Source organism: Seriola lalandi, unplaced genomic scaffold, assembly GCF_002814215.2.
Source record: "Seriola lalandi dorsalis isolate HSWRI2012SDOR001 ecotype SW California unplaced genomic scaffold, Sedor1 jcf7180002053979, whole genome shotgun sequence".
Lineage (NCBI taxonomy): Eukaryota > Metazoa > Chordata > Actinopteri > Carangiformes > Carangidae > Seriola > Seriola lalandi.
In genome coordinates this window covers 310,245-382,059 of record NW_019524532.1, presented here as the reverse complement: position 1 = coordinate 382,059, position 71,815 = coordinate 310,245, and the positions used below count along the sequence as shown (strand labels likewise).

Here is a 71,815-nt window from a genome sequence, read left to right as displayed (position 1 = left end):
ATAATTCTGTCACTGCAATATTGTTACAGCTGCTACGGCCACTTGCAGCAGAGCCAGGAAAGACAGTTGACGTCGGCGTTCAAGAACAACAAAAGAGCGCATCAAAAATTGCGAAGCACCATGCCAAAAAACTTCACCATCTCATCACCATCTGTTTGCCTCTGCATAGCTTTCATTCTCAAAGCTGGAGACTCTGGCTTTCACTCGTGGTTGCCTAGCTGCTGCCACTTTGTGATGCGACAAGCAAAAACAAAGTATCCTCTAAAATATGCCTGTAACTCATCTGCAGCTGCCAACACTTTGTCAACAGCCAGTGGAGGAGCACTGTATAAATCACAACACAGCAACTGGGCGATTTCAAGTATTCAGCTACCCAAATCATCTGACAATATCACATGTAGGTGTAATGCGCTTAAAGAGGTTAAAGAGGTTGGAAAAACATATAGAAATCGATTTAGCCATTGCCAATATATCATTAACACGGGAATAGAAGGAGCCTGTCAAGCATGGCAGCACACAACACTGAGCCACTAATTTGTGATTTGTTATATTACACAGATAAAGTCTAAATCAGCCATGTGGTTATATTAGCCCTGGAGGCCAAGGCAATGAAATGTTTACGAGCACACATTATTTGGTCTCTCATTATTCGCAGGCAATCACAACAAAATATTTACTGGTGAGCTTTTAATTTCCGGTCTGGTTTCAGTAACAGTCGACTAGAAGTTTAAACATTCTAGTTTGTTTGATTCTCGTTACAGTTCAAGGAATTAATAAGGATTTGGAGCTGCTGAAATATTTCTGTTCGCAGAGACTCACTGTTTCTATATTCTGAGTCAAGACATAGGAATGGTAGGTAATTCATTTTATGACAAAAACATCGTGTCTTCTTGCAAATCTGTCATAAGATCTCAACAGAGACCTCTGAGTTTCATCACGTAGAGATAGTTAGCATAGGACATGCCGTCATTCACTGTGTGTGTGTATGTGTGTGTGTGTGTGTGTGTGTGTGTGTGTGTGTGTGTGTGTGTGTGTGTGTGTAGTTAGTGTGTGTGTTCGGCACAGGCCTCTGTACCCCGTCATCCTGTCTCCAGAAGGATTTAATCTAGTCCCTCGGGCCTTGTGCTCAAAGGCAGTGACTGACAACTGGCAGGGGGGTGTGAGAAATATGCATGACTTGATGTACTGTAAGTGTGTGTGGTGTGTGTGTATGCGTGTGTGTGTGCACAAGTGTTGCTCCCTGTATGTACCTAGTCCACAACTGTGCGTGTGTGATTCTACATGGTCACTACATAATACTATACATTACTGTGTCTGTCTATTGTGACAGAGTGTTTGTGTATTTGTACTGTATGAATGAGCTTTATGAATGTGGGTTATACAGTATGTTTGCGTGTATAGTGTGTGTGTGTGTGTGTGTGTGTGTGTGTGTGTGTGTGTGTGTGTGTTTGACATCCAGCAGCTCTCAACTTCATTTCAGTGCGCTTACATGGCCACACTATTATTCTTGAGAACAAGTTCCCTCTTGTGCATGCCATCTGTGTTTTACAGCTGTGAGATGGATGAGATGGATGGCGATTCAGCTCAAAAAGTGAAATGTTCATTTTTCTTTTACAATAGTTTGAAAAAAATAGTTACCTCAGGTTCTCAATTTAATCCCTCTAATGTAACAACAATCAACAGTTGTGAAATGCCTTTATTCTGTCGGATGAGGTTACCTACAGTCCTTGGAGAAGTGTTTGGATTGTCACAGTTTATTGTATACGAAAAAAAAATGTTATTGTAAATTTAAGTCATAAGAAATCTATTAAAAGATGTTGTATGCTGAGAGTGTAATTTCATTTTGACCCTGGGAAGAGTAGTTTGACACACAAGGTCCACTTACTGTTATTTTCTGGAGCTTTCACAGCCATATATGACACACAGACACACATGTACACACAAAACAACCATGTGACCCAAATTTTATATTCACCGTAGGCCACATGATGATGCATAACATGTGTTTGAAAGTTCTAGAAAAATAAAGTCAGTGACCTTTGAGTTAGGATTAGTTTGTGAGATCAGTGAATTTGAAATGCTCTTTATCTTATGTTGCTTTAACTTGCAGGAACTTCATTTGCTGTTTTAGATCAGACATGTATTCATTCATAAAATGCATTTGCAAATATAGTAAGTTAAAGTGTAGGATTGATCTTTATGCATGGCTGAAACATTCTGAAATCAAACAGGTTCTTTATATCATATTATACCCACCATCCACTGCGGCACATTACAGCTTACATTAGCTGGACATGCTTGTCGCTAAAAGCCTGAATAACGATTGACGTTTCATGTAAAGGCCTCACTGTTAATTATAAAAGTGCACAGCTGCAGGTTAGTGTTGGCTAAAACAGAGCTATCAAGCTCTGCGGCTGTGAATGGTTGCACTGTATGAACAGCAGTCTCGTATGTCAATCTGCAGGGGGGCTACCATTGCACCGCTAAGCCTTGTCATTGTTACAGTTGCTACTGTTGGATAGGGGACACACTTACACTGCTGGGATCTGGTGTGTGGGTGTGTGTGTGTGTGTGTGTGTGTGTGAGAGGGAATGTGCATATGCAACGTGTGGCGTCTCCTAATGTGTTACAGAATTAACCGCGTATTTGTGTGTGTCTGTGCTCACACAAGCGCATCGTACAGTGTGCATAGTATGCATGTGTCAGGACAAGCACGTGCGCACAAGCATGTCTGTCTTAACCTTGTGCATGTGTCCGTATCGGTGTGTCCTCAGTCGTCTGTGTGCTCTCTAATGTAAGAGTGTGCCAGTGTGTTTTGGCAGAAGATCAGATCCTGCACCGACAACAACATGACCCCCAGTTTTAGTGCCAAGTCATACAGTGCCCCCTAATTCCCCATAATCCACCCTGTCTCCAGGCAGGTGATCCTTGTGTGTGTGTGTGTGTGTGTGTGTGTGTGTGTGTGTGGTTGTGTGTGTGTGTGTGTGCATGTGTGCACGCATGTGTGTGTGTGTGTGTGTGTGTGTGTGTCTGTGTGTATGTCTTTGTGCCAAGCCCTGCACTGGTGACATCAGCAAACTGTGGCTACTCTCACAATGCTTTGGAAACTCATTTTCCCATCAGCCTGTCACTCCTCACAGTAACCAGTAGGCTAAGCCTGTCACAGCCCCGGTTAAGCCTTATCATGTGCTTTGTCTCTCACTGGGGGGTACTAGGGCTATTAAATATCAAAACAAGGGCACTTTGGTGCTGCCATCAGTCAGTGCGTCAGCTACTAGGCTATAACTAGTGGAGTATTGCTATACAGAGGCTTTTACGGTTCCATTACAAATCTCTTACTAACCGTGCCTAGTTCCAGCATTTAAGCTTTGTTAGGTTTTTTCTTAATTCTGATAAATGTGAACTGATTGGCAAATTTGTCAACAACAAATAATAACAGCTGGCATAAAAAAAAATATTACAGCCTCCTTATTCATTTCAATGTATGAAGAAAAAAGGTTTTAGCCTAGTCAAATGTTTAGAAGTATTCCTGGTAGATGTACTTTGTTTTGGATACATTATATGTATTATCATGTGTATATTACTAGAACAGGAATTCCACAATCACCTTGTAGAATCACACCCACAGTAACACAGCTCCTCATGAGTTTTTGAATGCATTGCCAATTTTGGCCTGAATGCCTGCTTGGGCTTATAAGCTACTTACTAACAAACTAACATCTGAACTCACATTAGACAGATGTAGCTTACCTGTGTTAAGAGTGGTATCTATCTTCCCATCTAACTCTCAGCAAGGCAGGAAATAAGCCTGTTTCCCAAAATGCCATTAGCTATTCCTCTCATAAAGCCACAGAAAATCATGCTCCATTCTGTGCATGACGGAAATCAAACATTCCGTATCACTATCATGTCAAGCAGAACTCCAGAATGGCTGATGGAGGATGTGTTGCATTACTTTGAAGTTCTTTCTTGCTAACAAAAAAAAAAAAACCCAGATGTGTATGGGAGAAGCTGAACCTTCATGAATGTACCTTGACAAATACATGGACTCAGACACGTTCATACCACAGAAAGCTTTCACAGGCATCTGTTAAGCTACACATTCTTGCACTCACACAAATGCAGGACATCATCACCACCAGCATCGTTCCAACCACAGACGTTAACATGCCCACTGCTTTTGTCAATCATCCAGTCAGTTATACCAGGTGTCAATCATCTTCCTCACTGACCGGCGTATCACGGCGTGCAGCCACAGTCACACACCGGGCCCCCTGCTGCACTCCAGCATGAACTCCTCACCCCAACCATTATGCATTTGGCCTCCATCCAGCCTTCCTTCAGCCCCCCAGCTTTTACCTTTCTCTCTCTATTCACAACACCAGCATTTATGGACTCAAACAGATCCATCACTCAGAGTACTCTATGTACCCTCTCCCCCCTTCTCTGCCCCCTCCTATCCTTGTTTAGGCTCTTATCCAACTATTCCTGGTATTTAGCCTGAGTGACAGTGTTTAATAATGTGTTCAAGAATAAAAGAGCATTATTAAAAGGGTGACGGGGGAGGGAGGCAGCTAAAAGGCCAGCTTTTTGGGCGAACAGGTGAGGAAACCTGTTTATATGATGGGCACTCATTTGCGGACACATATAGGTCGTGCTGGTGGTAACGTACTGCAGGCACAGATGTGTGGATGTATAATTAAAAAGAAAGCACACAGGAAGGTGTAATAGGTTGTCCGATCATTAGACAACAATTATCTTAACAAACCCCCCCCCCCCAGTGTGCTCTGTCTGATGATACTTATAACGCAGAGAGTAATGCGTGCGCTCTCACGGTAATTTGGTGTGTAATTCTACGTGAAGTTAGCATTAACTGAACATCACAAAAGGCATTACCGGCATGTCTAGGAATGTGTGCTGCACGGCCGATCCTGGCCAATGATAAGGCACCATCTGTTACCCATGAGTGGAACTGGTTGGGCTGTCCACGCACACAGATGCATACACACACACACACACACACACACACACACACACACACACACACACACACACACACACACACACACCAGTCTTGTCACTTGCTCCAAAGGCCTTCCTCCGTAGCCTAGATTATGGAAGGGTTTTTGTGTTTCAGGCCGGTTGGTTTTCTCTCTGTTATTGTAACGTCTCTGGGCGGCAGACGCTGCCCTTTCTTCCTCTCTTCGGTTTCTACCCAGGATTACAAGAAGTAAAGGGGGTGAAGTGGTGGCTATAAACTCCCGTCTCCGGTCTCTCTCTTCAATGAATTTAGAGACACAGGGCCCCATAACGGCAATTCCCTTCCCTTCCATCCAGTTTTAATTTGATTGGATGTGCCGGCAGGGGAGAGGGAGAGACTTACAATGGGAGTGAAGGAGTGACAAGGAAAAAAAGAGAGAGATCACGTTATATCAGTTTTTCCTCGTGCTGTGTACAGTGCCCTGGTTGTTGTGTTTGGAAGAAGTTCAGAGTGTGAGAGGGCTGCCATGGAGCACAGAGCAAGGATAAGGTGACTCCAGCTTAGTAAAACGGTCACAGGATTGTATTTCCACAAAAAGCTTTTAAAGAGTGGCATAACAATCTTTCTGACCTCACTTTGGTTTAATTAAAGAGCAAGTAAGATGAATGTCAGTCAAGACAAGTGGAAACGATACGATTTGAAAGTCATTTTTTCCACACACACACCCGCCTTGTAATGTCACGCGAAAGTGCAGCAGGGAAATTGTCCCTTCCAATCAAAGTTCCTGATTTGTATTGTTCTGTTATCTGATGGAGGGTTGGAATAAAAGGCTGTCTACAAATAGCTGGCCGATACCGGTCTGGGGTGAGTCGCTGTTGGAAGTAACCATATGCCTCATATCTGTGCTCACTGGTGCTATTTTAGGCTGTTTGCTTGCCAAATATGAGGATGGAAATGAAATATGAAAAGCAATTAGGTTGCTTTTTTAGTGTTTCCCTATGCGGTCTCTAATACATAGTGAGAATATGTGGTGCTGCAATGCAGAGACATTGTGTATTGTTCCAAAAAGCCTCAGTTAAACATGTAAAGGAACTTTGTACAAAAGCTTCAACTTTTGTGCGATGGTAAATAAAGTATTTCTGAAGGCAGAACAAACTATCAGGGCAAAAGATATACTGTGCTGTTAAAAACGCTATTCTGATAGCTCCCAATAAATTAATGGAAAACATTTTGAGAACATTTTGATCGAACAGATACCTTTGGCTGGCTTTGACTTGAGATCTTTTCTATGATTTCTGCCTTCAGTTTGAATTTTTGATCCAAAAGTTTTTGGATGTGTGTGCTCTCCACTGTCTTTATCCAAAAAGTTTTCTGCTCACCAGATTTTACATCCCTCCATCAACATACATTAGTCCATCTCATCCCTTCAGCGTCTCCAACTCACCTGAAATCACCTCCAATTCTTCTCCCATCACATGGAACTTCCCAACTTGCGCTCCCCAAGGGGGTGGCTGCCATCACCTATACTGACAGAGGAACGATGAGTAGGTGGTAGAGGAGCAAGAGGAAGCTGGCTGGAAAATGTGTCAGGAGGTTGGATGAGGAGCAGCAGGAGGGTAGACCAGACAGTAGCAGTGGGAAACAGCCGTGAAGTGGGAGAGACGCAGTAAGAGGTCGTCAGACTGGTGGAAAGCTGCCAGAAGAGAACCAGCAGGGGGTGTAACAAGAAGCCTGAGATAAGTTAGAGATGCCGTGTTCCTAACGGGAAAGTCGTCAGCTCTACTCATCCAATCAACTCAAAAGATCTGCAGAATGAATAAGTAATGCAGTCCGCTCTCATGAATGAATATTAAGTTATTTATGACTGTTATCAACCAGTATGAATCTCAACAGTGGTAAAACTTTTCATGACCTGCATCAGTCTCTAAATTAGCCTCTCTTTTTCGCCTTGAAATAATAGATTTAGACAATTATTGATGATAGTTTTAGAATACTTTTTCATGGTAACAACCCAATAGACTGACATTTTAGTACAGAGGCAGGGACAGATAATACCACTATGAAATGATTTACTGTGATTTGTGTTTTTAGCTTGAGAACAAGGTTTTTCATCATTGTCCCTGTCTTGTTCATCTTTTGTTAACTCCCAAATCTCAACATTTGACCTACGTATCATCATAAGTACTGATTATTATGTATCAGCCCTATCTCCTACATGGCAAACACATCATGGATATGGAAAGACTTTGCATAAGGGCACTAGGTCTCCTGCTATGCTCTTGCTCGTCGTTTAAATCTAAATGTTTTGGTAGCACAGCCACACAGCCTGACAGGTACGAGTGGGCAGTTGTGTATCCACCATTCCTCCTGCAATCGCCCCTGAAGGCGCTCGTTGTAAACAAACATGTGTTCTTGCTGAACTTGTCAGGTTAAATAAAGGGTTAACCAAAAGAGAGGTGGTGCTGAAGCTGCCAAGTGTTTGACGCTGGAGCGCTGTTGGACTATTGGCAGGAAACCCCTTGTGGCTGCTGTCTCATATCCAATGGCAGCCTCCCAAGTGTCTGCTGCTGGCAAAGTCTGTGTACTGTGCTGGGCATGCTATCGCTCCACTAGCTTAATGGCCACAAACCATCCTTTAGCCACTGACAACCTGCTAGGTACTTGTTTTCTGGGTCAGAGATGTCCCCTGGGGAAGGAGAACATGTTATGTGAGCAAGCAGGTGTCCCCGCACTCTTCTTGTTCCTTTTTTTGTTTCTTTTTTTTCTCCATTCTGTTTTCCTTGGTACCCCCCATCATTGCTTATGGGCAATGCAATCCACCGAGCCCCCACCCACTGTACCCACTGCACCCCCAGCCCCCCCCCCGGTCTGCCAACTCATGTCACTGCGATAAAGTCGAAACAAACTGGGCTGTCTTGCCAAAACATATTCAGTGGCGAGGCCAATCATGAAATTCCTCCTTCATTAACCGAAAAAAAACCCCACAGAAAATACGCTGCTCACTGACAGAGTATATTAGCGGTGACAAGTGAAAGTGTGTGTCTGCATTTTATGTTTATATTTTTCGCGTGAGTCTGTGCATGTGAGTTTTTGTGTCTGGGGGCAACGAATGCAGAATATATGGTAGGCGGACCCCACTCCCTAATCCCCATGTCCGCCCCACCTTCCTCAACATCAGCTTTCTCCCCGCGCCAGTCAGTTCTTTCCGTCACACCGCAGACATCTCAGCTGTCGTGCCTCTTCACTGTCAAGGTGCTAACAAACCATGAAAGGTGTCAATACGGAGGTCCTCTGATCAGAGTTTGGCCTTCACATGAAAGCTGTCATACATGCGTGTGCTTGCAGCTCGCCTGGCCCCTTAGCACTGTGCGTGATGGCAGGCCTACGATTCTGTGAGGGGAAACTGATGATGGGCCAAACGGCTCGACACACTTGGGTTCTCAGCGACCCACTCTCTGTGCAGATGTGAGCAATACTTTGGCTCCAGCCAGCACGGTGCTGATCCAAACCTGTGAATCTGATACCAATTAGTGGCGGTCTAATCATGTGCCTCCCGGTCCTGGCTTTTGTTAGGAAACGAAATAAAGTGGAGAAAAGAAAGGGAGAGAGCCAAAAAGGGGAGGTTAGAAGAAAAAAAAAGTCCAGAAAGTGAAGCAAGAAAAGAGGGGCCACAGGATTGTTTAGAGAAGTGATCTGGCAGCAAAAGGTTTAAATAGTCTTAATTTAATCTGTGAGGAAAATTTTCGCTGGGTTTCATCTGTAGGAATGAGAAAGGATACAACAAAAAGTCGCCAAACCTGAAATGTGGGACTTTGTGTTTGCTGCACAGCTGGCCACGTTAGCTTGATTAACCACACCCAAAAACTCACCAAAAGCTCATGTAAGCACTAACAGACAAATGCAAACACAAACACATGTACAAAGACTCACGGACGCTCACACGCATACAGATGCATCATTGTCACTGTTCTCCTCTCACAGGTGGAGCATTGGCATTTAACCAGTCAGCAATGCCCCGCTGAGCTCCCAGCAGATTTGCAGTTCATCAGAGGGTCATATCTCTCTCACTCTCTCTCTATTCATTCATTACTTTGCCCTTAACAGCAGCAACCCCCTCTCCAAAAAAACAAGGTAATGCACTGCCCCCTAGTGGAGCATATCTGCCATATAGCAAATAGCCTCAGTCGGCCCTGCAGATCTTTCAGCTAATTTGAACCAATAACCTCTCCGTGAACCCTGTGTCATTCAGAGTTCATGGTGTCTGAGTTAACAGCTAAGCTTCTTTTTATTCTCTAATAATAAAGCTTAAACACATGTCGGATGCACTACATGACTTGAAAGCTTTTGTTTGTTAGTTTGAAGCATCCTATCCATTGGTGATGATGTCAGGGGACATTGTTTTCAAGTTCCCAGTCTCAGCTGCTACTAAGGCTCCATTCACTTTATAGAACACAAGCACAGCTCCGACAGATGATAGAGACCATTCCCTATATTTTGAATATTTGTATTTTTCCAAAGGAATAGAAAGTGCATTCATAATACAGACAGATCCATCTTTAAACCCCCTATTCATTCCATGTATTCAGAATTTTCAACAAGAGCGCACCTGAATATTTTGATTGATATAAATAAGACACGTTTTTGATGTCTAGTCTCGTTTTATCTCTAGATATTAACAGTTTGGACCTACTAATAAATGAATTAATAATTGCCATATAAACTTTACAATGGAGGACAAAGGCTGACGAGTTCATGTTTTTACACATAATATTTACCACTGAATAATCAAGGTTACAAAAATTCTCCATATGAGTGTCTTTCCTCTTAAAATATATTTAATCTATTTTTAATCTATTGTTTAACTGGATGATTTAGGTGCACATAATTTAAAAGTTACTTTAGAGAATTTAAACAAACTTTAAGATTAATATTACAGGCCATATAGGAAGCACATTTCTATGCAGAAAGATTTGGTAAATCTAGTTGTCAGGTTATAGCATACCAGAAAGAAGACTGAATATGTTCTTGAGAAATGTATCTTAACATATATTTGTTCTATTTCCGATGACACATATTTCTTCTGAAAGTCGTGCATTAATTCATCATATCTTAAAGAGCATCTTCGCCCTCTAAATCCGTTTAGGCAGCTTTAATTACTAGGTCTAGACATCAGATTTTGAGTTATGGCTCTCATGTTTTAAAATCCACCAGGGCCAAGTGTAGACTGTGTTTTCAGGGATTTGACTTTTGGACATTTTAACTCATGTTTAATCATTTTAATCACGTTTATTTATGTTATATTATATTATACTATACTATATTATATATTTAATTTTATTATGAAAAAATATAATATAAGCCTATATGCCTTAAAAAAACATTTTGTTTGTATATTCTTTAAATATACATAGCTTAGTAATCTTTTAAACCATAAGGAGGAAATGTTGTTTTTCAAAGAGCACCTGTTATTCAATATTTATTAATTAGTCATGCATAATGTTATAGTAAATTGCACTTAATATGATATTAATGACGTTTTAGTGATAATGTACATAATAAAAGTTTTTTTTTTTAATTAATTATTATTATTTATATTAATGTGTTAACTTAATTTATAGGATCCAAATTGTTTTGTCACATATAGCCTTGATAATAATGATTTAGATAGATTTATAATTGTTAATAAATATCTCTTAAAAAGTGCTGCTCCATCTTTTGCATTTAATGTGTAACCGGAGAATTCATTGGAGACAAATGAGAAGATGATTACTATATTTGAAAATAATTATAGTGAAAACAGTAAAAAAAAAATCATAAAATAACAAGCAAACAAAAGTAGGACTATGCTGATGTTTACAGACTGACCAAACTGCAATCCAGAACATTTTTAATGCTGTTGTCATTAGTGAGCTGACCTGGAAAACAAAAATCAAGTTTTATTTTTGAATTTCCAAGAACAAGTGGTTTTTTGGGGTTTTTTTTTTTTTTGGAGTAGTTTGCTCTACCCAACCTCCCAGTGTTACTTCTGCTCTGTGGCACATCAGGAAAACAGCCGGGCCCGTTTGTCAATGTTTATTATTGTTTTCCCGCTCCTGACACATACACATGACTGGCAGCTACATGGACGTGATGAAGGGGGATGGAAGGGATACGCTGATGAGAACGCTCGCTACTAGCAAAGACATATGATGCACTGGAACGGCACACAGTTATTCAGGGAGAGAGAGAGAGAGAGAGAGAGAGAAAATAAATGGGCCATTGCCTCGCGGTGGCCTCACTGGCAGCATGTTCACATAACAACTGGTCTGCTTTCGTGGACACTCTTATCTTAATGAGGCCCAATCCTTTGTTTAGCCCACAGTGGATCCACAGATAGGATTGTTTTTAAATAGGTCTCCCCCCCACTACGTTCCGCGTGCACCTCTGTTGGCTTGCTGCCTGTGCAGTATGCAGGCCGCCTTCCACGTCTGAACTACTGAGACATGATACATCAGTGTCAAAGTTGTCATCTATTCTGGGACTGAGAGCCTGTTAGGAAAGATCTCTCTACTGTTCCTGAGGGATTGACAAAGAGATTTGGTATAACTGTCCCCCTCAGCCATCCTGATACATATTCAGGAAAAGAAGGCAAGACAATACACCGAATATGCTGTGAAACCCCATCGAGCCCGCTCTCTGGGTCGTTTGTGGTGCTACACATGAAGAGGAGTTTGTCAGTTGTTATGTATGTCTGTTTTCTGGGCTGGAAAAAGTCAAGAGACGAGAGAACTGAAGATCAAGAGCCCAGTGAACGCAGCACAGAATGGCAGAGGTCAAGAAAAGGTTACGACAGCTCTGCTGACTTTTATTGTGACTCCAGAAGCCTGGAGGACTTCCTCGGTGGTCACACAAAGACACATCTCCCAATGTAACTGGGGCATCCAGTAAGATTATTGTGGAGACTGTTCTGCTCTGGGCTGTTAGTCTAAGGGTGGGAACACTTGACTTTCTGGCTACAAGACTTAGTTTTCAAAACTTTACAGTTAAATGGTCGGGTGCTACATAATGACACAGACGAAATGTTGTAATACAGTCTGAATCCTTTGATGACATATGAGCGACGGGTTTCTATGACACCAACATTGGTGTGTACCATGGAAACGCACACTTTAAACCAATATTATATTTTAACAAAGGAAAAACGTGCAGTGAGAAAATGTCTTTTGATAAGTACAAAATACCTAAATGTGACTATTAAAATAAAATGTATTACAGCACAAATCACAAATATTGAGAGTCAATGGCGAGTACATTTTAGACATAATACTATTTAACGTAATGTATTTAACTGGAATCTATTAAATTCATTTTTAAACTTATTTATTTATTCATTTACTTATATGAGATATGACTGAAGTTAATCATTTAGTTATTGTAAATGTTATAGTGATAAAATATTGTGTACAATTAAATATAAAATGCATTGGATTTACTGTAGCTGCAATTGTGCAGTAAACATCAAATATCATTGTAAATACTGTTATTACCAAAATGTCATTTCATTATATATTTAATTAACAGTTTATTTCAATGCGTTACATTATACTATAACACTATATTTTATAAAATGTTGTGTATTTTTTGCTTATACCCTTAATAAGAATTTTGTAGAGTGAGAGAGTGAAGTTATTATTGTTTTATTGATATTTATTTAACTTTAAATTGACAAGAAAATTACAAATCACAATGAGCACAGTATGACAACAAGCAGAAAAGTCATAGCACAAATGTGCATAACAAGTTTTAAAGTACACTCCAACTTATCAGCAGACAATTTGCACATTTACCATATGTACACATGGCAAAGATAAAGGATATGAAATACAAATAAAGCCCAGTGTATCAAAGTTGGAACAAATTGCCTCCATCAGTTAATAATATTCCTACTTAATCAGCAGGCTCGTAGGCCAAAGGTAGTTTTATCATTCCATTTTTTAAGATCGTTAAACATACTGGGTGTGCCATTAGATCTTTCACTGCCAGTTTAAGTCCATCACGACAAAGCAGGACTTTGAGTTTGAAATCATTTCGCTGTGGCTCCTATAAAAGGAAAGAGAGAACCTAAAAGCCTTTCTGCCAGGAGTAATCCAGTCTGACCTTAGGGACAGATAACCAAAGCAGCACCTGAGGACATAAAAAGTCATTTCAACCGAGGATTTTAAAGATATAAGAGCCCCAATAATCTGCATACAGACCCAGAAGGAACCAGTAAATGTCTGCATACAAAGTAAGGACAAGAAGATAAATGAGAACATGAGGCAAACCCAGGAGTGAATGTTTTACAGTCTGTGATAAACATACTTGATGCTACACATGTAAAACGGATATATTATAAAGGAACACCAAGATCAGAATGCAGATAATAGAGAATTAACCACAGTGCATCAAATAAGAATGCAAATAAAGGCAAATTTGTTAAATGAAAACCAGGCTCAACAAGGACTGCATTCCAAGTTTATATAATACTAATACTATACTAATACTATAATACTATATAGTACTATGTACATTTAAAGCTATTTGTAAGTTTTGCCATTAACATTAACAGCTGTTTATTTACCGGTCTTGCCGAAAGCTTCAGCCATCATTGCGTTTACGATACAGGAGTTTATAATACGCACTCTGAGCAGCGCTACTTCTTCAGGGCAGACTGAACCACCGCGACAGGCTACAACAACTCACTATCAAAAAGTATCGAGTTGGGCCAACCAGGCTGGGGCTATTCGGTTGGCATGCTAACTAAATCAGCTTGGACTCCACTCCAATACAATGATAATGGTGCAGACAAAATTTGCCATTAAATATCTATAAAAGTAAGTGTCACATGTCTGCCCTCAGATGAAAATAGATTTTCTCTGGGAGCCTGAGTGTATCAGAAATATCATAAATGCACTTTTAATTAAAATGGCTCCTCAGCTAACACAGTGTGACTGAAGTGTTTCTCAAGGTTCCACTCCTGGCCCTTTACATTTTGTGAAAAAAGTTCCTGTTTAATGAAATCAAAAGCTTTGATTAATTGCCACCATCAAAGGGATTTAGAGACATATATCATTTATGACCCTCAATTAACTCAATCAGGTATCCAAGACAATATCACCCCTCCTCAAACATTCTGGCAGAAAAAAACTAAGACAGCCATGGAGAGACTCTGCAGTCCATTGCTGAGAAATGCGTTAGAGCCACAGGGCAGAGTAACCTGTTAGCCATGATGCACTGTAAATTATAGATAGCCAAGTTAGTTAACGTTAGTGTGGCAGTCACACAATACAATGCCAGAGTGCTATAGCTACCTATTTTGATCCCCTTATGAAATACACAATTGAAAGTTAAAACTTCACCATATTTCAGTATTTTTTTTATTAATAATGAGTCAAATAACTAGATGTGGCAGATTGATTAATTAGTAATTTAAACATTTTTAAATATCAATACAAAGACAATTACAAGTAAACAGTAATAAATTGTAATAGCTTTAAATCATTTGATAAGAAAATTGGTAGAAATCACAAATTCAGCAACACATGAGAAACATTAACTCTCCAACTACAACTTCCTCCAAGTGTTGCACTACTGTTTTATGAAACACAGTAGCAGTAACACATTTTATTTCATTAGGCCGTTCCACATTTGTAAACTGTAGCTACTCATGAGGACACACAGGCTGTGTCCTCATTAATGTTTTTTTGGGGGCCTGAATCAGTTTACATTTCATAATTTAAAGTTGCATATAGCAATTTTTTTTTTTTACAGTCAGATACAAATATGTTTTTGGGCATGCATGTCCTGAAATGTGAAAATGTTTAGGGCAAGAAATATTAACGAATAAATACAGCCATTTAATACATCTTCCTACCAGAATTTAGTAGAGAATATAGTAGAAAAATCAGCTATTACACTGTGGGACATACAACTGTTTTAAATGAATAAAAAAAGGTCTATTGAACAATATGCAAAAAAAACTCAAAAAACATATTGCGATTATTTTTGCAGATATTGCGATAGGAGTCACAATTTCAGTTGAAATGGTCATTTTTGCATTTTATTTCCTCTGAAAAAAATGATGATATCTCTTTGGCAGCACAATGCTTCATATATGGTATGTTGTGACACATTTTATCACAAACAATTGCAGCTCTTCTGATTTGGATATGGCACTTGGCCTTATTGCAATTTCAATAATATTTTCACTAATTGTTCAGCCCTACTCTATACAAATAATTTATAATAGAACAGTTGAATTACTTAAAATAAAAACAGATTACTAGAGTAATCTAGTAATCTAGTCAAGATTACTAGAAACTTTTTTAGACCTCTTCAAAATATGCCCTTAACTAATCATGTCAGTATGTCTGAAGTCCCAACTGTTTTTAACCAGCCCTTTGCCAGACATTTCACATATAGTGAACAGCATAAATACATTTTCCAGCCCATTGTCATTTACTAAGAACCATAGTTTCTCCTATGCTGTTACAGTATACCATAAACTGGCATGACAGGTGGTACTTTGTTATCTTAGGTTTTTTACTTACCAGTGTACAGCTGTAAAGCCATGTCACACATAAACAAAATAATTAGCTGTCCAAGGCAATTTGTGTGTTTTTCATATTGTATCCACTGCAATTCAGTTATATAAGCATTAGGTCCACTCAGAAAGAAAGTGTTTTTTCTAAGTTGAGGTCTTAGGAAAAGGGTAAAATACCTTTGAAAAAAGGTGGCGAAGATTTGGATAAGAGAGGACAGGCAACGCTAAGACATGACGCATGAATCACAGATAAGGGACAAACAGAGGAGCAAGAGTTGGACAAACAATGTGCTTTAGAGCAGCAGTGTTGTGACAGTCTGGGAAGTAAACAAGAGTGAACTCATAGATCACCAAACCAAAGGAGACCTCATGAAGAGAATGACTAAGTTGTCAAAGTCTCTTGTAATCCGTCCTTGTTTGTTTGTGCCCGAAACCATTGCGCTCAATTTTCGGAGACAAAAACATTATAAACCATGAAAACTGGAGAAAAAGATTAAGTAGGGAAGAAAGTGAAATGAAGAGTGGGAGGAACGGGATGGATTATCAAATCAAGGAGGGTTAGGGGCATTTGTCCATGGTTAATTTTATTTAATTAAAAAAAAAAAAAAAAATTCTGAAAGTTTAGAGAGAGGTTATTGTAAGGCCACAGCAGGGTGGTGTTATGCTATGTAATTGTGTGGCATTTGTCCTGGCACTGCTCTGGCGTGAATGCACTCGGCACCACATGAGAGCAACACTCAGGCAGTAGTTTTCTTTAATTTCATGAGACATTAATTGGCCTGACAGTCTAATTTGCATGTAAGGCCGGTCAGTGATTGCTCTTTGACATCACACATCGCTGTGTCACAGGATGTCCAGCACCCTCACACCTCACTGTAGCAGTACAAAGACTGAGGGGTCGCAGGTGAAAGCTGCGAGTGGGCAACTGAGAGGGAACGAGGGGAGGAGAGGAGTGAGAAGGAGTGAGGAAGTGGGGAGTCCCACGGCTAGGTCAGGAGTTCAGAGTTGGAGTTTGTCACCTGCTCGCCTTGGCACGCAATTTTCCACAGGAGCTGTAAGACTCTACCGCCCCTACACACCCTCTGTTCTGTCTCCCTCTACCTCCCCCTAATTGGATTTAATGAGCGATTTAACAACACAGCACTGCCCGATCAAATCAAACTGCTACTGTCCCCTGCGCTTTATCCTGGGTCACTGCTTTATAATACTAGCATGTCCCAGGACACCCCCTTCTGCAAGGCTCCTCCAGCCTCCTTTGCTGGCTCCTGCCTCACACAGTCTCTCCCTCCTCCCTCACCCTCCTGTCTGTTTCTCTTAGCGTTCGCCCTGTCTAACCCAGAGCAGGCTGAGAAACCCCCTGTCCAAAAACTGCGCCAACAACGTTAGCAATGTTTTCACACGACTAGATGCATTTGGAGAAGGATGTCCTTGACTGTTTGTTGTTGAGCCCAGGGTGTAATCACACCTACAGGTCTACAGGAATCTGATCTCTGGCCATGCAACTTCAGCTCAAGTAGTTGAGATTGTCTATGAACTTTTTTTTAAAAATTGTGTTCAGAAGAAACTGGGGAATAGTTTAGTACGAGCGATAATCAAAGCTACGTTCATAGGGTAGGCGAGTATGAGCAGCCACTGCCTAAAATATGTCAACTGCCTTCACATACCCTGCCTGTGATTGTTTCCCTAAGTAAGTTTAGATTACATTTTCACTGCTAATGAACAAAATTTAAGTTTTGAAGACGTCTCTTTGGGCTTTTCAGTGATTTCATTTGGTTCTGTAAAAACATCAGTTCTCACCTGACCAAACATGCTGAACTGAGGTTAGCGCTCGTGTTACGTTTCCTGTTCCCTGTTCGAATAAATCTGTCCAACCGTACTGTATTCGACACAAATGCACAAAATATTTTCCCTGAATAGTGTTTTCGTATAGAATATTTAATATTTCAGCTATTTGGTAAACCAGTCAAGTTATCACAGCTTCAGTTTAATGCTTAAAGGACTATAATAATGTCTGTGCGCATTTCAGTACCTTAACTACAAATCCTTTGACTTTATTTTCGTGTGGACCTTTTTGGAAACCATGCTGCTGTCTGTCACTTTTTGTCAAAGTTGCATTATCGATGTGAGGTAACGCTCTCCAGACTTCTCCAATCACACGTTCCAATCAAAGAGCTTTATTGGAATCAGTTCAGACTTGATGTTGAATGTGATGGATAATGTAACGTAAGCAAGTTTCAAAAGTCTGCGAGTGATTTTTATGCCATGGGGAAATCAATGGAAATCAATGGCTGCCTTAAAGGCAAATATGTACATTAAAAAATCTGTAACCCTACGGCATAGTTTGCAGGCATGTTAGTTGTTAATGAAAGGCATATTTGATGTTAAGTAAAAGGTGCACACTTTGTTACAGCATGTACCATCCGACCACAATGTTTCCATCTTTTCTCTGACTTTACTCCAATTTTAATGACTTTCAGTAGATACAGGCTCCGAGTACAGCGCCACAGTCACTCATACATGTAGCCAAAGCTTCTATATTTTACTCATTAAAATTTCTCACATTTATGACATCATATCAAAATGGTCAGCTTATGAAACATGCTCAGCACTTGGCTGTTTATGATATTGTGGTACTCATTTTCACACAGATTCCAAATGTAGGATTACTTTCTCAGTGGGAGGATAAAAGATTTCAGAGTCAAAACGATGGGAGCAAGGAAGCATCCATGCATTGCAAGGACGACAGCGGCAGCCTCCACGAAGCAGTGGTTCAGTTGAGAGAGATTTGTCATTGCAGATTGGCAGAGCTGTTTCTCAACTTATAATGCCAAAAAGCAGCTTAATTATTAGGTCAAAGGAGAAAGGGCCAGTAGCTCAGAGAGGGAGGGGCCTGTTGGGGTTGTCACAGGGTTCAACATGTTATTATCTCTGCATTTGTTTGTGGGTGTCATTGCCGTTGCGCAAAGGTATTATTTTCTTAAAGCATCCTAATCCATAACAACATCACCACAACATCACACAGACAGGAGACAGCTATGTTGAGCGGAATTCTTTGCACCTCTCATTTTACACAGGAAAACTACGTGAGTAGTTTATTCGCAGCATAGTTTTGTTAATCCCTATTTATTGATTTTATATAAACATTCTAGCATATTTGGATGAAAACATTTCTGCACATTTTAAAATAATTTAAACTCAATGCAACATGACTACATCTAACACAGCTTCAAATTAAAATTCTGCACTCCTAATCCTGAGGGTTAACCTTTTCTACGTACTGGAAAAACCTAAACTGAAAATGAAATCTTTAAAATGAAATAGAAATGGACTGACAAAGTAACGTTTAGTTCATTAGCCAATCGAGTGCTTAAAATCATATAGATGTAGTAGAAATGTCGCCCCCTAATAGTTTACCATGAATAATTTGTCCCAATCAATTAACTCAATCAAGTGTTAGTGGTAATCTCACCCTGTTTCAAATGTGTAAGATATAACAACAGATAGAGAAGGAGAAAGAGACCCTGCGGTCTGTAGTCATAGTCTTTTACAGGTCACGGCCATCCAGACCAGACGAATATTGCCGCACAGAGGACCCGTGCATTAGTCAGAGAGGGAATGTCACTTGGTCAGTCATCACTGGATGTGGCGTTCTCAACCCCACAGCCATGTTTAATCATTTCTTCATCTGTTTTAACTAGAGTGACATTGGCAGTTCCCAGTTGATGCCTCTGCTTAACATTGAATAAAAACTGTATTCATTTCATAAATCTCTTTCTTTCACCTACATTTGACCTAGTTATAAAAAATAAATGTATTGCCTTTCAACTGTGTGTGTAAAAAAAAAAAAAAAAAAAACATCACTGAAATATTCCTTCATTGAGGTGCAACAGAGCTTGTAGATTTTTGGTCATTATGTAAAGCCACACTGGACAATATTCTATTTTGGGTGTTTCTGTATTTTAAGCTCACATTTGAACACACAAGCTGAAATCCTGCCAGACAACGTGCCTGATGATGGTTTCCTGCCGACTTGGTCCAGCAATATGTCATAAGCAAAATATCAAATCTGGCATTACTGTTGACGTACAGTTTAACTTGACCTTTTCAACTGAGCCACTGTCAGTGATGCATTTCTAGGTTATAAAAACTAGATTTTCAAATGCATCTTCGCAAACAGTAATCATTTCAGGCTCATCTGAGAGGAGGAATCCTCCAAAGCTGATCAGACTGAAACACATATAACAGAGCATTATCCATGGCACAGCACTGATTTAATAAAAAAGTGTTATATCAAGTCAAAGCCAATATAAAGAGTCCAAATGTTATCCGACAGGGAATTTTATTGTATTTAATTATTTTTTCCTACAAATGCAAATGTACCAGAATAAATGACTTATGGCTGCAGTGATATTTAAAAGGACAGACATCATCTGAATTTCTTATCAAGTTAAAAGCAGAAGTAGTATAAGCCTGTTGTGCCTTGGAGACAAAACATGACTGAAACATTAATTCATGAAGTAAAGTCAACTGTGTATGCATTTCCATATGTTACCATCTTTAAACTATGCTGCAGTTCACGCTGTTCAGCAAACATCTACACTGTCTTCTGTGTGTAATGATAATCTCACTATAGTAGTTATAACTAAATCTTTAATGTCCTCTGCTGTACCCGGCAGCCCTGAGGAAGCCCATCCCACGGTCACTGAAAGTCATACCAATTTATATTGTACTGCAGGAGCCTGTATCGTAACCGACACCCTGTTTTCACTGCACTAAAACAGGAAGATATTTCTGTGCATATACGAGCTCCTCCAGTGCAATCTTTGGTAGAAGCCCAAAGCGGCTTTAGGCATCATTCTGTCTCTCTTCTTATTCTCTTTTCACTCCTCTCTCTTTTTCCCGGCTCCCGTTCTCATCCACCCTCCCCAAGTTTGCCCAATTCCCCCTCGGTTCAGCGGCAGGGCACTAGGTCACGGCACTGGCTTGATTTTCACACTGTTCCCTCTACCGAACGCCACATCAAGTTAATCAGGGTTAACAATTGCGGCGGTGCCTTGCTGAGCAGGGCTCCCACCGGCTTAGCGTGGCCTGGCTCTGGTGATACAGATGGGCTAGTAATCTCTGTTCTTGGAGCAGAGGGGACAGATGAGGGCGGAGGTACATTGTGGTTAGCTTGGTGGGTGCGGGTGTGGGATAGTCGTGATCAGAACGACAATTAAAACGGCGACACCGAACTGAGGAAAGTTTGTGATGAAAAGCGGGGACGTGTAAATTTAGGTTAGGATGATATTTCCCAGAGGCGCCGCTGCAGAAACAGTAATAAAGTTAAACTTCAAAAGATAACAACCCCTGTTTTTCAAGAGATTCTGTAAACTAGCTTTGTAAACTTTAATGGCAAAGGAAGGAATAAGGAATAATATACAGCAATGATATATGTCTCATGTTCTCTCTGTTAAGAAGCTCCTCTCTCACCTTGTTTCTTCATTTGTGGGGCTCAGTTCTTAGCCAGAAAATTTTTTTTTTGGCTCCTTTCACCAATGTTTACCTCAACAATTAACGCTTATTTCTATGCTTCCAGATCAGGCCTGTCTACATGACATATCTGACTAAAATTTTCATGTGAGGAATTGAGGACTGACAGAGATGCATTAGAGGAACTAAAAAAGGGGGAAAAGGTGCTTTAATGACAAGTAGAAATTAGTATTCTATTCACAGAGTTTGAAAACTAATTAAACGGTTTGAAAAGGTGTAAAAAGTGACATAAGTATCCTTAATCCCTCATGTGCCGCTCTCATCTCATCGACCACACAGGTCAAGACTTGAAACAGAACTAGTGCGAAGTCAAAGGTCGAAAAGACCATCAGAATTACAAATCCAGAGTAAGTGTATAATGTTTTAAGATCAAAGAGAGGGGGAAGAATGTAGTTAGAAGAAAACTTTCAGCGCTGAAGAAAGCTGAAGCGTGACCCATTTGGCAAAACAGAACTCTGTGCAGTAGCAGCTGGCTAGCTTGCACAACACAGCCCAGGGTGCCCCGGCTATAGGCTACACAGACTTAATTAATCATTCAGTCAGATGAAGCATTACACAACTCTGCTTTCCTGATAGGACCAATGAAGAAGAAAAAGAAAAAACCTCTGCATGTCACACAGCCCTGGGTGTCAGAAGTTGAGCTCAATTTTTCTGTAAGAGTTCCATTTCTTGCAGAAACCAAACAAAACGAGACTCTACAGATGACCTTTTAAACTATAGAAACTAGGCTAAAGTCTAACTTTGGCACGAGAATGTCTTGTATTTTACCCTTTGTTGTGGCAGAGTGTCTGTCGCAGTGCATCCTCTTTTTTTCCCCATTATACCACAACTCAAGCACTCCGCGTCTCCCTTTTTTTCTTTTTTTTTTCCTCCCCATAACCAGCCTTGCTTTCGAGATGTTGCACCTCTTCGGAGCGACACATGTATTATTAACATGGAATTCAAGTGCGATCCATGCAGGGACACTCACAGACTTTCACAGGTTTCTGTTGGTGCCACCATTTTGATTTGACTGTGGCTAGAGAAGTTTTTGCACAAACATTAAGAATCCGTGACACCAGTGCACGACTAAATATTTCATACACTTGGCAGCTCAAAAGCTCAGAAGTTCAAGCTTGAGAGCACTTCTCTCCATTTATTACCCATCTCAGGTCACTTCATGAAAGTCTTATAATGACCAAGTTGAAGATATTATTCCTGACCTGCTAAGTTGTCCCACGAACACGGAAAGGGTCTTGTAAAGTGCACGTGAAAGGGCAAGAAAAAGGCGATATGTGGGAAAAGTGGTGGCTGGTGCTGCGGTGTGGCTCTGTCCACACTCCCAAGTGTAAAATATGTATGTTAGACTAAGCTGCAATGTCCCGCAAGCACCAGTGTTGCAGCGCATCATCCAAATTCATCCCTACCATCTATCCAAGCCCAGTTTGTGAGGGTCAATCAGTGATCAAGCCTGGGGAACGAGATTGAAGAAAAAAAAAACACAAAACATTAAAGTCCCACTGAACTCCACCTGCCCTCGTAGTCCCCCCCCAGTCTAGGAAAAACGCAGTTCACCAAAAGTTCATGTCCATTACCATCACCGAATTTGGCTGTATATGCCTCGTAACCTATCTCTGTGATTGGCAGGGAGGGAGGAGGAGCAAGCTTACCAAACTTACCCCGACAACTACTGTTAATATGACACACGACGTGTTCTGCACTTCTGACCCTGATATGCAGGGTCGCTGTTCGGTCAGACTGCTGCTGCAGGCCAAGTGTGTTTGGAGTTTGTGTGTGTGTGTTCGTATGTGTGTGTGTGATGGATGAGTGTGGGGGTTGGTGGATTGGTGTGAAGGGGTGGGTGGGGGAATCAAGCTAGGGAAAAAAAAAATAAATAAAAAAATCAAAACCCCAAAATATCTCTGTTACTGGCCCTGTGTCGTAACATTTCTAAGCATGCCCCCGCCCAACATCAAAACGGGTTCAACTAAAGTTCATGGTAGAGGCCCCGCCCCCTCGCTACCACGTCACCAATGAGACAACATGTCGTCATGATAGAAAAATAGGTTAGGTCAGTTAGGTTACAGCGACCCCCGGTGGGGCCATGTCCACTTGTTGTGACCTGTAGCTGCTTTCTGTGTTGCTTTTAAAAATAAAGTAGGCTATGTTTTAGTCTTTCATGTATCCCTGTTGTCAGTTTATTTAACTAAATTTGTTGTTAGCTAACTTTTTTTTTCTATTTTTGAACAATTATAAATTCAGTTACCAACAACTGTTTTGAAAATTGATACATATATATATTCATATGAAATACAGATTTCTGATTTGAAATATGATGGCAAAAACACTTCGGAATTATATTAATTCAAGTTCTGCAGATTTAATAATAATTTGACTAAATCAATTATTTGTTTAGTAAACAAAATCTATTCTGTTACAAGCTGAGAATATTGTGATAAGGGAATGTTTATTCATGCATGTTTTACATTTTTTTATACAGCAAACATGAATATAGTTTGTCATTTGAATTTCTACAATGTTCATTTAGCCTCATTTTTTTAATTTTATTTATTTTAATTTTATTTATGATACATTTATATATTTTGTTAAAAACAATATACATATTAAAATACTAAAAAATATGTGCATTGGTGAAATCTATTCTACTCAATGGTATATTAAATGCTGTGGTATATACAAGGTCATGCTTGAGGAAATACATTTTCAGAAACAGATTCTTTAAGTTAGAGTTTGTAAGATAAATGAAAAAAAATATATATAAATGCATAATCTTTTTTTTTTATAACTGAATACAAAAGCAATTATCCCTATTATTTTCCAAAAAGAGAGAAAAAAATTAATTAAATAATATTTATGTTTAATATTTTGTTCATGGTTCCTTAAAAATTAAATAATCAAATATGTAAAAATACCAAAATACTAAATTATTTTAAAAAATGGATGAAGTTTACTGGCAAAATACAAAAATATTTATTTTATATAACTATTAACTATTTTACTTTTATCAAAATATAACATTCTAAATTTGATGAGTAAATAATACATATAAAAAAGTACTCCCTTAAAAACTTTAAATATTGGCTTTATTTTAAAATATTTCTGATAAACCTCCAGTCAGTTTGTAGGTTTCCTCTCCGAGGTGAAAAACCTTCAAAAAAAACTTGCAAGTAAAGAAATATGAAAATTCAACTCATGTGAATTATACTGTATTTATATAAAGTATAATAATTATATAATATAAGTATTATTATCATTATTGTTAGTAGTATTTTTAGTATTATTGTATTTTTTCTCTGCTCTTATAATTACTGTGTACACACACTCGGTTTTCCTGCAGAATAACGAAACACAAGCCAGTCAAGTATGGTGAAAGTTTATGTTTTTGTATAGAGACAAGGAGTACAAAAAATTAATGTACATGTTAGGTGCCCACAAAAGATCTAATAAATAAATACATAATAAATAAAGAAATAAATATTCTCAGTTCATAACAGATTTTTGGTGTCTGAATATAAAATTTGAACAAATTATAAAAAACAAACATCTAAAGCATTTTAGGGAAAAAAACTGTTGTTAGACTGATAGCTATGTGTTTTTCTGTGTTACCACCTGACACAACCATTAGATGTTTTTCCCTAAATGTGTTTTTTTTTGTAATAGTGCACTGGAATTTTCTGGCTGAAGAGGATCACACATCAACACATCAGACTCATCAGTAATGGGGAACATATACTTTGGAAAAAAGACTGAGAGCACCCACCTGTGTTGAAAGTATGTACTACATCGCCATCAAAGTACCACAAATTTGCATTGCTCAGCTCTTTTCAAAGCGGGAAACTTGTTTCATCATTTAACAGCCTTTACACCAGGCAGATCTGAAAATTTAATAGCCTCCTTCAATTAAGTTTTGAGAGATATCTGTAGATTTTTTTATAAGGCAGATTCCAATATTTGTAGAATTAATTTACCAATAGATAATGTTGAGCCAAAGTGTAATATCTCCTAATGTGACCGTTTTCACAACCAAGACTGCAAGTATTTGACGTTTCCCTGAGAATTTTATTAAAATCCACATTAATTCAATTCTTTTGGGTTAGTGTTAGTAGTTCTTTTACAAAGATTGACCCAACACATTGCTTCAATGATAGAGGCCACTTTGAAATTTTGAAATGCATAAATACAATTTGCTAAGAATCAAACCAAGAATCACAAAAATCACATGCGAGAGCTTTTGTAAATATTTAGGTGTGTTCAAGGAGAAACCTTTTTTATATCAGATGTAGATGAAATGATTGTCAATCAAGAAGCAGATTGTCAAAATGTTTGATCAAGGTTAAAATCCATCTGATGTATCTGCTAAGTAAAAGTCTGGCCAAATCTTTTGAGTATTTTACTTAAGAGGAGAATAAAGCCTTGTTTTTCTACATGCCAAAGAAACTCTTTACAGATAAAAAGGTTCTGTTCAGGGAGCTGATAAATATTCTGAATGCCTGTTTGTGCAGAAGATGAGGTAATAAGTATAAAAGGCTAAACAGCTAATTGATTCTCCTACAGCACAAAGTAAGAGGTCAGCTGAATCCACAACCATTTTGCATGTTAATTAATTTAACAGTCATTTAACGGGTTAAGCAGAATGTGTAATGCACCAAGTTGGTGCTGCAGAACACAAAAGGACGGGAACCATTATCAACCAAAGCTTGCACATGTGGTGCGATCAGGATTCTATATTTCCATGGGAAATATACATATACAGCAAAGCAGTGTTTTCATCTGCCTCTGCACACAAAAGCTGAGGAGTCCAAGCTTTAGGGAAACACTCTGGCGGTGGTAAGGTGTGTGCTGTTGGGTGTGTGCACAGAAAGAGGAAAATTAAGGATTGAAGGAGGAAGACAGCTTAAAATACTGGTATTTTCTTTCTGGCCCATATTTCAAAAAAAGTAACTAGCTAACTCATATTGTACATTTCTGGAAAAAAACAACAATTTTGTTGTATAAATGTGGTACAGGTCTGTTAGCACTGTATCTGCAAATAGCTACCTTCCATATCCACTTTTCCTGTTGGATTAACCACAGCTGTCTGGGCTGTCAGCTTCCTCCTCAGCAGCAGGCTCAACCAGACGCTCATATGAGAAAGCCAGCATCATCTGCATTAAAAATATTAGATCAGTATTAATATAAAATGTAATAAGCTGTTCAGTGAGAAAGCTAGGCAAGGGAAATGAATATGTGATTCTCTACTATGATTTCTTCTGTTGTCTATATTCTGTTCATTGTTTTACTATTTTTTTTTTTCCAAAGTTTCTGCAGATTAAATCAAAAGGTTTGACTCCTAAAAGGTCTTTTCAAGATTTCACCAAGGACAACAGAAAGAAGAAGAGCTACTGTGAAACCAAGAAAAAATACTGTACATGACACTATTATTTAATACACTGTAGCACAAATATACAATGTATTAAATAGAAAAGCTATAAAAGGGCTGTGAAGGGAGGTTTATGGTCGATCCAATATGGAAGAAAGAACTGTAAGATTGGCTTCCTTTTACCTTTTTTTGTGAGAGTGCTTCTCTCACAGGCACACAGCCTGGTTTTCTTTCCTTATTTCTCTGTGATAGTGGAAACATTTGCTTGTTGGGCTGTGGTTTGCCCACGCTTCATTACAAGCTTTATAAGCATTTTGTTATGCTTGTTTGTTCCCTAATCCGAGGGGAGCTGCTAGCTATAAGATGTCAGCTCACATCTCCTATTCCTAACTTTAAACCCTTTTCTGTGGTTTGTTTGTTTCTTATTTGTTCTAATTAGATTCTCACTGTAATTTCTGCTTGAAAAAGGAATGAGATGCACATTTACACAAATTACAGGGTCTGATTTTAAACATTGACACACGGGCAATGGGGGCGAATCAAAGAGTACTTGCTATTTTTATTCATATGAGCGCACAGCAAATGGGTTGGGTGAAAAGAGGGTGTGGGGATTAATCTTAATTATCCTCTCATACAGTCGCATCATTCACGCCCAATAAATGAAAATCAGTAATTCTACTGCAGAGAGGAATCTAGGGAAGGTAGTGTTCCTTTGAATGGTGAATTTACATTTGTTTTATTTAAGTTGTTCATGGGTTGGGGACAAGTTTGAAAATTTATGACATTGGTGCCATTAAATAACCTGTGTTTTTGTATTTTTTTTCAGTACATTAGTTTGAGGAATATAAACAATTTAGCCAATTTTTTCAGTTAACAAAATATGGTAAAATTCTCAGTGAATCAGTATTAAAGAAAGAACTTTGGTTGTAGAAAATATATACTCTAAAATAAGAACGTTTTTCTGAGATCAGGAAATATATGATCAATTCAAAAAAAAAAAAAAAAACCTGAAAACGCATTTGACACCAGCTTTAGTATCTTGATCCTAAATGCTACAGATACATGTTGGTCAAAACTCAAAAAGTATGGTTCAATACCCAGCCTTAGTGGTTAATAAGGTTCCATTCATTTGGATTTGGTTGAATCTCTGCACAACAATAATGTCTGCCAAAACTGTGATTGGAGAAATAGTCATCTAAGCCTTCACATGGTTACATAAACTGTTAATTCCCCAAAACAGTAACAGCTATAATTCCTTTACAAACCTGGGTCCATGTATTTAACATAACTACAGACATGCTGATTTTCTAGTTTTTTTTTTCTCTCACAATCTCATTTTCCTTAACTTACTGTTAGCAGAGCCAGCAGTGCCATCATCACCCCCAACATGATATACATGTTCTCAGTGAGGCCACCGGCCCACAGTGGGCCCAGGATGGTAGCTAGACCTCCCACTGAGCGACGCACTCCCTGACTGAATCCTGCAACACCGAGACAAGACACAAATTCACAAAAGCTCAATCAAAGACTGTGTACTATGGTTAATGCACTAAAGGCGCACTCACAAAAAACAAAAGGTTTCAGGACTTTTTGCAGCTACAATGAGCTATAAAAAGCAAAGAAAAAAATCAAATCTATTCAAAAAGCAATACGTTCTTGTGTCCACTAGATGGTGCTGTTTCTCACCTTGTGTTCTCTCAGCAGTGACTTTGGAGAAGAGGGAAACCTGAGCCACAGCGACAAATGGCAAACCCAAAACCTGCAGAAACACCCCAATGACGAACTCGGTCAGCTGCCATGGAAAACCACCTGCAGAAAACACAAAGTGCAATGGAAGAGAAAACAACACAACATTTATTAAGCATGATACATACATGTTTTACTGGGGCATTTTTGATCACAAAGATTCCTATATCCATTAGCTTGCTTGTCAGATACTTTGGATCTAGAGTATATGTGGAGTATGTGTACCCAGATTTCAGGGTGTTGAATACTTACAGGGTTATTCAGATAACTCTGTATATGTGCTTTAACGAAAGGTCTCAAAAGTCACATGAGTAAATAATGCACCTTCTGCAGTTAAACTGAGACTTAGAGGGAGATCAGAGAAGAGAGGCTTGGGAAAGATCTGGGGGTGCAATAATAATGATAACAACAGCAACTTAAAATGTAGTGCTGTCGGACCTAGTGGGTTAGCCAGGAAGATGAGGCACCAGACACCAGAGATGTTGCAGATGATCAAACCAATGGCCAGGACCACCCGTTCGGCGACACGCCGGCTCAGCCAACGCACAAAGAGGAAGCCGGCGATCACCTCCACACCGCAGAGACAGTACATGACGCTGTTCTCCAGCTCCCCGTAGCCAAAGTACTTCTGAGTCAATGGAGTCACCATGGTCTGAGGAGGGAATGGTGAACATGTTCTGGCACAGTTGACACAAGACATTTTGGTCTCTCAGTCTCACATTTGCCGTAAAAATATTTTATTCTTGCTTACAAATATAATTACATGGGTTTGTTTATTTCAAGTCAATATCTTTCAAAAAAACTGGAGATCACCGCACTAGATTAAAGACTGACTAAGGAAGTATAAAGGGAACATAAATGATATTTATGTGTGTCTGTCTGTGTGGCTTTACTGCACCTCCAATGCAGTCTGATTGAAGAGGGTGATGAACTGAGCAGCCAGCAGCACAACCACCTCTTCTCTCAGGAACTCTTCAGAGACAGAGATAAAATCAGAGAGAAAACAAAGACCAAAGAGTGGGAGACCAACCGCAAGGTCAGAGCAAAGAGTAGGAGAATAGCGAGCAAAGAGAGAGAGATAAATTAAATTATGTACTGGAATTTCCACCATTTCGCTGAATGACCTACAATGCTACTCTTTTTTTCTTTTTTTTCTCCACGTTCACCTGTTTACTCAATTATTCAATCCAAAGTTTTCAAAGTCTGCTAGTAGACTTTTACACTTTACAGAAATGAAAAGAAATCATTGACAGTCTGGCACCGTGGGAAAATATAGCCAGAAACCTCAAACTGTACAGAATGTATTTGAAAATGGTCAAATTGCCAGCAACAGGTAAATTATACATGGTTTATAGGTAAGGAGATAAACTTGTAAACAGACTGCTTTGATCCTTTAAGAGGAGAAATGACTTATTTAGCTAATTAACTGTCACTTACCTCGGGATATGCTGAAATTCTTAAAGGGGCTGGAGGACTCTTGGGTGTCTGATGGTGTTGGAGAGGGAGGTGGGGAGATGTGATTCAGCGTGGCACTGGAGGCAGCAGAGATGTTGTTTCCTGAGGGGTTGGGTGTCACCACTGAGCCGTAAGACCCCACCAGCTCTTGGGACCTCATTAGCGGCTTTCCCTCATCATTGTCCTCTTCTTCGTCTTCCACAAGCCCTTGCTCATTCTCCTCTTCCCCGCTCTTGCTTGTCGAACTCTCCTGTGCCTTCCTTCTCTCCAGAGGTGGTAGGTCCCAGTACATGAAGACCACCACCAGCTGAAGGAGAATCCACAGTAGGCACATGAACAACTGCAGGGGGCGGAAGAAGAGTGTTACAGCTTTTCTTTGTTGGGGAAAAGAATATGTCCCAAAGGTCAAATTGCCATATTTTGGTTCTTACCCCAGGTGCAGTGTATTTATTAACCACAAAAGGGCCCATGTGGAAATCACACAGCCTCAGGAAGATGTTAAATGCTGGACCTGTATCAACCACAGAGTTAAAACATGCATTTTAACTATATGTAAAACCTTCAAATGAATCATTCTACATAGTCTGGGTAAAGAGCAAATAAATCTCAAGAGGAACTACAATCAAACAGCCTATTTGTTTGATTCATCATGTGTAGTTGCCCATGACCTTTCATTTAACAGATGTGCCATGAACAATAATTATGTGAAATGTGTCAGGAGGCTAGATGGCCAGTAATCTCTGCCCACTCAAATCTGGAAAGCTGTTGGAATCTTGTGATATTTTCCATGTAAAGAATACAAATACAAGCCATTACAATTCATAACATTCAAATCAAATGATCAGCAGGCAGTCTCTGGTGTTTGCCATCAGAGAGCAGAGGAGCACTGACCAATCAGAAGGCCAGCTTGTCGACATGCCATAACAGCAGCAAATACTGTAGCACGGTCCTCTGGAGCAGTGCTTCGGGTCAGGAAGCCAAAGATAGATGAGCCAGCACCCGTGCCAATGCCTGAAGAAAATACATATTTCATTAGAAAATATCAGCATTAAAACATTGAGATTGAAACTTGGAGCTCTGCGTCCTGGTCGGAAAGGATAAACATCGTCATTACATGATGTAAACTTGTATGTTTTCAGATGAGAGTACTTCATCTTGCCAAGCTATGCGGTTTGCTGTATTCTACAGGCATCCAATCTACTAAATGGATTTCCAGTCCCAGTATTTCTTTGCACATACTCACCCGCTACCAATCTGCTTGACAGTAAGAGCCACTTGGAGTAGCCCATGAAATACATGAAATTACCTGGAGAGTGAAAAGGAGTAGAAAAATAAGGTTGATGGTTCATATGCATGACATTTAAAATGGGCACTTCAAATGGACCTCGTGTACATGCTTTGCTTGGAACTCTGAAGGCAACACCACCAGGCTAAACTGAGTGGTGATGTAAATAAAGAAAATATGAGTGACTCACCAACTATCTCAAAAACATTGGCAAACAAGATGATCTTCTTGGTTGTTCGTGTACTGTCAGACAAGTGGCCAAACAGCGGCCCTGACAGGAGGCCACTTAAGCTGAATGCGGACAGGGCCAAACCCAGGAAGTAAGGTGCTGCATCTAAAGTCTGCAAGTACTTCCATATTGTGGGCAATATCACAGCTGGGGAGACAGATGTGAGGGGAATTAGTCTCAAGTTTATTGTTATTATTCAAAAACAACTAACATATATTATGATCTGTAAATATAATCCATCTATCTATCTATCTATCTATCTATCCATCTATCTATCTATTAATATGTATTAGCTAAAGGCTTTGAAATACTCTTATTGAAATGAAAAAACTGGACTCAAAACACCTTATGTGTCTTGGGCCATAACTGGAATACACAACACATATAATGTGAACATTGTCTATTGTAAAGCTGTTGAATTTAACCCAGAATCACTGGCTTAAATGGAGGTGGATTCAGATTCTGAGTCAGTCTTCCCTTCTATGGAGCCATGCAGACTCTTTGGAAATATCCCAACCACACTGTACCTCTGTTGGACTACCTACAAGTGAGCAAAATCACAGAGCATCACATCAAAGATCCATTACCATGGCATCTCACCTTACTGCAACCACTGCGACTCCCCTGAGCACTTCAGGTGGTGCAATATCACTAATAAATCATCTCACTATCATTGCACACGTATTTTCCGTGATAACCATAAATTCATGATTAACTTTTTACCTTCCATCAAAATGTGTATGTTTAACTATTAATGCTTTAGTGTTGTGTTGCATGCAGTTTTGACTTAAGATCTAGAAGCAAGCTAAGATGAGTGTGAAACAAGGCCTGTCTGAAATGTTTGCCATGTCAGTGCTAGCAATAATGAAAGAGCCACCGCAAGAATACACTACAAAGGTTAACTCTGGCTGCAGTTGTAGCTCTCTCTCCCTGTCAGTGCTTCCAGCCTATTTATCACATAGACAAAGGGTAGTGCTGACCCAATACAATCCAAATTCAATTTCTGGGTCAGAAGACACACAATAAAGCATGTTCTCAGCAAATTCCTGAGTTAATAAATAATTGCTCAAATTTTCTTGTCATCTGGAGGAATGCCATGGTTGCATCACCCTGACTGAGACACTTGTATGTGGGAGTGATGAACCTACTTGTCATGCGCATGGACTCTTGCTTCTTTGTCACATGTTTTAGGACATTTTATCTACAGTGAGCAAGCAGAAAATTATAGAAACCCCCATGTAGATTTGTTGTATTTGTTGTATTAAATTGCATTACAGCACACTGTAATGCAATTTAATACAACAGTGCTGTAACCAATTTTGTATGCATCTTTCTGAACCTTACTTACAGTGTAAGACAAGGGCTGGCATTAACTAGAGTGTGGTTAGTGGTGCTGCTCATTGAGATTGCTTTAACTTGTATGGTGTTCCCATCACATGTGTTCATAAATACAGTGGGCTCCAAAAGTCTAAGCCCACTTTCCCATGCAAGTGAATGGGAAAGTGGTCTCAGACATTTCGACCCCACTGTAAGTGCAAATGATTGTTAAACACCTTTCAAAATAAAGCACCAAAATGTTCAGTGAATAAAGTCAAACACACAACAAATAAAGCTGTAGTCACAACAAAAACTGAAAGTTTGAGCTTTAGGTAGAATTTTTGGCATAATTATTTTGTCTTGTTTTTTTTTTTAACGTATTGAGAACATAATTGTAATCATGGCTCAAGTAAAATTTGAGTAAACTAGGCCTGATGTGCTGACTAAGACTAAAGTTTCGGTTAAATGTTAACCATTCTAGAGCATGAATCAGGTGAGAAGACGGGGCTCATATTTATGGGTTTTAACAACCTGAAAAAAACAATCAACAGAAAAATTCTTTTAAGGGTGAAGCTGCAAGGGGGGGAGTTTTGACTCACTTCTGTACTTAGTAAATCTAAGTATTCTTTCCCAGATAGGCTCATGTGTGTTCAAAACACCTCTTCAGACATGAAGAAAAAAAAAAGATGAGCAGATCAAGTTGTCAAAAAACTAAGTTATAGTACTGTCTGCTCCATAGTCCCAAAGTGTGACAGTGAACAATAAAGTTCACTCTACATGGCATTTAACACTCCTACATTACTAATCAAAATATATGACTGCCTTTGTCTACAATAACTTGACACATGTGATGAAATATGACTACCTTGTTATCAGATGCATTAATGCATTTAGATGTCCATGGACCTGCCACAATAACATCCCAAAAACACATCTTACCATATTCCACGCCGCTAAGAAGAAAAATGAGCCCAATGGTGAAGAATGTCAGCTTCCTTTTTCGTCGATTATCCATCGTATTTGTCTGCTATAACCTTTCTATACTTCGACTGTCCACGTTCATTCTTCTTCAAGATACATTTTAATTCTTGTCTCTCTACAAAAAACCGCATCTGACATAATCCTGAGTGCGATGCTTCCAATTACAGCCGACAGCAAGGGAATGCTACCAAGCCTGTCAGCTCCCAGTAGGAAAAACGCTTAAAAAAGAGACACATATTGTTTTACATGTCCTAACAAATGCACTGCGACGGTTTCAGTTCGTGAGGTGTCGCAAACTCTTTCAGCAGGTTAAACTTGAGAATGCAGCCCTGCAAACATTGCACAAGCAAACGCACCCGGGACGCTCCTGCGCATATAAATCCAAACTACATCTACCTACATCACTTCCGGTTGTCTCAACATAGCAAACACCTTGGCCGAGCCCCAAGAACTGAACCCAGTGCTCCATGTGACTATTGCGTGTGCTGTGATTCAGTAATAATGAAATTTAGACAAAACAAGAGCGCCTGTGATTAATTATTTTTGAACACGTTTAATTTGATTTTCACAATAAAATGAATGAAAATTATAAAAAAGTAAAAAAAAAAAAAAAGGTCAAGCACGTTCTAAAACCTAAAGAAAGACATTAACACATGTTCATATACAATAAATAAACACAATAATAAAAAAAAGGCCTACCGCATTATTATAAACTGCACAAGGTGTTACACTGAAAAAGGTAGACTTGTCACCAGGTAGACATGTCTGCATCCCATGATGGTGAAATTGGTGTTTCTGTGGCTTTCCACCCTAAAATAACTAATTTGATTAAAACACTGAATGCTTTTAACTGTTTGGACATGAAATTTATTAAATTTCAAGTCACTAATCATTAGAACAGTCGGCTACAGAATCTACAGCTGCATGACTGAAATATTGCTATTGACTTTCAAAAGCATGCAGTATACCACCAAACACCAAGCATCACTATTAGGAATAAAACCTGCCTGAGTTCTTCATGGCATGGATTCCACAAAATGTTGGACACCTTCCTTTGAGATTCTGGTCCATGCTGACATGATTGCATCACATAATTTCTGCAGATTGTCAGCTGCACAGATGTGGATACTGGACTCAGGTCTGGTGACTACAAAGATCAATTAAGTACACTGAACTCATTGTCATGTTCATGAAACTAGTTTGAGACGGCTTTTGTTTTTTTTTCCACACGGTGCATTATTATGCTGGAAGTAGCCATTAGAAGATGGTAAATTGTGATTCGTACTAAGAAGTAAGAGGCCTTAAGAAAGAAAACACTCCCCAAACCACCACCATCAGCTTTGAATGTTGACACAAGACAGTTTGGGTCCATGGATTCATGTTGTTGCCAAATTCTGACCATGCCTTTCTGTCAACTCCAACTATTCTGGCCACTCCCATCTGACGTCTCTCCTCAACAAGGCGTTTCCGACCGCAGAACTGCTGCTCACTGTCTTTGGTGTTTTGCCCCATTCTGAGAAAACTCTGGAGTAAACTCTTGCATGTGACAATCCCAGGGGATCAGCAGTTTCAGAAATACTCAAAACAGCTGATTTGGAACCAACAATCATGCCACATTAGAGGTCACTGAGATCACCCCCCCCAATTTCTGATGTTTAATGTGAACATTAACTGAAGCTCCTTGCCTGTACCTGCATGATTTTATGCATTGCACAGCTGCCACATGATTGGGTGATTAGATAATTGCATGAATAAGCAGGTGTACAGGTGTTGTATATTGTTTAAGAATTTCTTTCTTAAACAATATACATTACTGTAGTTTTTTTTTTAAGGCTACACACTCACTCTACAGCATCACTACATTCAGATGTTTCTTTAAATCTTTTCAAGTACATATCAGGAGTTGTGTGAGTTATTGGCAGTGTTACTCCCCATCCTGTGACATCCATTACCACTGACATTGAGGAGCCTGTGTTGTACACAAACGATGCCTCTTCACCCTTAATTCAATTTTCTGTCTCCCAAGAGTCCACATTTTAGTTTGCCTCAAATCACGCAAATATAGAACAGTAACCTATGGCATCCCGGATAATAACTTCCCATCTGTGAGCTGGGAGCAAAATAATTTAATTTCCTAAAATACTTGTCAGTGCATCAAGTCAACATCTTAAGTTCAAATGTTTTCAGCATTAAGAGGCTGTTTGGTCTGGAAATTTTTCAAGAATGCAAAGCATTAAAAAACAGATTTAGATAAAACAAAAGAGAAGTGATTAAAACCAAATAAGGTAGCAGCTACTCGAGTCCTAAAACAATGATTTCAAAGCTGCTTTTCACTGGAAGCAGCACCTTGCATATAACATTCCTGTTACTCTGTATAGACTGTCCTCATGGTGAACACTTCTCATTGGAATTTTAATAAAGGGGCAGCTGTGGCTCAGGAGGTAGAGTGGATCGTCCATTAATGAGAGGGGCGGTGGGGTCCTTGGGCAAGATTCTTAACCCAAAACTGCCCCTGATGGTTTGTCCCAATATAAGTGCAGTCCATTTACCATTTAATTACTACCCATAGTCCCTTACATGGGAACCTGTTTCTGGAAAGAGATGCTGTCCACTGTGCCATTGTTTTAAATATAAAATAAAGCAGTGTGTAGCCAATCTAAATCCCTATGGACTTCGAGTTGAGGCTGAGAACTTAAGAACTAACTTAGAAACAACAATTAAAAGGTATTACATTTTTGTTTGTGTAGCACTATAAAAGAGAAGTATCTTCTATCTTCATAAAGCATTTCTGGCCTTCGGAGTTGTATATCAGTACTTCATTGATTTTAGGGATACAAGTAAAAACATTGTATTAATTTAAGAATAAATATAAATTTGATGTATATTGTATATCCATTAGATTGTTTCCAAAGACCACTACCCTGTGAGCTACATGGCCCAGTAAGCACACCTTCTTGAAGAAACCTTTGCCTGCCCTCTTTATTAGAGCACACAACTTGCCTGCAGTCTAGATATTGAGAAAAAGTCTTACAGATGAACTTGTAAAAAAAAAACAAAATTCAACATGTTTGAAAGATCGCTTCAGCAGCTGCTGAGGTATAGGAAGAAAACCTCAAGGAAAAAATATGCCAAGACAAAAAATAATATATGATCCAAGATGACCAACAACTGACATCAAAGAATCCTTTTGTATAAAAGAAATCTTTATTTACAGTTTGCCAGCAGATGGAAGCTGCAGTACTTTTTAAGTGTCACAGTCTTTAGTCTGTAGTCCATCTTCATGGAGGAAACGTATAAGAATAAAAAAACAAAATATATTTTCTACAGCCTCCATGTGTTCTGTCTGTGAGCTGCTCTTAGAGATGGCCTGTGCTCCAGACTTGGGAATATAAATGTTTTCAGTTCGCAGCTCAGTTAGACTTTAAGGTTGATTGTGGCATTGGAAGAACCAGGGAAAGTGGGTGAGCACAGTTGGGTTTTAAAAGGCCAGTTTCTTCATGAGGAGGTAAACCCTGGAGTCCACCTCAAAGCCGTGAAGGTTGTTGGCATCTCCCTGCAGCCTCATGAGGAGGCCACCATAAGACACATAGGCAGAGCTGAAAGAAGGAACAGGTCCATGGATTAAAACTAATAAATGATAGATTATAACATTTTTCAAACACAATCCCCATCTGATGTAAATGTTATTGTCTCAACAGATTCTAGGCACATGCATTCCCTCTTCACTGTAATGACTTTCTGTTAATAGTTAATCATAGGATAATAATGATAATTTACTTACAAAGCACGTATAGTGCTTTCTTCAGGCAAAGTAAAATATGGTTAGTTACCTCAGTTAAATTTATCATTATATTTGAAAATGGAGGCTGCAAAAGCAGTCAGTTCTGCTTTTTGAATTTATGTTAGTGAAAAACTACTAGAATTCAACTATTGGCTTACACAATTTCCAGATGTTACTTTTTCATAAAATAAAAATGGCAGGTAAATTATCACATAAATGCTAAATTCATTACCAGTCCATGCCAATTGTTATTGCAATTATACTAATGGCATTCTTGGCTAAGTCACTGTATTAACACATATACTATAACATCACTCACAGGCGCGTGGCTGCTTCTGTTGAGGTCTCATCACCTTCAATCTTGTAAACTTTCCCGTACATCACATAATCAAATTGGTCCGCTCTGGAAATTTAAACAAAGTGAAATGAGAGCACAAATCTAAACTAGCAAAAAACACTCAAGACAGTCATACTAAGAAGGATAAATGTTATTACATCATTTAATAAAAATGTTCACCAAACAGCATGTGTTGGTAATATTACATGTGTCAATATATTAAAAGAGCAAATGTCGTACCTAGACGGCCGGTCATCTTGAGGATTATACTCTCCATCATCTGGGGTTCCATCTTCATATAACGTACTGGCAATAACCAGTCTGAACTTGTCACCTTGATGAAATGCACGCATAAGACCACACTGAGTTTATCATGTCATTGGACTATTGGGACACTTTGGTTTAGTGATGAGTTTTTGATGCATGGTTCAATGTGCCGGTATTTCAAGATTCACTGATCTCTACAGTTCAGTTGATTTCCTTTGGTTGGAAGTAGAGAAGAATATTACACAACTCTGCTAAATGTGTGACAGATTTTGCGGGAGCCAGTGAGTATACCCAAAACACTTTGCTAGAGGAGGGCTTTACTTTTAAAAAGTGCAAATTTATTCAGATGAAGTATGAAAATTAAATAATGTAGCCACATGTTCTCATAATAGAGTATACTGTCAAATTGTGATTATGTTATCAACAAAATCAACAAATTAATGACTTCCAATCTTTAACTTAAAACTAAGCAAAGGACAAAAAGGTTACTTTCTTACCAAGATCAACAGGATAGATCTGTATGTTCACATCCAGGATGAGGTCCATCTTGAAAGATTCACTTTCACAATGTAGACGAGACACTGCAACAAATTATCACATCCCTTTTACCTCTGTTTTGATTTTCACTAACACTAAGAAACATCTGGGTCTTTAGTTTGATAGATGCTTTATTCATGATTTTTGAGATTTTTTTAAAGAGTAAGGTGCATGATGATTGATTATCTGCAGAATTTTCCAATACATTCATAGAGAACAGAGACTACTTCAATATACAAGCATATGGCTGTTGACTGGTATTTATAAACTTAATTTCCCAACTCCTTCAGCCTTCTTTAATAAAGACATTTCACACACCTCTGTCAAACTTCTTGCCATCTGGATCAATGTCTTTTACATCAAAGATATCCTCAAACAGAATTCCAGCCATCTCTGTTCTGGTCTATGACCTTGGAAAGGAATAAGAGAAATTATTCAGTTAAGTTTCTTTAAAAGGAAAAGAAAAGAAAGAGCAGAGCAGAGACAAATAAATTAGTGTTCATGTTTTAAATGCATTTTCTGGGTGTTTATGATTTGAGGCATTGCGGTGCTTGAACCTGCTCAATATAAGACAACCTGTAAAAATGACCTTAAACAAGTTACACCTTATTACTTCAAACAAGATGCTGCGATGAAGAATCACCAATAATGGGATTTTCACTACAACTGTATTTCAGCTACAATACATTATAGGCTTTAAGTGAATCCCTAGACCACACATTGCCAGCTGCTTTACTAACACTAGACACGTTTGTCACAACCTTTATCCTTTACTTAGTTATGAATGTGTAACTGAAAAAGTTGTTGGCTACTAATATACACTTACTCAACATTAAACTAACAAGGTTGCTGTCAGGCATAATCGGAGTTTTAGCCAAAGTTATAATATCCTCCTTCATAGTTACAACGTTAACTACAACTTCAGCAGCGTATCCTGTTCGGGCTAGCTGTTAGCGTTAGCATGCTGTGTACATAATTCCCCCCAAGCTTACCTCAAATAAGATGGAACTCTTATATTATATTATTCCGTGCACACTTTAATGTCGTAGTCAATCGATTTCCCTCTATGGTTGTGTGCTAGAAATCTAATTTGAGTAACACTTCATTCATTACTATGTGAAACAGACTGTACCGCGCAAGAACAATGTGCGCGACCTTTGACACGCAAACTGCTTCCGGTTGAAAATACGACCTCATTGCTAGTAATGCTAACAATATTGATATTCTAAATAGATGTGAATATTGTTATTATATATGCCAGATAAAAATATGCAATATAGTTTAAAAAAAAAAAGTAAACGTTAACTTACGTTATAACTATCCATCTATCGTTACTGAACACCGGACATTATTGTAGTTTACACTTTGAAACTAGGGATATTTTACTCAGGAGTCCGCGCAGTAATAACCACATTTTAGATAAATAAGAAACAAGCAGAACACTTCGTCGTAGAACCATACAATGTGTATAAAAGGGTTTTAATGAAACGACATGCTTTCCCAAAGCATGTACAGTGTTACGACACTTACCTCAACTTTCCAGCATGCGTTCTCCAACCATTTGGTTGCTAGGTGTTTTAGCGTCCTCTGTGTGTACGGTTGCTAGCTAATGGTTAGCTGACTAGCATTAAGTGCAAATGAAGCCCATAAGCCTTGCCAAAAATGGATTGTACAGGTTTCCGTTACGGATGAACATGGTGCAAGCGACATAAGCCTTCATCAACAAGTAAGTGATGTATGATTATGTTGAGGATGATGTTGCTGTCCACCCTCGACGTCAGATAATGTAACTGATTAGCTTGTCAGCAAGTAGCTACTAGCTTGCCAAATGTTTTCTTACTCAATTTGGCTGTTGAAGATAATGTTAAAATTCGAAAGCAGAGCAAATCTGACTTCTGTGTTTAAGCTGTAGCTGTAGGATGTGTGTGTGATTTGTTTAAAAATATTACTAAAACCTTTGTATTGCAGCTTTACCTGAGTTTTAGACTGAGACACAAAGACTCTTAAAGTAGTTGCATCTTATTAAAACAAAAGGGCTTAGCAATGAACTTCTTTGTGTGGTATCATATGATTATTAATAGTGCAATGTGCGGTCATGTCCTTGCAGGCTCTGCAGAATACTCACTGGATGAGACTTAATGAGTGCAGAGGTGTTTGCTGTTTGTAGGTGTTTTGAAAGTTTTGGGCACTCACATGAGTTCCAGGGAGGCAGCCAAGATGGGTGACATCTTGGCAACTGAAGCAGATCTTCTTGGGATGATTAAGGAGGTAACACATTCAAATTTAAAAAAAAAAAAAAAAAAGAAAGAAAGATGCACAACTTTTATTCAAGAAACCATTATGGATATAGCATGATATTATAGAGAGAGAGAAGAGTTGTGCAGCTTGTTTAATTTTGATGACTTGAAGTCACAGCTCCATTCTGCAGTGGAGTTAATGCCACCTGTGCTTGTTTTGTGTCTTTTGTAGTACCTTAAGTTTGAGGAATTTGAAGAAACAGTGCACAGTTTCGACAAGGAGTGCAAAAGCAAAGGCAAGCTTGTCTCAAAGCCTCAAGGAAGTACTTTCAGAGACTCAAAGACTCGTGTCATTCAGGTAAATGATACAATTCTTATAACTTGATGCTCTGCAGGTTGGTTGATTATTTTTAGAGGTGGCAACTAGGAATGAAAGGAAGAGTGGTGAAAAGCAGAAATTTGCCCACACACTGCTAATTATTAATATGCAGTTGTTACAGCCTGAGAAATATTATCCTATGTTTTTTTTTACTTTTATGAAACTCAGTAGCTTGCCTCATGGAGTAGTCCCTAACAACTGAATTGGATGTTTCAGAGTACAGAGAGTTGAGACTGGCAAACTCACTTGTTTTAAAACATATTTATCAATCAATTATCATTATGTCGTATGTAAATAATGTTATTGTAAAAACTAATAAATTGTTGCATTTCCCAACCCATGCTTCTTTATCTGTGATTTTTCTAGAAAGACCTCCTTAGCTCTTTTGACGATGGAGATCACAAGGTATTCTTTGAACTGTGGGTAGAGAATATTCCATCTGAGGTAAAAGACACAGATGCAGAAGCCCAGAGCCTGGAGTTCTACCTTTACATCCATTTCACCATCTACCCACTGAGGAGGCACCCTGGTAGACATGTATGTAGATCATACTTTTTTTGTTTCGTTTTTTTTATAAACTCTCATTTAACAAGAGCATTCATTTTTTATGAGAGCATCTGCAAAGAAATCTAACTGTGCCGTAAAACTAAATATCATTATGTGCTATTTTGCAAAATGTCCACTAAGCTGCACTACAGGCTTTTCTCAGTGACCTCTTGATAAGGCTGTTGCACCATACAAATAGTCATCTGTCTGTAATATGCCTTTCATTATGTAGGTCATTGCAGTTTATATATTTATATGAATGCAATGTTTTGTTTGGTTGGTTTACTTTTTAAAGACAGATGCTTTTTTTTTTAGTTTTTGTTGATGGTAGAGAAAGAATCATGTAACTGAAGAGAATGTGTCTATTCAGCAGAGGAAGTGTTTTAATAATGTAATGAGCAACCTGAAATAAATCAATTCATTTGAGTACCTGAATCTGTCTTCAGGACAGAGCTGAGTTTGAAGAGAGGATTTCACACTTCAAGCAGTACCTGGAGACTCGAGGAGCAGCACTAAGCCAGACCACAGAGTTCCTGCCTTACTATGCCTTGCCTTTCGTTCCCAACCCCACTGTCCACCCCTCCTTCAAAGATCTTTTCCAGGTGCTCGGCTGATTATGGAACATTATCCAGTTGGTCATTGTCAACTAGTTGTTACACATGCAACATTATTACTCAGTGTCACCTTCAGAATGAACATAACCACATTCTCTTCCAACCTATATAATGGTATATTTAGGATTCCTGGATACCACATTTGAAGGCTAAGCTGGAACAGTTTCTGTCAGTGACACTGAAGCCGTCCAACAGCCCACGGCTGCTGAATTTATATGTATCCTTTATCATGGCACCCTCTCATATCTTTCTGATCAGAGTACAGATGAGTCACTTTATATTTCTGTTTTGAGATCAAGTGATGACATACGGTCTATGTTTTACTGTCTTTGCTGCTTTCAGTGGCGTGAGATGAATATGCAAATTATGCAAATTTAATAGTGTCAGAACCTGTCTGTATTACAAATGACACAACCTGCCACCAACGCAAAATAGTAACAGTGAAAAACAATTTGTTTAATCCATGAAATGCTCAGTCCAACACTGCCATTGAATTGGTTCATTGGCAGTGGTGTCCTACTAAACTGCCAGTTCTTAACTCTCGAGAACTACATGCAGCACCTGGCAGTTCTCACAGATGTGGCTCACTAAGCAACATTAATTAAAAGTTGTGTCGACTGAACAAAGGGCACAAAGGTCTTTAGAAAGTGGCTTTAAATAATAAATCAGCTGGTGGGGAAAACACAACAAAATCTTGGGGGAAATAACTTGGAGCTTTTAACACAGGCTAAGCACAGAGTGGTTTCCATTCCTTCTCCTGGTTGAGCTGGACATTTAAATCTCAAATAAAAAGCCTTTCTGTAGGTGACTAAAGAATTCGTTAAAAGCCGTACTGTTGCCCAGATCTGGTCATTTCGTATCCTACAACCAAATCCTGTCTTGTTTTGCATTTATAAATGCATGCTATGTTTGAGCATGTCACGACCTAATGTGACACTAACTCACGCTTAGCCCTTCAGAGTAGAAGGGCAAGTGAAGGATAACAAAAATTGTTGTTTTTACTGGAAACCCAGTGGATCGACTTTCCTCCTTTCACATTCATGAAACTAAACACTGTCCCTACTGGCCAATGATCAAAGCATAGACATTTAACATGGCAACTATTATCTTGAGGGCTGACCAAGGAAAATCAAATTTGTTATCTAGCATTCTTAATCTTTCAATGTGCCAACACTTTAACAGGCAGCAACATACTGACAGGTGAAATTAACTGTGGGTTGACTTTTGTAAACTAGGCCTATCCCTCCTTTAAAACAAACAAGTATTGAACACTTATATCGCTTCAGTCAGTCAACCGATTTAGCTTAATTCTAAACAAATGGTTTCTGTGATGATTTTGCCCACTTCAAGCAGGATACACATACTGTGTGTTTGTCTTATGTCACGTCAAACTTAAGCAAGACATTTACATAATCTTATACTGTGTGTCTGTAGCTGTCGGTGTATTCAATTGAGTTTCAGTGTGTAATCGTTAACAGACGTCATGCAGAAGGAGGGTGGAAGGAGCACTAAAGGTACATTTATCCCTCTTCAATAGTCTACTTTTTGCAGTGTATTGCAATCATTATATCTGCCCTTCCATCATATTATGTCTATCGTGAAAATACAGAAACCACAGCAACTTATGTTTGTCAGTGCGAGTTACTGCTAGTTACTCTTTTGGTTGTCATTGAACTCTCAAATCCATATTCTGTAAAGGACCAAAAGCTCCTCACTCTTTGAAATCCTCAGATCACACTTAACAGGGGTGGACCTTATTATGCAGCTTTCATTACATACATCACTAGATAATTGGTATCATTCATATTTCTAATTTGTTAACTAATTTTTCTGTAATAAAACTGAAAATTTCTTGTGAGTAAATTGCAAGTCAGTGTTGCACGTGGTTGCAGATAGAGGTTAATAATTACTCAGTGCTCTCTTATAGACAACTGACTAATATTGACTAACATAAACATCCATCCATTCATTTTTGTTTGAATTTTCAAATGAAACATTTCATATTTTATGACAAACACTTTAACCTTATGTTACACAGGAATGTCCCTCATGCTGTGAATATAGTGTATTTCTTTGTGTCTGTTTTCTGCAACCTTTGTCTATGTGTGTGTGACTGTGCAGAGGCCATGCAGCAGCTGCAGCTCCAACTGGTTGAATCAGACCGACGCATCGGCAGCTGCGTTCGGAAATTCAACAAGATGCAGGCCGACTACCACAACTTGATTGGAATCACTGCTGAGCTGGTCGACTCTTTGGAAGCCACTGTCAGCGGAAAAATGGTAGGTCAGCTTGACTGTGGGGCAAACAAACACACACATTCTAACACACAAGCTACAGGCACAAACTACACAGAGATGGGCACAAGGTAACACACACAAAAAGACACACACACTAACACAAATGAGCTAATGAGTGGTACACACACACAAACACTAAACGGACACATAAAGGCTTTAATTAGGTTCTTTCTCACATATGCAGTATGTATACACACATGGTTGTTAATATACTCTGTATGGAAACATTTTTTATACACATTCTGTATTTACATGACACAGCTGTTAAACAGGGAGACAAAAATGGAAAGCTTGCTCTTCTTCCCTCTACCCACAAAGCTCAAGGGGCATGCTGTGTGTTTGCAGATCTCCCCTGAGTACCTGCAGAGTGTGTGTGTTCGCCTGTTCAGCAGCCAGATGAGGCAGAGCGTGGTACAGAGCACCGACTTCACCAGACCTGGCACTGTGAGTGAGAGCACACAGCCTCCTCTCTTCTTCCTCCTTCTCTCCTCACACCTTACTGGTTCAGGAATAAAAAACACAAGGCCTCAAGGCACAATGCTTTTAGTAAAAGCATGGAAAATGTCAAGTCGGGAGGAGTGCTGATAGGAGTCACAGTCTTCCACCTAAATACAAGCAGGGAAAACTGCTCTCAGAACATTATGTCACAGATACTGGTCAAGTCGACGTTGTGTTAGAAAAGGAATTTCAAAAGATATTTTAAAAAGGTGTGTTTATCTGCCACAAAGTACCGCTTTGTCCACTGTGCAGCCAGCTTTAAGCCATGTAATAATCCCTCAGTTTGTATCCTGGAAAAAGTCAACTGGATCCTGGTTGAGTACAGTTGTTTGGAAGGGTTGTTGGAAAGTTAGATACACATGGCACAACTCTGAATAGTGGAAACGAACAATTCCAAACACCACAAAATCTGAAGTTCATCAACCACTTTTTAAATCTACCTTATTATAATTGTTAGAATAAAAATTATCCTTATGGTTGATTGCATCATAAATTAAGCAGCAAATAGCTGGTGAAACATATCTTATCTAACTTATCCTTGTTGTCATTTTTTGATAGCTGTTACAGTGTGGCTCCATGACACAGATACATTAAAAAAACTGGAGAATTACTCAAAACTCTGATACCTCGACAATCTCGCTTACTATCAGTAGCATTCATTGTGTTGAACTCTGGCTTGTGAAATCTGGTTTCTTTCTGTTTTGAACTGAACAACTTCTTTCTGTGTGTTTGTGTTTTTGTGTGTGTGATGCTTTTGTCCACAAAGGGATATTACTCTATGAGTCCCTATGATGATGGCTATGTAAGTTTCATATGTTTTCAAGTTTACTTCATGTCACCGCTCACGTCCTCACCTCTCATCTTGCTTGCAACTCGCCGTGTCTCCTCTACCTTCTCCTCTCCTTGTCTTTATGTCTGCCTCCCATTTCTTTACTAGTTATACATTTCTTGGCCTGCCTTTGTACCCAGTCTATACCCCCTGCCATTTTCCTACTAGATTGTCCTAGTTTAAAGTTTGGCCTTGTTTATAGTAAGAATGACCCCTTTTGTCAGGCTACTTGTTCAGCCAAACAAGAGCTTCTCTTTCAGGATGCGCCTCATCATTAAATTCACTTGTTCCCAAAGACTACAGTCATTGTTCCTCATTTCAACTCTGCTTATCGGCTGTCAGTCTTCTTTTTTAAGGTAAACGCTGTCAGTTTCAGTTTTCTCCCCTTACTATTTGTTTAACGTTACAGTTTGTGAAAGAATTTGGACAGATGCTGTGACAGGACAAGAATGGCCAACACAAGGTGCTTTGATGTAAAAGCCCTTCTCTCACGCCCAGGTTGTCAGACAGGGTGGATCAAGTTACAGTCATTTGAAAAGACATAACCAGAACACTTTATTTAATTGTGATGGTTCTTAAAACCATTAATAGCAGGCACTCAGGTTAAACATATAATATAATAATGTTAATTTAAATAATTTCCATGGAATTTCAGAACAGGACTTTAACTGTTGTATGAGAAAAAGCTGTGAACGAGAACAGAATGAACAGCCACAGCATTTGCTTAGCAGCGTTTAGTAGTTAATATTAATTTCCCACTGATTGTCAGGAGCTTGTGGACAATGGTCAATATTCCTGATAACCTGGATTAAAAGCATTTTGTTTCAGTTGTGGCTGAGAGCTGAGTCAGGACCATGTTTGTCCTCACATAGGCAAGAATCTGTTCCACTTATCGCAACATAACACCATAATTGACTATAATTATCAGACTCTTTCTGCCTTCATATTATTGAAATGGCTGTCACGGACGTTTTTCTTTTTTTTCTACTCTGCTATGGTTTAGCTTGCTGAAAGGATAAAACCTGGATGTGACCAAGGAGCAGAGCCGTCTACTTAGACAATAATATCAACAATAGATGGCCTTCAGTTGTCCCCAGTGTCACAAAGGAGTAAATAGTGAGAAGGCACACTAAAAATGTGAAGAGAGTAAGGGCACCTCTTATGTAAACTGTGCATTGTCAGAGAATTCAGGTCAAGCCGTTGCTTTGTGTAGGTGGCCAGCTGAAATCTGAGCGCAAATGTGACCTTAAAATCAAAGTTTTACTGAAAATGGGAGAATTTTGCTGTGCAGTTTTTTACGTCCTTCTGACGTTGTTGCAAAAAAATGATTGAGTTTGAACCCACTCTTTCTATATTCTCCTATTATAAAGCTGCTGTAGAGACTGAGAATACTCGCTGTCCATAATATATACTGCATGTGTGATGAACCTAAGTTGGATGCCATTCTTAATCAGGCCTTAGATCAGTGTCAAATGTCTCAGGGAAACGTTTCCCCATGTCCTTCAGCTTTCGTCAGGGCAGCTGAAATGTTTAGACAGAAAGGAATTTGGGGAAGAATCTTGGTTTCAATGTTCTCCCCCACTTCTGTATTACCTACTGCACACCAAAGCAAAAATGTGGCTACACCACCTGATACCTTAGACGTCACGGACCGCTCCCCTGACCTTACGCTGCTCCCTCTAAACCAACCACCCAGGCTTCAGATTCGATGTCAAGTCTTAAAATCCCCTTTCAATACTGAAAAACAGTAGTAATTAGTTTTCCTTAACATACACACCCACCACTATACTATACTGTTCAGAAGCCTCTGTTTCCTTTTTCCTCAAATAACTACATACAGGCCGAGAGTACAAGTGAACTGAGGTGTGAAAATGGATTTGGGGGGGCTGTTTCATACTAACCTGCCCTCTGTGATAGTTTAAAATTGTTGAAATATCTCCTATTTGTCACTGACTGCATGGGCAATGTTGCCAAACAGCACTATACTGTATGTCCGGGGATTCAGCATGTACAACAAGCATGATGTATGCATGTCCAAAAAAATACTAATGACTTATTAGTAGGTAACTTGGTTGTTTTTAGATGGAGAACATTACTGGGTAAATATGGCAGCCAGAGAGACACAACGATGGAATGTGACAGAATTAGTTTGAACAGTCGCTTGGGTTATGTTTTCCACACTTTAAAATAGAAATGTGATAAATGTGGTCTGAAATAATCAAATTCTGATATATATATATATATATATACTGCTTCTCTTTGTCTTCTTTCTCGATTTTGCTCTCTCTTGTAGGCCTCCTCTATGCTACGAGCATCCATTGCACCACAGTAAGTGTTAAATTTGACTGTGCTTTTTGCTGGTCAGGGTTTGATGAGTGCCTTGACAAAACATGGCTGACATGTCTCTTTGATTAATCTCCAGGAGATCCAAGGAGGTGCCAATGCTGCCCTCACTGGACTATGAGAAGCTGAAGAAAGACCTGGTTGAAGGCTCAGACAGACTCACGTCCCTGCTGCTTCAGGCACTGCGCTGGGTGAGTTGATTCATAATCCTATTCCTCTTATGTCAGGTGTCACATTTTGCACACATTCACAGTCATTTGTCTTTAATGTCTACAGCCACTGCATCTTGCCTTTTCCCACTCTCTTAAGGTTGTAGTCCATATTTTTTTGACTTTTGTCCTTGCAAGCGTGTTTTATTTTGTTTTGCTATCGAGTGCTAAACATTATTTGGGGCTGATTAAACTGTGGTTGTATGTTTATAGTAAAATATTAGGGTATTAATAATGATCTTGAAAGGGAAAAGTCATTACAGTCGTTGAAATCAAATCAATTCCCGATCCGTAGTGAAGCCTTCGTGAATCATTCCTGTTCTTCAGAGCTATACAGTATATTATTTATTTAGACTGTGCCCCTGGTAGTAATACGAGCCATCATGTTACAGGGAGGTCAGTGTAATATATAGTAGGTGTTAGATTTATATAATATTTTTAAGGCAGGCTAGCAAAGCAATCCATTACATAGCAGTCCAATATAGCTATGTTTTGCTCAAGGGCGCCTCATAAGTACAGCATTTTGTAAGTATGAAGGAGAGGAGAGTACTATTCACAGTCAGTTTGTATTATTTAGAGACTTCATTGTTGGGTCTGTTTCTCACGTTTTTTTAGAGACTGACTCGCTCACTCCCCGGTGAACAGAGAGACACCGTGCTTCAAGCCTATATCAGCAATGATCTGCTGGAACGCTACAGCACTAAACAGGTGGGACCTAGACCTTTTTATTGTAATCGCATTTTGTGCTGTTTTTCATATTGTTAATTGTAGTGCAGGTTTTCCGTCTAAATCATGGCCTCTGACATAAACTGAAAATGCCAGTGATTGATCTTCCATTGCCATGCAAACTCATGTGATCAGGGTCAACTTACTTATCTTTGAAAATAATTTTTAAGCAACAATATTTACATCATTGAAAGATTTTCTTATTATGTAGGTTATTTCCCCCACATTTCAAAGCCCAAACTATATTCCATGCAGTCATCAGAGCCAAAGTAAAAAATAACTTCTTGTCCACTGGCCACTCTGTATAATTAATCCCAAGGCACTGATTTCATGCACATCTGAGCTGGTGAATTGGCACCTTTGCTGGGTGCACACAGGTTTGTTTCTCACTATCAGCTTAATGTTACAATGTGGGTGAAGGTCATAGACAGGAGACAAACCAGACATAGCATCTCAGATATCATCCATATCCGTCTGGGATGCTGTCCAAATGACATGCTATCCCTTTATACTTTGATAAATATCTTTTAAGAATGGAAGAATGTAAATCCACCCACATGTGGCTGTTGTGTGATCATTATCACTGACCTGTCAATATGTACCACAAACATCAAAATGAGAGGTTTGGAGCTGGATGTATCCCCTAGGGACGCACTGTTTCTATTACGTCACAAAAATCTGTACAGAAATGTTTGCCATAAATTGTTTCATCAACCGGAGATCTTTTATACAATAAAATAATGTTAACAGAGTTCCACCATTTCAAATATTTGTTGTACTAACAATGCCTTAGCCATCATCATGTATTCTATGGTTAAGTCATCTATAGTTAGAGCCACTTGTACCTAATCATTGTCTTGGCAATTAATCCAAATTTCCAAAATGTTATCAATGTAAGTCTTTTCATCTGAGACTTTGTATGAAATGTTCCAGATTGAGTACCATTCTTGAGCAATTTCTCCTTTTATCTTAACAAAGGCGCAGAGTAAGAAACATTATATTCCAGATTTCACCTTCTCAAAAGGTTTTCAGAGGCCTTAGAATCTCTTTCTTACACGCTTTATTGTTGTTTTTTTTCTTCTTTTGTTTTCTTTTCAAATTCCCTTCACCTAGCCTTTAGCTGTGGGGCGCCATGTTAAAGATAATCCCTTTACAGAACAGTAAATGATCCTCACTTCACAGATGAGTTCTTTGTCCATGTACTTGCCACGGTGCTCCAAGCCACCTCTGAACAACACGTGGGTCATTTACTGTAGAGAGCCACAATAACAGTAGTAGGGTGTCAGTTTCTTGTAATCAAATCACAACCATAAATGTTCTGTGTTCAACAATAGCCAAAAGCGAAAATGACTTTTGAAAAGTGAGTTTACCCAATGCGATGGGTTTTACATCGCCGGGCCATCATGTCCCTTTTACGTTTGACCAGGCCAGCTCCATAAAGCTGTTTGGGTGGTTTCTTAAGCCATACCACTTGAACTAGAAGTAAAATATTAATAGAATGCTAGAATGCTTCATTCAAAGTTTCATTTTCATTTTTGTATAAAGTGACAAACTGTCCAGCAAAGGTACAATAAGGGTGCTGTTGGGTGTTCATAAAATACTAATGTTGTAAGACATTCTCTATATTCACTATATAAAAGGCACTGACTATGTTGGCAACACTAGCTACAGTATATTTTTTTATATATAATTTTAGTTTTATATCAGTTTTCATAATTATTTTTCACAGTCCAAATTTCCTTTTTTTTAAATCTTGAAATATCGGCAGCTGTTGAGATAACACGAGTGTTTTGCATAAATCAGCAGGACTTGTAAGGCCTGCTCATAAGTTATGATCATTTTGTTCAAAGTACCAATAAAATATTACTGATTGTGCTTGTTAGCACTAAAGATAGTTTTAAAGTACCTTACATTTTGTGTTTTTTCATAGAAATCTGTGCTTCATTTAATGAGGTCGAAGAACGAGATTGTCCGCCAATACATGGCTCGTCTCATCAATGCATTCGCTTCCCTTGCAGAGGGTAAGTGCTCAACTGCCAGTACATTTTGGTCAAGCATAATTATTTCTTTTGTAAGATGAGTCATTGTCTAACTGGATGCATTCGAGGACATATAGATTCATGGAAGACCTTTTATTGAATCTTAAAAACCACTAATGATCCGCAGCAGCAGCATGCCAGTAACTATGGAGGACATCTTCTAAGGAAAAATATCATTTGTGCTGAGACAGATGACTTACTGTTACGTAGTAAGTGGTTATGGTAACAATATTTTATGAGAAAGTAATTAGTTAACAATTATTCTCAACAACAGGGAAAAGTTGAAGTGGTAGCGTCACTGTAATGTCTTTTCAGAATCAGTCTCAACTGGAAAAGGAAAACAGGTTTTTGAATTTAAAAGGTTTGAACAACTTAAATACTAAGAAAAAATGTAAGGTGACATTGGTCATTTGTGAACTCCCTGGAGCTAGATTTCTCCTCAGTAACAGGTGGGGGTTGTTTTATCCATTGTTTTTTAGTTTAGGAGTTAATGCTGTTGTATTTGTAATGTCCTCACTAATGTTCACAGTTGTACCTGAAGTTAATTACCAAATTTAGGTATGTCTTTTCATTGTTGAAAATACCTGTAAGTTGAAATAACATTGTTGTATATTTCAGAGTATGATGTCCAGTGAGAGTATAACATTAGTCTTGATTATTATTCCGTTTTGTGTTGACGCTTGTAGGTCGGGTTTACCTCTCCCAAATCCCCATTCTTCTGAAACTTCTGACAGAGGCTCTCAGGAAGGAGGAAAAAGACTCCCTGTCGAGAGAGAACGTACTAGTGGCCCTGCAGAAACTCAGTCTCAGGTAAATTTGAAAATAAGTGTATTTTTAAAGCCTTGCCTTTTCATTTTCCTTAGAGGCTAACCAGTCACTGCCCTTATCCACAGGTAAATTTTAACAGCATGTTTAGAAACCAGATTACATACCAGTTTTTCTATTGAACAACCAGTCAGGAGGCAGTTGAAATTAAGTTATTTTTCAAGTCTTACTCAGGATAGATTTAAATAATTTGTAATTGTGTGTGCATGTTTGGAGACTACATAAAGCAATCAATTGGAGAGCAGATGTCTTCCTCAAAGTGAGATTTTCTTATTACTTTGACTAGTAGACGGCCTAGAATCATCATAAACCTGTGTCTCTCAAATTTTAAGTGACACAGGGCTCAAACAGGTAAATTGACGATTACATTTTCTCTTAACATGTGATGATCAGAAACCTTTACAATAACAACTTTACATGCAATTCTTTTTAGGCATGAACCAAAATTCTTGTCATGTTGAGGGAAACAAAAATTTGTGTTTAATTTGCTTTAAATCCATCATTCCTCATCATGTATTGGCAGGAGGAGCCAGCAGACGGCTATGATAGCAGATGATTTGATAGGCTGGCTGGTGGATGAGCTACAAGACTCAGACTGCCTGACTGACTACACCCTGGAGTATTCTGCAGCTCTGCTTATGAACCTATGTCTGCGCACGAAAGGTAAAGGCGAGGCACGGGTATATAGAGCTTGAATAACAGCATACACCAAACCCTTCTGAGACCCCTTCAACCCGGTGGATGTATTTATGTATATTTCAAAGTACAATTAATGTGGCTGTTTAAAACTGACCAACAGAAAAAACGCACAGTGAATTTTGAAAAAGGTGATCTAAAATTGATCTAAATGATAACAATTCAATTTTACCCACATTTAACAATTTCTAATTGTGGGGAATGCACACACAGAGAGGTGCAGGCCAATGTGGGTTTATGGATAGTCTGACATTTTGGGACTGTTTCTTGCCTCTAAGTAGTTGCCAGTCAACCATATATATAGCCTCTAGCCATACCTCTAGTTATAGCCTAATATTTACAATACATGAGAGCGGTATCAGTCTTCTCATCGAGCTCTTCACCAAAAAATGAATGAGTGTATGTCCCAAAATGTCAAATTATTCCTTTAAAGATACATACAATACAGTACCCGAATGGCCTTGCAATACTATATCAAAAGTCTCATGAAGTGCATGCAGGAAAAATATGGAAGAAAATCTGAGCATATTAGCAGTCCATGATGTCACTGTAAATCAATTTTATCTCTTTTAAAATCACATGGACTTTCTGTCCAGCTTTCTTCCTTTTTGATGATTTGATTAAGGGGCAGAGTAAAGGCCATTATTGTTTAAGTTTGAATTCAATAAAAAAATTTTGCTTTTACAGCTTGTTATTTATTTCCTTTTATATCATATCTAGAGTGTATCTTTGTTCACATCAGCCCCCTTTACTTTACATACGCACTGAACACAGACTTTTTTTTCTCAGTTGCTCGGGGGCCTGCTTTTTATAAAATTGCCATAGTAAAATGCTGCACTGCATTTGATTTATCAGCAGTTTTACTATTTAATACACAGGAAGATGAAATGCAAAGAAAATTTAAATATATTAGGCTGGAAGAAATTATTTATCTGAGTGAAAGTTTATCCACTCATTGTAGGATAAGCAGAAAAAGACTTTTGGGTTGTTTAAATGGAAGCATGTATCTATGTTTGTGTGTCTGTGCATGTGTGTTGGATTGCTGTCTTTGTACAGGAAAAAGGAAGTGTGCAGAAAACGCCAAGCATGTTCTAAAGGTTCTAACTGACCTCCTTGGACATGAGAATCACGAGGTGATACACACATCCATCAACAGTTGCACACAGCTGTTACATCTACAATGTACATAGGAGGCACACACTCACAGAGGGTATAAAACATAGATCCAACATATATCAACACGGGCAGTATAGGGCAGAAAACAATAGATGTGCAGTTGGCAGCATTTGTCAGCACTAAATGGAAACTAAGATCTAATCACAATCTGACCTAGAAAGTAAGAAAAAAATAAACACTGACTTTGTTCATTTTTATCATAAGTTATAAAAAACGTATGTTGTCAAGCTGTTTCAGCTTCACTATTGCTTTAAATCTTTTTACCTACTATAATTACTGTAGGTCTATGTTAGCAGACAGGTCCGTATATATATGTTAGCAGACAGGTCTGTATATATATACTGGTTTTCACATCTATTGTATTTTTCCTCTTTGTATCCTTTGTATCATTCTAGCTGCTACATGTTCATACAATCTGTTACCATATGGCCTGAGACCATAAAAAAAGAGGTTGTGTGTTTGTGTCTGTGTCTCTTTCCTCAGGTCCGACCATATGTGAATGGAGCCCTGTACAGTATCCTGTGTATTCCATCTGTGAGGCAGGAAGCCAGAGAGATGGTGAGATAGCAGTTAAATGTCTTCACCTGTTTTGAGGAAACAGACGCAGTTTGTTTTTTTGCTCTGCATTTGTCTTCCTTCAAGTCATCACACAGCCAGTTTGATGGTGAACCAACAGGTGTTCATAGTCATAAGACACAGTAACTGTACCCAGATAATGCTGAGCCTGTGGGTTGTATTTGTGTCAGTGCTTCAAACTGACTCAAAACTTATGTAATTGTTCTTCATGCAATGACATTTGGAGCTGCAGGAGCATGTGGAAGGGGCTGGGTCCATCCTGTCCAGCAAATATCATATTTAGGCGGAAGCCTCAGACATCAGACAGTTATCATTATGTAATTGAAGACCATATTTTTTTTTTTTTACAATGCATTATAATTAGCTCACACCCACTGAATTGAGCACTTTTGCCAACAGCTAAATGTTATTACAGTGTATATTGCCTTTGAATACTGAGTCACTGATCTTGATTTTGAAGCTAGCAACGGCCCCTCCGTTTGTCTGTCTGCTATAAAGTTATGTGCATAAACCAGTGTGACATGTGTTTCCCTCATGTGTGTAGAGTGTAGAGGAGATTCTTCGATGCTACAGCAAAGAGGAGAACCCAGACCTCAACAGACAGATTGAGTTCATCATTAAGCAGCTGAATTCAGGTGAGTGAATTCAAATTTACTGTTACAATAGATACTTAATGAATATGTATGCTAGGCATGGGCCAATATTCAATCATTTCAAATATTGCGATAATTGTTTTTTTCTTTTGCAGAGTTGCAGTCTGAGCTGTTGTTTAGTGGCAGCATTGTTTATACCTGAAACATAAAATACAACAATATAATTATATCAACACTCTTGTCTCCATCCAACACTCTTGTCTTGTCTTGTTTTTAACTGTATATATATTTATATTTATATGTATGTACCAAGTAGCATTGTAAAACCGGAGACAAATTCCTTGTGATTCTGATTCTGACAGTAGTGATGTGCTAGTAGTCAATCTAATGTTAGAAGGTGCTTTACAAAGCAGAAAATTGAGCCTTTTGGAATTATATTCCAAAGTGAAGCAGTGAATGACATCTGTTGCTTATGTTTTTTGGAAGTTTTACTGACTTTAATCGTTGACCTTTGTTCCACCCAGCTGAGGAAGAGGGGCCAGAATCAGACGATGAAGAGGAAGAGGATGACAATGATGTAAGTCCTCCTCTCTTTAGACAATGATGTGATGATGTTTTTCACCGTCATAGTATATTCTCATTTCCACATTAGTTCAGCAGAACCTTAGGAATATATAAACAAAAACAAATCAAAAGAGCAAAAATGAGGGTGAGAGAAATAACAACAAGAAAAGAACACCTCATATTTGACACCTTTCCCCAACTCGTAGATGGCAATCTTAGTATGACACAGATATTGGGTGTCACCCACCTGTGTGTTTGTTCATGTGTGTAGGGGGTGATGAGCCTGGCAGATTGGATTTAGTGGGACAGTGGGTTATCAAGATAAGGTATATGGTAGTAAGTTAAAGTGGGAATGGCTACAGTCCCTCAGGTGTGTGTGTGTGTGTGTGTGCACGCGCGTGCGGGGGTGTGTGTGTGTGTGTGTGTGTGTGTGTGTGTGTGTGTGTGTGTGTGTGTGTGTGTGTGTGTGTGTTTGAGGGTTTGAGTGTAAGTGCCTTTATTCTTTTGATCTCAGAGCTGGTGTTTTTTGTACCTCCTATCCAATTACCATGGCTATAGCAGGGAATAGATATAATGTTGCCCACTTGCCAAAGGTGTAGACTACACTGCTCTCTTGTTGGTACCTTTTGGATTGGTGCCAAGCATTGTATGCAACTCACATCAATGTTATTTCATACAAGTTCATTTTAAATATAGCTGAGTAAATTAGACATAACATATTGGTGTTAAAGCCAGGGATGCTTTGCATAAAAGTTGCAGAAACAAAGCAGAGGCCATGTTGTTGGCTGTACTGATTTCATTATTTGATTGTATATTATCACAAAATCTGAATTATTGACACTGCATACTTATGTCCACCACAAATTATGTATTTTTTTAACTGATTCATTGTCATTATCTTGTTACAGGAGGATTTAATGGAGACAGACCTTGACAAAGAGGAAGTTCTCCAACCGCAGCCCAGGGAACTGTCTGGGGAGAGTCTTCTCACCACTGAGTACCTGGGAGTAAGAGAGTATAATATCACTCTGCACAACTTAATCAAGCAAGTTGTTGGTAGCTAAACAGGCACCAAGTTCAAGCCTATACACATTTAAGGAAACAACATCAGTTACTCACTAAAGGCTGGCAGTCTGCAGATTGTGTCTGCTGTACAATTCCTTCTGCATCAAGATGAAGCAGCTAAAGGAAAGAATACCTTAAAAAAGTGGATCTGAAAATGTGTGTGTGTGTGTGTGTGTGTGTGTGTGTGTGTGTGTGTGTGTGCGCGCGCACACTACAGGACATTACACAATATTTGAGCCCCTGGGAAATTGCAAGATTTCATGTCAATATGCTAATATGCTATCATCTTGCATATTATAGCTTTATTATAGCTTTAAGGATTTTTGGTATCCCTGTTTCAAACCTGTGTTGCTACTATGCAACTAATCTTGTGTTTGTGGTTTGTAGATTATGACCAACATGACAAAAGTGAAGAGAAAGTCTACCCCTCTGCCGCAACCAAGTGTTGATGAGCCCCTACAACGACCAGTCACACCGAGTTCTCATCGTAATATCAACACAGTGTAAGTAACTTACACACACACAAGTACTGTCAGACAGTCCAAATTAGCCTTAAGCTGACCTGCTCATGCAAAGCATCTGTGCGACACCAGACATTTGGCCTCTTCCTTCTCAAGGCTGACCCATTTACAACAGCACAAATAGCTCCTAGCTCAACCTAAAGGTCATTTTGACAATGATTTTGCTGCCCCTTTTGTTAAACCACATGGATAATGAAGTTCCTATAGCCGTTAAAACTAGTGCAGTAGGTCATAGCAAGAATGGGTTAAAATATATTTTGCCATTAATCACCACAAAGCCTGACATTATTGTTAATGAGTCAGCAGGAGGGGACTGGAACGGGGGTTTCTTTGTAATGAAAGGCAGATCACTGTCAATACAAACTGTAAGCTAGACAACACAGATAAAAGACAGTATTATTTTAGAGTAATGGATATGACAGCAATGAGGGATCAGTGCCCTGGAGATAAGACTGTATCAACTCACAGGAAGTAATTTATACAATCTTATGACTTACTAACGATAGTAACACTAATCTTTAATTATTATACAGTATTTCTCACTTGACACAGATGAAGGGCAATAAAGCCATTAAGATGTGATAATGTGAACGTCCTCATGCACGTTCCTACAAAACATGTGCTATATTGTTTGTGTTTATGTGTCATGTGTAGGGATTATCGAGCTGGCAGTCAGGGAGGTGAGGTTAGCGGGGATAGGGAATACCCTCTGAGCAGACAGAAGAGCGAGGAAGGAAGCCTACCTCCTTCCCGATACAGCTCCAGACCTCCTACGCACTCCGGCAGTCGCCCCAGCACTGCTGACTCTCTACGTCACAGCATCGGTGGGTAGATCTGTGCATTTTTGTGTATTGTGTACATCTTCCAAATTCTGTGTATCAATACTCGAATGCTTTTTGCACATTGACTAGAAGTAGAAATTCAAAATAGTAAAATAATGCTGCTGTGACCATGCCGAAATGCTGTGGCTGTTCATCAGATGTTTGCAGTCAGATTTCTCATGCTTAATACACTTTGTGCACATTGTAAATCAACTGCATATTTGTGGGACAATTTAATTTCCCTTCCACCTGCTGCTCTTTATTTGATTTATATTGTATTTATTTGAAGTGATGCCCAGTGTCCACAAGGAACATGAGGCACTTCCAGGCAAGGAAGCTCCAGTAACTTCCTCAGAAAGCAGAAGGGATAAAGACTCAGCAAAATGGGCACCAAATGGCTAATGACGCATTTTGGCTTTCCATAAAACAAGCCATGTCAGCATGGCATCAAGTTGTTGCTCATGTGTTCGTTAGTGTATAACAGTACACCTGTATTGTTTTATTAAAGTTTTGAGTTCATTTTAGATTTGGAAGCCAGCCATTTTGGTATGAATCCAAAATTAGTGTGATGAAGCTCTAATATTTCCTTCCTCTCTGTCACACACAAAAACACACTCAGACTCAGAGTGTGGCCGGTTGTCCCAGGAGTCAGAGTTGGACGGGCCGTATGAAGAGCGAGCTGCAAAAGGTCGTTTCCGGGAGGAACACAATGGACACTCTGCCAGGTAAACTGACACACAAACATTGACTACACACATTATTTATTTGACTTCAAAAGACGCACAACAACACTTGAACACAACAATAATATAAAAACTGTAATAACACAATGGGGAGTCTTACAGTCTACATTTTGTTCAGGATCAGGGAAATTATGCAAAAAGATTCAGCCGAGCTTCCTGCAAAACTCTGAGATGTGTGTCAGTGTATTTGTGTGTCTATGGAGAGACTTGGCAAGAGTGTTGTTCGACCGATCGATGACTCAGCACTGCCAAGCTGGTCTCTGAGACTGTGACATGCGTTTAAACGAGCAGTGCCCACAAAGAGACCCATTCAATGAATCTTCCCCTGCTTCTCCTCTTCTTTAAAATCCCAGAGGAACTTGACTCCTGAATCCCACCAACAGTAATGAGACCCAGGGAACCACTTCAGTTATCCTCCCCCCCATCCTCCAGGAATGTAAAACACCTCTACAATACAGACTGGCTGAGTCAGACTTCAGTAGCCTCATCTCACCCCCAGTCTGGAGACTGATGATTTTTATAGTGAGAAGAGATTTCAGGACAGTCATAGATATTTAGGTGAATAGGATCTTAGCAATACAGCAATACAATTGGGCAAATATCAAATGAGCATGTTTTTGCCTTTGTTAATGAACACTTATTTTTATTTCTTAGCAAAGCTCTGCTTCAGACTAATTCAGATACACAAAGTTACACCTGTGGTGAGGTTTTTTTTTTCATTCAGACATGAAAGTTTTTCTTGTCACCCTGTTGCTGCTCAAGTTGTTGACTTTAAGGGTAGGATATGGGTATAGTATGGGTATAGTATTTCTCCACAGGATTTAAGTCATTTGGTGCGTGGCTGATAACCACATTGAGTTTGGGCCTTCAGTGTGTGGCTGCAGGCAGAAGTGCCATTTGCTCGCTGTGATCCTGTTCATCAGATTCACTGGAACATTTTCCTATTTGTGGTTTTAGTCACACAATAAAGCCTTTTTTCCAGTGCTTACTATTTTATCAGCTGATGAAAATTATCAGCAAAATACAGTGTAATTTTACTGTGTATTTAACTTTTACCTTTAAAGTTCTATTTTACCTAGTAGGTTGAACAGAAAGTAAAAACACTGGCAATGCTATGAATGATGATATGGCAAAGTCAAGTACAAACAGCAGTCAAGTGCATCTCACTAAATATCATATCTATAGTGTATTGCTGGGGAAGAAACATTGGACTCTTGAAACGTGCCTATAAGATCTGCTTTGATCATTCCCAAATATGTATCTTGAAATCTTAAAACTGAAGGCACACTGTCTCTTATTTTACACCTCTTACTAATAATATTGATTATTATTATATTCGTAGCATAAATTACCTGCATTGTCTCTAAACTAAATGTAAAATAAATGAAAAAATTTAATTAAATATAAATAAAATCACAATATTATAGAATTATAATACAAGATAAATCAGCACCTAAAGAACTTGTATGCTGTAGATGATCCTGCTGATATCTGCACGCTATCATCAGAAATGGTGGCGGTCGACGGAAACAAGTGATGCTATCAAGGTTCAAGGACAAAAATCTTGTAAAAGGCTGGTAAAGTACCCAGGACAACTATGATATCTGATTTCATGACTGTACATCAGATAAAAAGATGACCTGAACCTTTGCAAGTGAGAAATCAGAGCTGTAATTAAAAAGTAAATAAAAAAATTATAAAGCTTTACTCATCATTTATTTCTTTTCCTGCTTCCTCTTCTGTTTCCTGTCAACAGTGGTGATTATATCCCTGCATTTGCAAGCCAGCCCAAAATTCCCCGTACACCTGACACAGCAGCCAGCCAGAACAAGGCTCAGAACAAGGCTCGCGGCCTGGCTCTGGCCCCCCAGTTTTCTCAGTCGGAGCCACAGCAGAGCAGCCGGCCAGGCTCCTCTGCCAGCTCCACAGGAGGAGGGGGACGCCAAAGTGGAGGTAAGCATATGTTAAGGGTGGGAAATGAACACGGGATGCCAGCCAGTGTTGGTGAATTTTGGCTCCAGTTGGTAACTTTGTCTACTTTGCCAGTCACATTGGAAAATAGCCAGCCGTGATTTGGAAGTCCAGTGTTTATAAGAAAAGCAAGTTGGCTTCGAAACACTCAGTTGTAATTCAAGATGAACTAAGCTTGTCTGAGTGGACATCAGGAACTTTTCTGTGACTGTTTATCAGTCCTTGTCCCATTTTTCCAGCATGCCAGTTGAACAATGGGTAGGTGTGGGTAATAAATCTGTGTGTGGGAAAAAATCTTGCATTGACAAGCCGCCACCTGACATTTGACATTTTATATTTCTATACTAATATTGTGACATAATAAATAAATAAAAATAAATTCCACTGGCAATCTAACCACAGAAAATAATCACTAAGGCTAATCTGGCACATCTGACAAAGTCATTGATACAAGAGTCCTCTAAATGCAATATTACCATAAAGCAGTCGTGCTCATAGATTTGTAGCTTTGCTTGTGATGATGTAATACAACCATTGGTATTGAAGAGATAGCTAAATGTTACAGTAAAACCTCTACCAGTTATATCAGTCAATATCAGTCATCATTTCAGCCAACATTGCCATCAGCTGAAATAAGCACAGGATTGAGGCTGACTGTTATATGTCTATACAGCTCTGTACATGATATCTGATAAGCTACATCATAAATAAGATAATCCTTTATTGATACCGCAGCCGGGAAATTTTCAGTGTTACGGCAGTAGCAAGAGCTGTAAAGTCTGACAGCTGAATGATATAAATATGCCACAGTGTCATAGTTTGTCTGAGCTTCAGCTTCATGACATTATATCATTTTTGGCACTTCTCTTTCCCTCTCCGTCTCTCACCTGTTTTACATCTGTGAAATATTGTAGTTTTCCTCCTTCTTTACAAACCTGTTTTACCAGAAGTGTACACAAAAGCAGTGGAATTTATAATGATAATGACAAATCATGCTTCTGTTTCCCTGCAGCTCAGGGTTAGAGTTACACATGAGGATCTCAGCAGTTTTAACTGGAAGCCTGTAACAAAATCTACTGTTACTTTATTTCAAAGCTTAAACTCTGTGTTTATGTAGCTGTCAGTATTCTACCACTCACTTATCAGGTGACAAAAATAAAACAACCTCATAGATCCTTTAACAATAATAATAATAACAATAACAATAATCATAGTATAAATTTAGTTTGCTGAAGTCTGTTCAGGTGGCAATTTCTGCAAACAGAACAATACGTCACTCATCACTGTTACACAACATTAAAAAAAACAAAATCATCTTTTATGAAATGTGAAAACCAAATTGTTACTTTTTGTTGAACAAAGGCACCAGTCAGCCCAACCTAACCACGGTCCCGTATTTATTTGCTGTCAACTTCACATCTTTAACATACAAGTTGAGTCATTGCAGCGAAGATGGCCTGATCAGTTGCTCTGGTGCTCTTAGTTGGGTGATAACATCTCCCGATGCTCTCATGCATCTTAATTGCATTTGATGAGCGATTACCTCCGGCTCTTACGCTGGGTACCCTTACCATAAAGCATGTAATAGTGCCTAATGGTCACTCAAAGCTACCACATCCTGTGTGTGTTGTACTTTTGAGGTCTGGCAAGTGTCAGACATCTATTGATTCATAAGGAAGTCACTTAATCATAGCTCTGCTTAAAGGGAAATAAGCATACGCACATGGCGTGGCAAACAAAATAAGGCCAGTTTCACTGTGAGTTTCTGTTGCTTTTATTGGTATGCTTCCTGGAAGCTCTTGCTTTTATTTGTTTTGCTTGATAAAATTCAGGGGTTTTTTGGGGGGTTTTTTTTAGAAAAAATCTGTTAAAAGATTATTTTCTACAGATGCTGTAGAAAATAATGGTAAACATTTAATATGCTGTGTATGTACAGCTAGCGGAGCAGCCCACACAGTCATCCATCTTAAAAATCTACGACACCTTTAAGGACCTGCAGCGGAGATGAAGATAACAGAACCACCTTCCCTCTGATTGCACTCTGCTTTGTGATTGGATTTTCATTGGCCAATCAGATTCAGGTGTAAAGACAAGATCAAAATTCGTACTTGGAGTGCTGAGTTTTACACAGTTTTCTGATTTGTGTCTGTGAACAGATGTTCACAAAAGCACTTCTTTTTTCACAGCGTCACCACTGACATCAGTGAACTTCACTTTACAAGATCAAAATCTTATTGACCATAGTTTGAGCCCATAACCATCTTTTCAGTTTATTTTCACAGCAACTTCTGCTGACTGTCAACTGTTATTATGTGTAATATTTGTTGCTTGGTGGAGTCTGGCTGCAGGGAGGAAACACCATCTGCACGCTGAGGCAAGACCCCCACATTTGGTAAAGGCATCCGCTGTGACTGACAGAGACACTCCTTTTCGCTGAGGAGAGATAGAGGGTGCGTTTGTGTAGCTGAGTGGGCCACCCACTCAGCCAGCGCAAACAAGGAGAGGCAACCGCTGCTGCCATGCCATGTGGGGAGGATGGAAAAAACTGCATTATTCTACCCAAGTCATGTTGACAACGCTGACTTCACGTGATGACAGGTCCCTGTGAGGAGCTATAGGAAGTGCAGTAGTATCTCTTAGGACTGTCACTCTGGCCCTGCATGATAAATGTGATGAGGAAATCAGATTTTTATGTAGGAGGGCTATGATTAAACTAAAATCTAGGTTCCGGTGCACATACACGAAGTAAGAGAGTTACCAGCTGGTAAACCTTTGAAAACAAAAAAAAATCATATTCATAGATTCTGGAAAAGATATTCTTTTAAGAGCTTTTAACAAGATAATATAACTTTTTGTGGAAAAACTATATCAGACATAAATAACTGTTCCAAGCTGAGTGTTTTTAGATGTCACATATCTTATATCACAAGAATATGAGCTTTTTATTGATGAGTTGTAATCTGGCTGTCCTCTACCATCTCTCTCCCCAACCACCCCATATCCCTCCCCCATCTCTCTCCTCCTCCAGGCAGCCAGTCAAAGAGGAGGTGAAGAGGGAGCTGTCACCGTGGAGTAGCGCTATCTCCCCTGGAGCATCAGGCTTCCTGTAACATCATCCCCCCAGGTTATGATCAGGGTCAGGGCAACAGAGATGGTCGAGGATCGGCAGGGAGAGGAGGGAGGAGGGAGGAGGAGGAGGGGCAGGAACAATGTGAAGGATTGTGGCTCTGCATTTTCTTCCCCCCTTCGGCTTCAGCACAGACTTCCTTCTGTAACATAATATGAGGTCAGACAATAATCACAACCCCCAGCCGTGCAACCCTGTGCACCTTGTAGCCTTAGTAAGCCATCAGTCTCTCCAGTCTCTCATCAAGAGGATAGTTGGCACACATCCCAGAGATGCCTCTTTTTGTGGATAACTCCTCAATATCATCACTTACAGCTGGAGACAAGATGAAGCGTTCAAACTTAAGCACAGTATAGTTTTAGTTGTTTTTAATGACATGTAAACAGAGGATTAAGAGTTTAGGAAACCTGATATGATCAGGTATGGAGATAAAAATGTTTATTAATCTCTCTGTGATTACCGCAAAGGGATTAATTAATCTCATATGAGGCACCACAAAGACTTTTTTTTTCAGTAATGGTAACACAAAACCTCATTCGTAAAGTTCTCATCTTGATCTACAAATCTATAATCCTCTGAATTTCACTACGTACTGTATATATTGATTTTTGACTGGTGGAAAAATATCTGCCCACATGAATAAATAATTGTACCAGCTTTACTTCAAATATAAAACATTAGCTCATATCAGAGTAGCTGCTCTTGTTTAACTTATGCTCCAGAAATGTTTACAAGAATGACACAGGTCCTGACATAACTTGTCAGGCTAGTGTATGTTTTTAAATGATATTAAAAACAGATTATTATTATTGATATACAGTCGACTATTGTCCATACAATGTCTGACAAAAAACTTGAAATTGTGTTAATGTCCAAATCCAGCAATTTTGCATTGTACCTTTTAACCTGTTTTCCAGGTGTTGTGATGTGTATTTATGTTCATTACTACATTTTTGTTGTAATGGTAATTGATTTTGATACGTTTTTGAGTGGTTTTAAATAAATGTGTGACATGTCACCTGTATTCTGCTGTGTAAAATAAATTCCCTATTACCTGCTATAAAGTTATTGAATTTTCCAGTTGGATTACTTTTGATTTGGGGACATGCTTAAATCTTCATTAAAGTTCTCATGAACAATTATGATTAGCGTTCAAGATAAACACTTCAGATTTGATGTCACTGATTACTGCCAGATACTTGCAATCTGTTTACTCCTGCACCCTGTTACTTAATTTATAGTACTAGGTTACTACAGGGAGAGATGGATAGATATATAGATTTATTTGGGCTGCCATGGCAGAATGGACAAAGCCCTCCTCTGTTTTTAAAGTCCTGTATCTGACATAAGTGATTGATTGAGTGTGTGTAATGGCTCTGCTGTTGAGGTCTAAGGGGTCAGGTGTAGATTTTGGAAGTGGTATGTCTGATATTGTTTAGTTTGTTTTTGTTGGAAACAGTCAGCGTGGTGAAGAGGCAGGTGGGAAAGCACAACAGGGTGGAGTGCAATGATGTGATTCATACTGTTGTTAAGAGTAATAATTAAGCATTAAGGTGATGTGACATTGCTGGCAGCACCTTTTCCTCTCTCTGCTTTCAGGTTACATTGTACTGATCACTGATGAAAGTCTGTAAATGGCTTTTTAAAAGAAATGCAGAAGATACTAAATCTACTAAATGGAAATTGGTAAAAAACAAAACTGCGGAAATTGTCACCATCCAGGATGTACGCCGCTTAAACAGCTACAGTATGTTGGTGGCTCAAACTATTGTCAAAATGGAAAATGCATTCCTTACTGCCCGGCTTAACCGAACCTCATTTAAGTATGCTTTTGTTCATCAAGAAAACCAACTTCTGAACCTGAATTCTTTTAAACACACTAGCCACAATTTCAGTAGAAAGTCTGAGAATGGTCAGTTATGTCTTCTAAGATCGAAAACTAATTAGTTACAGTTTTATTCAGAGATTCCTCAGATTGGAACTTGTTATCAATCTACATCAAATCAATTTATAATCCAAAAAGTTTCAAACTGCAAGCGAATTTTGTTTATATTATTTGATATGGTGTTGCATGAATATCTAACTTCCATCTTTTTTGGGGTCTTTTTTTTTTTTCAACTGAGTATGTTATCCATTCATTTATTTTATTCCATTTTATATTCCTCATGTTTCCGTGGGTAGATCTTGTCTTGTGTTTATTTGTGCATATTAACAGACCCCAGGAAGACTAATTACCACATCAGTGGAAGCTAATGGGGATCCTAAACAGTAAACAGTCAACAGTCTTTGAAATTACTGCCACAGGCTCGATCTTGGCTGTAGAATTCTTGTGGTAACGCTCGTCTTTTCATTTTGGCTGTGGCTGGAAAGCAAATTTCTTACATGTTAATAGTCAGTCAACCCAAACTCAGAGAAGCTGCCACCTGAAGCAAGTTTTAAAACCTGAAATGGCAGGAGACTGAGAGGAAGCAAGTGAAATCCATTCATTTATGACTCAACAACTTGACTTTTGCTCTCCTGGTGTTCCCGCAGGTGCAGTCGTCTGCTATTTGTGACATCAGTGCTGACCGTCCAGTGAACCTTTTTCATGGCAGGTCACACAGTCAGATACGCACAGTTGTAAATCATGAAGTGGGCGATGGTTGAATTCCATTTAGCCTATTCAATCTCGGCGTCCTCTTGTAGATCATGCTGGCTCACTGTCACACTGTCATGACTTACTGGGACAGTTGAATAGAGCCATCCTTAATGCCAATGTTTGCTGGGAAAAAGGCCTATGTCTTTCCACACACAAGCTAAACTACCACATTAAAAGACTCATTGTGCAGTATATCACAAGAATCTACAAGTTATGTTCCTGTGATCAAGACGTTAGCACCCAAAATAACTTGTTAACACCTAGCCAGGACATTTCTTAATAACAGACAGATGGTAAGTCAACTTCCTCCTGATATATAAAGGCTAAAGGATTGACACAGTTAGTTTTGGCTGAGCAGGTCTTACTAACTCTCACGTTGGCCCCTGAGAGATGACATATTCAGAAATGAATATTGTGGATGCTGCCAGTGAGCAGCAGCACAATGTGAGGAAACAGGCTGTGCATGAAACAGTGACGCACTTGCGGCCAGGTGGCCGTGCAACCCCAAGTTCGAGCCACGCTGGTACTGTCAGGCTGTAACGGTGACAGAGAGGAAGCTGCTGTTTTCTATCCAAACAAAAGTGTTGATAAAGACTAGGGGGTGGGGCTTCCAGATAAAGAAAAATATCAAATGGTTGATGTGGAAGGGAATCAGACTTATTCCATGACTGTGTTCACCTCCAGGGCTTATGGGACTTGTTATTTCAGTTTTATAAAACCGTTTCAACCAAGTTGTAAAAGCTATTCTAATGTCAACTCTTCAGAAATCCCTGAAAAGCTTCAGGTTTACTTTTTTAATTTTTATCTAATTAGGTTAAAAGTTGACATGATTAAGGCCTTTAGGTATGTCTGCCTTATTACCTCACCTTGAGGTCCTGTCTTTTAGAGTGTCCCTGTTAAAATCCCAGATAAGGTAGTATTCTTGTCATCACATCCATGGGTGATCATGGCAGATTTACTCACAGAGTTGACTGTTGTGCAGAGTTGACGACTCAGATCTTAGCATTTCACAGCAAAGATCCGAGTCGTCAACTCTGCACAACACTGCTTTGCAGCCGAGTTCATTAGAATGAAAAAAGAGATCCAAGTTTAACCATTTCAAAGTGTGAATGAAAGTGGATTTGCTCCACATCCCCATTATCTGTGCAATTAATCTGGTGAGACAGGGGCATCCTCTGAAGAGCCCTGAGTGTCATCAGGATCACTGGCACCCTTTTCAGATGCGTTTATCAGTAGACAGCCATGTGTACAACTGATAAAAGGTGACGCCAACCAAGAAGAGACTGTGTCTCTGTCTCCTGCGCCTCCTGTTTCCTCATGACCAGTCCTTTTGAATAGATAGATCAAAATGACTCCCACAGTTGCCCTTTTGTCGTAAACATTTAAGCTGTGTGCCTTTCCTTTCAGGCCCATGTTTGGTAGTTTTGTCATTTGCACCAACTAAGCAAAAGACACTCTTTCAAAAAAAAACACCATTAAATATTGACAGGAGACATTCTTGCCAAAGCTTTGGGTATTTTCAAAAACATTCTAATGTTTAAGGTCAACGCGGCTAAAAGTCTAAAGCTTATTTGGAATTCACCTTTTATATTTTTGACCTTCTCAGGAATGTCCTCACAAACTACCCATTAACATTTACCATGAATGCAGCTACACTATTTCTCTATGTACACTATGTGCAAATCCAAACTGTGGGTTAGAATGTCTTGTGGGACATGGTAAATGCCAGTCTAAGGCTGGTGATTCTTCAGCAGGAGGAGGATAAAAGACTAATCACTATCACAGCTGAATCAGTTTAACAGCAAGCCAGGGTAGCCGCCTTCCGCTGGGCTTATCTGCACCCAGTGAGGGTGACTTACCGTGGACGACACTATCGTTTCTGCAGCACGACACTTGACTTCTGACACCAAACGCCACAGACTAAAACAATCTCCACTCATGAGCCACTCATTTTCTCGTTCTGGAGCCTTTGACCTGATGAGATGGAGTTTGCTCAGATGTCACAAAACTGGAGCTTTTCAAACTTTCCATTATTCTGAGCACTTTTAGGACTTCAATCCTGGACTTCAAGCTTTGCTTGATATAGCCCAGGTCTCATAGAAAAGGTTACAGAAGCTACTGTGTGCTGCTCTTTAACGGAAGTGGGGGGAGTTCACCAGATGTACATTTGACAAAAACACAATTAGTCTTCATCCTTGAAGTCTTTCCTTGTGTAAAAGTATAAATCTCACATTTGTTTCGCTTAGCAAAGTTTGTTTTTAAGTGTGGGATGGGCTCATTGTGGCCCCTTTTGGTCGTTGGGGAAAACACAAACTACAACTGCGGTTCTCAGCAACACTGTGATGTACCAGTGGGTAATAGGTGAAAAAGATGCTACACTAGTAGTAAGGCAAGGCTTGATTGTTCATGCTTGAACTTTCAGATGGCAATTGACAAAACAACCTCTGCTGATGACATTAAAAGCTCTGGAATAATGAGTAAGTGGACCTTGACATAGTTCGGTCAAATTTTCAAAGTGTTTTGATGCTGTAGTATGCTAATCACTAAAGGAACACACCAGGTTTCCCAAAATAACATCCTGTAATCATTAATGTCATTCTTATGACTTTGCCAATGGGACACTTAAGTTGACCTAAATCACTAATGTATTTGCAACAAAACAGGAAGGTGTGTCAGCACTACCAAAGTCTCTCTGGAAACTCGAGTTGGCAATATCAGCAAAGCATAAGGATGACAGATTTTTGAGTAAGAACAAGTATTTCAGACTGTGTTGTGAAGCTTGCTGCTGCTGATCTTACTAGACTGTGTTACTAAACCAATAGGGGTCTCTTTTTTTTTTTCTTTCTTTTTTTAGAAAGGAAGCAAGTGTTTGCCTTTAACCACAGCTGACAGGGACATTCATAAGACAGCTTGATCACACCTCCTTTGTTCTATCAGTCTTTTCAGGGAAGAACATCCTCAAGTGGCGGCTGAGTGGAAAAGGAGGGGGAAGAAAAAGATCCCGGCAGAGCCACTTTTTCTATCATGCCAGTAAATTCTTTCATGGTGACTGAGGAGCCAGAAGCCAGGGCCCCTCACTTATCAAAGGGAGGAGGGACAGATGAAGGCCCGTTCGTTCCAGTCAGTCACTTGACGAGTGTCGGACAGTCCAAAGGTAATCCTCTCCCAAGTCCCTCAGGTGTGTCAAACCCAACAAAGGATTAGCACATACTTCCTCTATGTCAAAAGTAGCAGCAAAGTTTTCCATTTCTTATTAACAGTGTGTTTTTCTTACCACCCTCCAACCCTCCAGCCCCCATCCCACCTTGACTCCCACATTCTTGCATAAGCAATAAGGTGAAAAGGTGTGTAAAGTTACCACTGATGTAGTAATGGAAGGAGAGCTAAGTATGACAAGGCTGAGTCATATTGTATAATTTCACATGTTGAGATTTCACAACTCTACCACCATTTCCCAGCATACAGGTGGTCTTTTATCCGAATACCTCTGTAATCATTAACCTTATAATATCTTGGTCTTGATCTTTAGACCTTAATCATACCTTCTAACTCATTTGTCCAGTTATTTGGTTTTTAGATAAGCGAAGAGAAATGTTTCACTTTCAACAGATTCATTTGAAAACAGCCTTCTAGTGTCAAACTCTGAACATGCATCATTCTGTACAGTGAAGGTCAAACATTTAAGGGAAGCAATATTGACTAAAACACATTCTTGAGTGGAGGGGGACTTTAAGTTAAGGTTCAGCAGTAAGTAATGTTTTTTTTGTTTGTTTTTTGCCTATTTTCACATCAGACAGACAGGGAGCAACATTAGCATTCATTTGGAGTTAGCCCTAAAACCAAAACAAGCTGAAAGAGACAAAAAAATTATCTGTAGAGCTGAGTACAACTACACAGTGAAGTGATAATTTTGGGTGCATTCACACTTTCAGCCTGAAAACGAATTAGAGCGATGACTCAGCACTTTATGTGAACACTCCTGAGTTCAGTTCGCTTCAAGTTCGTTTAACCTGTTCATTGTGAGCACAAAGCGCTCAAGGTTCTCTGCGCCTTTTGGCCTTGTGTATTTTAAGCCCTGCTGTAGACAGATCACATGTTATTGCACAGAGATGCCCGAAAAAACATGGATGGACCCATGGCCGCTGGTAACGATAGCAAGACTGGTGGACGAGGAATAGTTTGGTCTGAGGAGATAAGATAAGATAAAATATTACTTTATTAGTCCCACAGTAGCAGCAAAGGGGAAAGTACAAAGGAGGAAAACTGCAAAATTTCAATAGAAAACAATATAAATAGTAGATAAAAATATATCAAAAATAGCAGCAGAAAAGGGAAATTCCACAGTTGGTGTGTGTGAATTATTATTGCACATGGTGAATTGTACATTTTTGGTGTGTCTTGGTGTGCAGTGTTTGTTATATAGTCTGACAGTAGCAGGAAGGAAAGACGTGTGGTTTCTCTCATTCACACACCACTGGTGCAGCAGTCTGTCTCTGGAGGAGCTGCTCAGTGCGGGTGGGAGACGCTCTCCAACAGGGATGATAACTTAGCCATGATCTTCCTGTTGCCCATTTCACCTCCAATGGGTCGAGGGGGAATCCCAGAACAGAGCTGGCCTTCTTGATCAGTCTGTTCAGTCTTTTCCTGTCAGCAGTGGAGATGCTGCTGCCCCCGCAGACCACACCATAGAAAATGGCTGATGCCACTACTGACTACTTCTGCAGGGTTAGAACACATGAAACAACCAGAGTAAAGCTCAAAGAGTTCCAGAGGAATTATAGTGTGGACAGACAGAGGACTGAGGCTCCATCAGAGCTGAAGTGGACCATAAAACTGAGTCCTCTTTCACGCTGTGAACGCAAAAAGAACTGAGTTCCTTTCCTGTCGGTCCACTTTTGGTCCACTGTAAGAGGACTGAGTTTGGTTCATTTCAAAAGGACTAAAACACCATTAGTTGGGTACATCACTAAGAGTGACCCCATTAAAATCAACAAAATTGCAGTAACAAAGGTCATATCCTGACACAAATCACGCGACAATGAGTCACAGAGCTCAGTTTTCCTTACTGGCTGTTGCCTCTGTTAGATATCAGTGACAAATGTTGCCTTTCCAGCCAAGGTAAAACTGAGGGACAGTGGTGTCCATCACCACTTCACTTCTCCGCAGCACTTGCAGAGCACGAATCCACAGAGAGGAAAAAAAAAAAAAAATCAAAACGGGAAAAAACACAGCCAGCAGGCAACAGGATGCACATGGCCCTGAGAAGGATGGCTGGTTGGATGCAGGAAATGGAGAGAGAAGAATAGGAAGGAGAGATTTTGGATCGCAGCTGTGTTCAAACTGAAAAATTCCTGTTTTGAAGCACAGAAAGACATTTTGTTGTTCTCCCAGACCATAAAGAGGTGGAAGAACAC

At 39.2% G+C, this 71,815-nt stretch overlaps 3 protein-coding genes across 8 annotated transcripts; 1 reads left to right on the top strand and 2 right to left on the bottom strand.

Annotated features, from left to right (window-relative positions):
• Nucleotides 1-12,641: 12,641 nt before the first annotated feature.
• mfsd8l1 (major facilitator superfamily domain containing 8-like 1) lies at nucleotides 12,642-33,822 on the bottom strand. 2 transcript variants are annotated; one of them, XM_023402703.2, is made up of 12 exons: nucleotides 33,405-33,822; nucleotides 31,110-31,295; nucleotides 30,878-30,940; nucleotides 30,526-30,645; nucleotides 30,066-30,145; nucleotides 29,617-29,974; nucleotides 29,078-29,151; nucleotides 28,618-28,831; nucleotides 28,120-28,242; nucleotides 27,784-27,914; nucleotides 26,112-26,218; nucleotides 12,642-13,144 (listed from the first exon to the last, which is right to left on the bottom strand). In XM_023402703.2, the coding sequence occupies exons 1-11, from the start codon at nucleotides 33,478-33,480 to the stop codon at nucleotides 26,138-26,140; spliced, it is 1,506 nt and encodes a 501-aa protein (XP_023258471.1). In that variant the 5' UTR covers nucleotides 33,481-33,822; the 3' UTR covers nucleotides 12,642-13,144; nucleotides 26,112-26,137. The 2 variants fall into 2 exon arrangements, with proteins under 2 accessions (XP_023258471.1, XP_023258470.1); XM_023402702.2 differs by lacking the exon at nucleotides 12,642-13,144 and adding an exon at nucleotides 24,432-25,913.
• A 2,806-nt stretch (nucleotides 33,823-36,628) lies between these two features.
• polr2h (RNA polymerase II, I and III subunit H) lies at nucleotides 36,629-39,531 on the bottom strand. The gene is made up of 6 exons (XM_087173026.1): nucleotides 39,362-39,531; nucleotides 38,687-38,778; nucleotides 38,329-38,412; nucleotides 37,805-37,898; nucleotides 37,547-37,630; nucleotides 36,629-37,042 (listed from the first exon to the last, which is right to left on the bottom strand). The coding sequence occupies exons 2-6, from the start codon at nucleotides 38,757-38,759 to the stop codon at nucleotides 36,925-36,927; spliced, it is 453 nt and encodes a 150-aa protein (XP_087029152.1). The 5' UTR covers nucleotides 38,760-38,778; nucleotides 39,362-39,531; the 3' UTR covers nucleotides 36,629-36,924.
• A 241-nt stretch (nucleotides 39,532-39,772) lies between these two features.
• Nucleotides 39,773-64,831, top strand: armc9 (armadillo repeat containing 9). 5 transcript variants are annotated; one of them, XM_087173021.1, is made up of 26 exons: nucleotides 39,840-40,094; nucleotides 40,476-40,636; nucleotides 40,838-40,963; nucleotides 41,351-41,521; nucleotides 41,977-42,132; nucleotides 42,269-42,361; nucleotides 43,634-43,658; nucleotides 44,266-44,423; nucleotides 44,787-44,885; nucleotides 45,706-45,741; nucleotides 48,062-48,096; nucleotides 48,191-48,302; nucleotides 48,936-49,028; nucleotides 50,977-51,067; nucleotides 51,772-51,895; nucleotides 52,434-52,573; nucleotides 53,663-53,739; nucleotides 54,266-54,340; nucleotides 54,903-54,993; nucleotides 55,476-55,528; nucleotides 56,424-56,522; nucleotides 56,968-57,083; nucleotides 57,756-57,925; nucleotides 58,542-58,647; nucleotides 60,422-60,618; nucleotides 62,573-64,831. In XM_087173021.1, exons 2-26 carry the CDS (start codon nucleotides 40,562-40,564, stop codon nucleotides 62,623-62,625), a joined length of 2,571 nt encoding a protein of 856 aa, XP_087029147.1. In that variant the 5' UTR covers nucleotides 39,840-40,094; nucleotides 40,476-40,561; the 3' UTR covers nucleotides 62,626-64,831. The 5 variants fall into 5 exon arrangements, with proteins under 5 accessions (XP_087029151.1, XP_087029147.1, XP_087029149.1 ...); XM_087173023.1 differs by having other exon boundaries at nucleotides 39,842-40,094; nucleotides 40,536-40,636; XM_023402698.2 differs by having other exon boundaries at nucleotides 39,858-40,094; nucleotides 63,665-64,831.
• The last annotated feature ends 6,984 nt before the right edge of the window (nucleotides 64,832-71,815 follow it).

Coding starts and splice junctions, on each gene's coding strand:
- armc9 (XM_087173021.1), top strand. CDS start 40,562: ATGAGTTCCAGGGAGGCAGCCAAGATGGGTGACATCTTGGCAACTGAA. Junction 40,637..40,837: donor TTCTTGGGATGATTAAGGAG/GTAACACATTCA, acceptor TGTCTTTTGTAG/TACCTTAAGTTTGAGGAATT. Junction 44,424..44,786: donor CCACTGTCAGCGGAAAAATG/GTAGGTCAGCTT, acceptor GTGTGTTTGCAG/ATCTCCCCTGAGTACCTGCA.
- polr2h (XM_087173026.1), bottom strand. CDS start 38,759: ATGGCTGGAATTCTGTTTGAGGATATCTTTGATGTAAAAGACATTGAT. Junction 37,631..37,804: donor CAAGATGACCGGCCGTCTAG/GTACGACATTTG, acceptor TTAAATTTCCAG/AGCGGACCAATTTGATTATG. Junction 37,043..37,546: donor ACAGAAGCAGCCACGCGCCT/GTGAGTGATGTT, acceptor TCCTTCTTTCAG/CTCTGCCTATGTGTCTTATG.
- mfsd8l1 (XM_023402703.2), bottom strand. CDS start 33,480: ATGGATAATCGACGAAAAAGGAAGCTGACATTCTTCACCATTGGGCTC. Junction 30,146..30,525: donor ACAAGCTGGCCTTCTGATTG/GTCAGTGCTCCT, acceptor TGGTTGATACAG/GTCCAGCATTTAACATCTTC. Junction 26,219..27,783: donor CACTGCTGGCTCTGCTAACA/GTAAGTTAAGGA, acceptor TTTTTAATGCAG/ATGATGCTGGCTTTCTCATA.